The sequence below is a fragment of the Anabrus simplex genome, chromosome 7 (assembly GCF_040414725.1).
Source record: "Anabrus simplex isolate iqAnaSimp1 chromosome 7, ASM4041472v1, whole genome shotgun sequence".
NCBI classification, from domain to species: Eukaryota; Metazoa; Arthropoda; class Insecta; order Orthoptera; family Tettigoniidae; genus Anabrus; species Anabrus simplex.
This window is the reverse complement of record NC_090271.1, coordinates 196,166,086-196,238,174: the sequence shown is the minus strand read 5'-3', so window position 1 is coordinate 196,238,174 and position 72,089 is coordinate 196,166,086. Positions and strand designations below refer to the sequence as shown.

Here is a 72,089-nt window from a genome sequence, read left to right as displayed (position 1 = left end):
TATTGAAATGAAATGGCGTATAGCTTTTAGTGCCAGGAGTGTCCGATGACATGTTAGGCTCGCCAGGTGCAGGTATTTTTATTTGACACCTGTAGGCGACCTGCGCGTCGGGATGAGAATGTAATGATGATGAAGACGACACATACACCCAGCCCTCGTGCCAGCGAAATTAACCAATGATGGTTAAAATTCCCGACCCTGCTGGGAATCGAATCCTGGGCCCCTGTGACCAAAGGCCAACTCGCTAACCATTTAGCCATGCAGCCGCACTTTTCAATATTAATTAGTTTTAATATTAATTTAGTTAGTAATGTATTTAAATTTATTTTTAAAACTATTAATTTATGTAGTTTTAACTGTTTTACGTATCTCAGTATATTATTTAAGATTTTGATTAGTATGTGGTTAAGCATACGAGAGGGCCTCGAGCCCTAACTTCGCCACTGTAAAAAAGGCACTAATAAATAAATAAATATAGAATGTAAGGGGTATGGGTATAGATATTTTGTTAGTTGGTAAAGAAAAATATATGTCACAACATATGGTAGGGAGTGTTTACCTTGTCCTATTAGTTTCCCTAGCGGTTAGGGCAGCGCAGTTGTGAGCTTGCATCCGGGAGTCAGTGGATTCGAACCCTTCTGTCGGCAGCCCTGAAAATGGTTTCCCGTGGTTTCCCATTTTCACACCTTCCCACTCCTACGCCTTTCCTATCCCACCGTCACCATAAGACCTATCAGTGTCGTTGCGACGTAAAGCAAATTGTTAATTCGTTTCCCTCGCAAGCCTGGGGTGCAGAATATAGTAGCATTAAGTTACAGTTTTATGACGCTAATATTCGTATGTATAATTTTTATTAACGTGCCAGAAACCAACGACATGGAGCTGTTGCCATTGCAACACCGTTTTGAGGGCCACCGACCAAAGTCGGGATTTGTACCTGCGAACTCGGACTCAGAAGGACAGCGACTCAACCAACTGAACCACATGAAAAGGAGGCGTTTGTGATTATTGTTATAAATAGATTCAGTTAGTCTGTTTACACAGGTTTTATGAAGAGCATTTATTAAAGCGTACGTTTTCCAGTTGTCCTAAATGCACGAGACCGGACGGAAGAACTAGCTGGAAGCTAAAGAGCCTTGTAGGGGGTGTCGCTTCCTTCTCTGTACACTTTTCCAAACCAAACTCCATGGCGAAACAGCCCCGAATGGCCATCGCCTACCAAGCGACCGCTGTTCAGCCCGAAGTCCTGCAAATTACGAGGTGTCGTGTGGTCAGCACGACGAATCCTCTCCGCCGTTATTCTAGGCTTTCTAGACCAGGGCCGTTATCTCACCGTCAGATAGCTTCTCAAATATAAGCTCGTGGGCTGAGTGTACCTCGAACCAGTCCTCAGATCCAGGTAAAAACCCTGACCTGGCCGGGAATCGAACCCGGAGCCACCGGTAAGAGGCAGGCAAGCTACCCCTACACCGTGGAGTCGGCTTGTTACTTTTAGGTCACCTTATTTTAGAATTAGCCTTAAGGCATCCTGCATTCGATGCCCGCCACTGACAGAGTTAAGAAAGGAAGGGATCGGGAAGATACAGCCTTGTTTGTGGGTGCAATAGAATTGGCCATGAGTCTCCCGTGATCGAAATATCTACGAAAACACTAGGTGTTTCTACCAAAGTGGTTCTTTTTTATAGAAAAAAATTAAATGAAGATTCTACTTCCTCACAAACGAAGAACGATATTATCAATTTTACGAACAGTTTCAATAATGCAGCCGGTTTAGAGTACAGAAGCTATGATTTCGATTGTTGGATATAATTACATGGTAACAATCAAAACCATCAATATCTACAGAAGATCCGTCACCGCACTCGGTAGGACCGGCTTTCTTTTCATATCCACCGGGCGAGTTGGCCGTGCGGTTAAGGGCGCACAGCTGTGTGCTTGCATCCGCTTCGAACCCCACTGTCGGCAGCCCTAAAGATGGTTTTCTGAGGTTTCCCCTTTTCACACCTTAATGACAGCTGATGGCGGAGCTGTTGAGGATCCAACCAGCCTTAGGGCTGAAGACTGAACATACAACATACAATTAAGGCTACGGCCGCTTCCGTCCCACTCCTAACCCTTTACTTTCCCATCGTTGCCATAAGACCTACGGTACGACGTAAAGCAAATTCTAAATACAAAATAAAACATCTTTTCACAACCCCTACCATGGAAAAGTTGTATCCACGCTACTGGCCTAGACTTGGCCACTGAAATTATTTCGTGGATACGCCACTGCATCCACTCACCATTTAAGGTACAAGGTAAGCCCGAAGAATGGTTGATACTCAAAATACACCATCATAAATGATGCGGTTATTACTCAAAAGTACTAAAGAAAGGTAAGGCACGCGACCTAGTGTTTTAAGTAGAATCTGTATCAATAGAACGTTACTTCCCATTTTAAAAATGTTTCATGCATCGACTGCGACACAAGCCTCGGCCGTCTTGATGAGAAGATAGAACCATTGGAACTGAGTTATCACGTCCGCTAATTACAAGATAGTTACATGCACTTTTGATGGTGCCATTTGAAGTTCCAATCAGTCCCCGGGCATTTGACGAAATATATAGACCTACCTATAGAACTAAGGTACGCATCTGCGATCTGCCTTACCGAGGATGCACATTATTTTGCCCTTAGTGACAAATAAAGTTATTATATGTCACAAAATGAGAAACTAACATGCAGCTCACAATCTTGTCACAGTCTTCCGAACGCTGCAACTTAAACACAGCACATCTTTCAACTGTGGTACAACCCCAGTTTCCCGGAACTGATCTGCAAAAGCTGACACGATGTTGTTCAACTGTTTCTGGCTGTGGACCCCGTTATCTCGGTGGTCACGTTCCGGCCCCCTACTGAATAATCCCTGGCTAATTGCCCCTTTCCACATCTTTTTGCATTTGTCAACACATTCCCAATACTGAGGCCTCTACAGTGAAATATCCCTGCGCATCACAATCCTAAGTGACTTCCTTTCATTCAAGCAGTACAAACATGGAGAATTATGAATGGTCATATTGAGCCCCGCTAGTAGATTATTTGTCGCTACGTTAATTCGTCATTTCGGCGTAAGTTTTAAGTTGTTCATATCGTACGTAAAACAACGGCTGATCCTCGCTCTAGTTTCAGGAAACATTTGGGGGGGGGGGGAGGGGGCCCACTGCCCCCCCCCCTGGCTACGCCAGTGACTTTGGAAATCTCACGGGATCAGATGTTTCAATACGGCTACGGCCATTGGCGCGATTTGCATTTGTAATTTTTTTAATACTTGCGAAAAATCCCTAAGCTTGTTCAGAAAATTTCTCTTGATATCCCTTAGAAAGCTCATGTTTTCGGTAATATGAATGTACTAGTGTTCAAGAATTCTCCCCATTCCTCTGACAACGTTTGCTTTTACTTTTGAAACAATTATATTTAAATACAGAACAAATAAGAAGAATTCTAATGAAACGCACTAGTAAATGGTAATGATCGAAAATGCCACAGGTAAATACGTATGTAAATTTAAAGAAGCGACATTGCACTTTATTTAGCAAAGGTATATCTCTTTGTGTTTCAAGCATTGACTTTTGTATGATTACTAGTACCCGACGTTGCCGGATCGTTTTTAAATATTTATCTTTAAGATATGTATTACCAGGTAAAGTAAAAAAGCAAACTCGTATCCTCATCATGAGGTGGTGCAGCTCTTTTCGGGCACACCCCCTTTGGAGGTGAGCTGCATTTACCATTGCAACCATGTACCAGCCCTTCTGCCGATTTTAAATTTCTAGCAGTACCGGGAATCGAACCTGGGCCCCCGAGGACGGCAGCTAACCTTTACGCTACGGAGGCGGACAATTACCGGCTAGTTTCGTGTGAAGTGAATGTTTGAATAATTCTTTTTTGAGATGTTGATTTTACGATCTATTATGTAGTTTTAGAGTTATTTAGATGTACAGTATTTTAGTTCAAGTATTAGATGATTTAATTTTCGAGTAAAACTTTGCCCTTGTGGTTAGTTGAATTGACTAGGAAGTATCTGATCCTATCCAAAGAAATATAACTATGTGTATTTACTCGTTGCGCTATGGAGATGATACACGCGATTTAAACTGTCACTGAGACTATCACCAATCAGCCTTGCGACCCCAAATGCAGTGGATTTAACACAAATCTCGGACATTTTAGACTATTTACTTTTAAGCCGCTCTCTACTCCCCCCGTCTCAAAAGAGACTGAATGTGGACTTAAAGGATATCTATAGCGTTAAAATTCGTGTCAGCGACACGTAGATATTGTATTCGATATTAATATACGTTGTTTTCCATTAATTTTACATGTCATAACCTCCCATTCCCCACCCCAGCAGGGTTGGGATGTTTCATCCCATAACATTATTTTTCTAGATGATAATTCATATGTGTGCCAAGTTTCGTTGAGATTTATTTTGGAACATACCCACATAAATCCACAATCTTTGTTATTGTCCATTCATTTTCACCACTTTTCAACCTCCAAACTGATTGCGGATGAAGTATGACTTAATCATCCAGAGTGTCACATTTCAACCCAGCAACCTCGTAAACAATATATTCGACATTAATATCAGTCATTCTCGTTTATTTTTATATTTTAGAACCTCTCCTAGGAGTGATAGGGTTGTTTTACCCCAACAGTATCTATATTTTTTCAGATAGTAAGTCATGTGTGTACCAGTTTTGTATTAGGGCTATTCTGGAAGGAGCACACATACTTACAAAAATCCAGAGTGTCACTATTCATCTCAGCAAACACGAAAAGTATGAATTCGACACTATTTTCGCTTATTTTTACATGTCATCCCCTCCCACCCACACCCCTATGTTTGCTTGGGTTGTCATACCTCCACGCAGTTTGTCTCCTGATAGTAACTCATAAGTGTACCAAGTTTGGTTGAAATCGATACAGGAGTTCCGAAAACTATTGATACGACTCTGTTATTGGCTGTTTTTAGATATATATGTATTTCACCCCCTCTCCTAGTGGTTCTAGGAGTGTCTAACTCAAACAGTACTTTTTCCGAACGGTAAGTCATAGTTGTATCAATTTTGGTTGGTAGATACGCTGGAACATACATACGTCCATTTTCTCGGTCAATTTGCACAATACCGGGCGAGTTGGCCGTGAACGTAGAGGCGCGTGGCTGTGAGCTTGCATCCGGGAGATAGTAGGTTCGAATCCCACTGTCGGCAGCCCTGAAAATGGTTTTCCGTGGTTTCCCATTTTCACACCAGGCAAATGCTGGGGCTGTACCTTAATTAAGGCCACGGCCGCTTCCTTCCAACTCCTAGGCCTTTCCTATCCCATCGTCGCCATAAGACCTATCTGTGTCGGTGCGACGTAAAGCCCCTAGCAAAAAAAAAAAAAGAATGGACAATTTCTTGCTTACCCTGTCTCACCCCTCTATGCCAAAGGAGGCTGAAGTAGGACTTTAAGAAAGTCCGGAGTGCCACTAATCATCTCAGCGACAACGAAAGCTATGGATTCGACACTATTTTCGATTATTTATGTATTCCACCCCCCTAAGTGTGCTAGGGGTGTCTTTCCCCCACGCAGTTAGTCCCCTGACAGTAAGTTATAAGTGAACCAAGTTTGGTTCAGATCGCTATGGATTTGGTCGTTTTTATTTATATTTCACCCCTTCTCCTAGTATTGTTAGGGGTGTCTTACCTCCAGAGCATTCTTCACAGCTGGTAGGTAATATGTACCAAATTTAGTTTTCAGCTATGCTGGAAAATACACACATACATCCATAATCTCGGTCATTTTGGTCATTTTATCTTTCACCCTTTCTCACCCCAATACCAAAGGGGGCTGAATATGGACCTAAAAATTCAGACTGTCACGGTTCTTCACAGTGACCCCCAAAATTTCGGATTCAACGCTATTTTCGATTATTATTAGATCTTGCCCACCCCTGAACATGGAAAATTTTGGATTGTCACTATTCATCTCAGCGACCTCAAAATCTGTGGATTCGACGCTATTTTTGATAAATTTTTTACCTCTAACCCATCTCATCCCTATCACAAAGGGAGCTGAACTTTGACGCAAAATACGGAGTGTCACTATTCATCTCAGCGACCCTGTGTTAGACACTATTTTCAGTTATTTTCATATATCACCCTCAACCCCCACGAAAATGAGGGATGAACTTTGACTTGAAAAAGTCCAGATTTTCACTATCTCAGCGACCCCAAAAGCAATAGATTCGTCACTATTTTTTATTATTTTTAAAGCTCACTCCCCCCTCGCCCCCACCACAAATGCGGCTGAACTAGGACTTATAGAAATCTCGAGTGTCACTATTATTCATCTCAGCGACCCCGAAAACTATGGATCGACACAATTTTCGATTATTTTTCTATATCACTCTCCTTTCGTCTCCCACCCCAAAGGGTGCTGAATTTGAACTTTACAAATATCTGGAGTATCACTATTCTTCTCAGCGACCCAAAAGTATGGATTCGACACTAATTTCGATTACTCTTTTATCTTGCCCCCTCGCACCCCGCCACTAAGGGTGCTTGGGGTGTATTACCCCCATGCGGCTTGTCTCCTGACACTAAGACATAAGTGTCCCAAGTTCGGTTGAAATCGCTCCAATGGTTTATGAGATGTGGTACAAACCCACGTATATACATACATTAAATTACTTTATATATACTGTATATATATACTAGAAATTACCCGCGGCTTCGCTCGCGTGGATTTGGTAATTTGATCAAACTGATCGTTCCTCTGCATTGTACTAAGACATTATCTGAACATTTGTAAAGTATAAAAACTCACCCAGAAAATGGAGTTTCATTTACCCCAGAAATTATTTGTAAATAATGTTTGTGGTATTACCTTTTGGGGCTAAGACGTCCATGCGACACAGAACTGTACTCTTAAGTGGAAAAAATAAATACATGCTTATTTATTTTTAAAGGAGATTCCAAATATCTATTTCCACATCTGTAACATCTTCAGTTTTTGAGATATACATAAGTATCCCGATAAAAAGAATTCAACCCCTTGATCAGTTCTTCCTCCACCTCACCCCCATCTACAGTAAGTTTATTTTTCTAAAACAAAAGTACATGTTTCTTTATTTTTAAAAATAGATTACAAATACCAATTTTCACGTCTGTAACATATTCAGTTTATAAGATATAAGTATCCTCATGAAAAATAATTCAACTATTTTTCACTTCTCTCCAACCCACGCTAAGTGCGTTCTTCGAAAACAAAAATGTACATATTCCTGTATTTTTAAATGACTTCCAAATACCGAGTTTCTTGTCTCTAACATGTCACGTTTTTGACATATAATGTAAGTATACCGGTACTCATATTAAAAATTCACCCGCTTTTCCAATTGTTTTCAGCCCCGTGATTGGTATTTCTGAAAACAAGAAAACGTTTCATTATCTTTAAAGGAGATTCCAAATACCAGTTTTCATGTCTGTACGTCTTTAACACCTTCAGTTTTTGAGATAAATGTATACTCATAAAAATAATTCAACTTATTCTTCTTCATTTCTTTTCACCCCTCTCCCGCCTTAAGTGGACTCTTCGAAACAAAAAATACGTGTTTTATTATTTTGAAAGGAAATTCAAAATACCAACTTTCAAGTCTGTAACAGCTTCAGTTTTTAAGATAAAGTATCCTCATAAACATATTTCATTTCCTCATTTACTTATTTTCAACCCCACAGCCCTTACGTCGATTTTCAGAAAGGAAAAGAAACAAATGCTTGTTCCTTTATTTGTAAAGGAGATTCCAAATACTAATTCTCACGTCTGTAACATCTTCAGTTTTTGAAATATGTCTCCTCATAAAAGGTGTTCAACACATTTTCCACCATTTTTCACCCCCTTAATGGGATGTTCCGAAAACATGTTTCTTTATTTTTAAAGGAATTCCAAATATTAATTTTTACGTCTGTAAACTTTCAAATTTTTGAGATATACATATCCTCATTTTAAAAATTCACCCCTTTTCAACCCCTTAACGCCAGAATATCCCAAAATCCTCCCTTAGTGAGCACCTACAACCTAATATAAATGTATCCCCAAAATTTCATTTCTTTATGTCCAGTAGTTTTGGCTGGGCGATGATGAATCAGTCAGTCAGTCAGTCAGTCAGTCAGTCAGTCAGTCCAATGTAGTTTTGTGCAACTCACAATATTCATTCCGTTCTGTAAACGCCTGTTCTGCCAGTATGCTCAGACAACACAACCGGATATCTTGATATTTACCGCCTCACCATGATAGGACGACGTAATGTGATCATCATCATCATCATCATCATTATCTGTTTACACTCCAGGTTCGGTTTTTCCCTCGGACTTAGCGAGGGATCCCACCTCTACCGCCTCAAGTGCAGTGTCCTGGAGCTTCAGACTCTTGGTCGGGGATACAACTGGGGAGTATGACCAGTACCTCGCCCAGGCGGCCTCACCTGCTATGCTGAACAGGGGTCTTGTAGAGGGATGGGAAGATTGGAAGGGATAGGCAAGGAAGAGGGAAGGAAGCGGCCGTGGCCTTAAGTTAGGTACCATCCCGGCATTCGCCTGGAGGAGAAGTGGGAAACCACGGAAAACCACTTCCAGGATGGCTGAGGTGGGAATCGAACCCACCTCTACTCAGTTGACCTCCCGAGGCTGAGTGGACCCCGTTCCAGCCCTCATGCCTTTTTTCAAATTTCGTGGCAGAGCCGGGAATCGAACCCGGACCTCCAGGGGTGGCAGCTAATCACGCTAACCACTACACCACAGAGGCGGATTGTAATGTGATACTCGAATTAAACACTGGAAGACATGTGTGTGCTTTCTAAATCATATGAACATGACACGTCGGCAAAACACTAAATTGATACTGTGATCGCAGTAAACCTAATACTTGGTATAAGCTGCGCAGTGTCCAGTACGGAACCGTCGTGTAGTTGGTAAAGGCGTGGCGGAACGGGCTTCCATGTTAGGTGGGAGGTTCGAGTCCGTCGCGAAGGTGACTAATTTTGAAATATTTTTTTAATAGGTACCGCACGCAGTGTAAGTTCAGTGCCCGCTTTCATGCAAATCGTGTGTGAATGAATGTGTTTGTTGCCCTGCGAAGGGCTGATTAGTTAGAAAGCCGGACACATACAGACCGGAAATAATAGGAACACAACTGCCTTGACAATGTTTTATCGCAGCAAATGCTAGATGTGATGACCGTTTTGGTTTATACACATTCTGGACCGGTGTCCAATAGATCGTCTTGCGCGCTGAAGCATTCCAGGTGTAATTACTCGGGAGGCGTCCGAGATGAGTTGCGGGAGATGGTCGGCGTTTTCCGGCACTTGAGTATAAACGACGTTCTTCAAATGTCTCCACAAGAAGAAGTCTAACGGCGTTAAATCTGGTTATCAGGCGGGCCAAGAAACAGGGTCTCCTCATCCTATCCATTTCCATGGCAGTTCCTCGTTCAGATGGTTATGAACGGGCAAAGTCGAAAGTGGTGGCGCTCCATACTGCTGCAACTACATCGTCAAACGATCGTGCAAGGGAACATCCTTCTGCAGCAGTGGGAGTTCCTGACGCAGAAAGTGCAGGTAGCGTGGGGCCGTCCAATGGCCCACAAAGAAATAAGGTCCAATCAGGCGATTCCCCTAGATTCCACACCAAACATTCACATCCCATCGTACTTCCGCACCCAGTGAGGAGTGTCCGGACTCCAATAATGCATGTTGTGGCGATTGACGTTCCCATCATTGTGGAAGCGCGATTATTCCGGGAACAAGATATGCGGTACGAATGCTGCATCATTGTCCAGCCTGCTTAACAGCCACCGACTGAACTCCATTCGTGCTACGAAATCCCGGCCATGGAGCTGTTGGTGTAGCTCAAGATTGTATGGGTGAAATTTATGTTCATACAGTATTCACCAGACGGACGGCTGGCTGGTGTTCACCTGTCGTGCAGTCGCCCTTGTGCTGATGTGTGGATTATTACGAGCTGCCTCCAGAACGGCCCCTTCTGTTTCACTCAATGCAACGGGCCTATCGCGGACTGGTGGCTGGTTGGAAAGCACACCTGTTGTCCTTAGGCGTCTTTCAACACGGTGGAATGTCGTAACAGCCCGGTGTCGCCTGTCGGGATATCGTTCTTGGTACAGACGTAGTGCCTCGTACGCGTTTTGTCTTGCTTCCCCATAAAGGAGGAGCATGTCAACGTACTCCTGTGTGGAAAACATGCCGAATGACATCAGAGATGAGTGTACATTCAGGCCCTAATCAGCGGAGTATGCGTAGGGAACAATATGAATAACAGCGCCATTCTACTGTTAGAATGTGGCAAACTTGGCCCTGTGTATACATAGTCAAACATCATACCGATGCGAGAGTATTTGAACGATGCAGGTTTCGAACCACCGCTGGCACATTCCGTCGATTACTAGGTGAACGCCTAACAACATCCGCTACGCTACACTGTTGAAAACATGATGGTAGTAGGACGAGAGCAGAGTACATACGCCATCCGGTTCGGTGTTTAAGACATTAATTACCGCACTGTTACCTAGGTTTATGCATTGATTCCCCTCTTCTTTACACCCGGTCACGAGGCACGACACATTAACATAGTTGCATGGTAAAAGGACGTTGCTACATGATTTTAAGGTGCCATGTTTTGCGAATGGATGATATAACATTTCGCTAGGGTTCAGAGTCGTGTGCAAAATGTGCTCACTGAACATTAGAACCATACAGTACGCCTGCCCAGGATAGTACCCCTATAACCATGTGCACGTTAGTTAGGCTGCACCAAACGATATTGGAAGGGCTGATGAATCACATTGTATATAGATAGATTTTGTAATTTGTCTGAAAATACAATAATCTTTATGCTGATTAGATCTATGTTACAAATCTAACTTCGAGGCGACTTACGCCTGGCGCGTACCCAACTTATGTACTACCACTGCCTCTCTGGTCGCCTAAAAAGAGCGTAATGCATTACTTACAGGTCAACCATTGAGGGTGGTTTAGATTTTAAGGAGAACATTTGGATCGATCTAACCGTATGTACACTGAATATAAATGAAATGTTATGAACATCATCATCATCATCATCATCATCATCATCATCATCATCTTCTTCTTCTTCTTCTTCTTCTTCTTCTTCTTCTTAATATCTTTACGCTCCAGTGTTGGTTTTTCCCTCGGACTCAGCGAGGGATCCCACCTTTACCGCTCAAGGGCAGTGTCCTGGAGCTTCAGACTTTGAGTCGGGGGATACAACTGGGGCGGATGACCAGTACCTCGCCCAGGTGGGCTCAGCTGCTATGCTGAACAGGGGCCTTGTGGGGGGGGGGGAGGATGGGAAGATTGGAAGGGATGGACAAGGAAGTGGGAAGGAAGCGGTCGCGGCCTTAAGTTACGTAGCATCCCGGCATTTGCCTTGAGGAGAAGTGGGAAACCACGGAAAACCACTTCGAGGATGGATGAGGTGAGTATGGAACCCACCTCTACTCAGTTGACCTCCCGAGGCTGAGTGGACCCCGTTCCACTTTTCAAATTTCGTGGCAGGGCCGGGAATCGAACCCGGGCCTCCAGAGGTGGCAGCTAATCACACTAACCACTACACCACAGAGGCGGGCATCATACGAAATAATGAAAGGAATACGCATAGAATCGCTGAGGATCCACGATGAAAACTTGATTAGTAATAATGTTATTACTTTTACGCCTCACTGACTACTTTTACGGATTTTGGAGACGCCGAGGTGTAGCAATTTTCCCCCCGCATGAGTTCTTGCACGTGCCAGTAAATCTACCGACACGAGGCTGACGTTTTTGAACACCTTCAAATACCACCAGACTGAGCCAGGATCGAACTTGCCTTGTTGGACTGAAGGGCAGAGCTCTACCGCCTGAGCTACTCAGCCCGGCACAATGGAAACGGTTACCTAAGTTCACACTTCTCAAGAATGTATCACTCCATTGTCCGAATCGTTGGCTGAATGGTCAGCATACTGGACTTCGGTTCAGAGGGCCCCGAGTTCGATTCCCGGCCGGATCGGTGATTTTAACCTTCATTGGTTAATTCCAATGGCCCGGGGGCTGGGTGTTTGTGCCGTCCCCAACATCTCTGCAACTCACACACCACACATAACACTATCCTCCACCACAATAATAAGCAGTTACCTACACATGGCAGATGCCGTCCACCCTCATTGGCTGTAATCGGCTAGAAATTTTGACACGAAATTATTATTATTATTATTATTATTATTATTATTATTATTATTATTATTATTATTATTATTATTATTATTATTATTATTATTATCATCACTCCATTCGTGGTATTCGCAGTTTAGGAATAATTTTAATCACTCCACCAAATTTTATGGAACAAGTAATAAAATTAGAAATAAGTAGAGGCATGATTTTTTCGCAATAATTTATGTTCGATTTCGCGAAAAGGAAACATTTTTTCGCGTTATTTCGCGAAATAGGACTGACTCCATCGCTTTAATTTCGCTTTAATCCTTTCCCAAAGTTATTCATGAAAAGTTTAATTCTTGATATTTTTGAATTATTTATGGGAAAGATAGATAAATAAAGAGAAGCAATACTGATAATCATTCATCATTTTTATCACTCTATATGGGCATATCATTAAGGGATTTTATAGAATATTAATACGAAGAGATGTTTCTGTCGAAATGAGAATTCCTTATTCTGTCTTCTCTTTCCCTTCACACACGTGATATCGGAGTACAGTAGATATCACATCATAACATGCACGAAAAGAACCAGGACAATTACAGACTATAGCAAAGACTAAAATGTGAAATTTATTTAATGCTCAAACTTGAGTGTACATTTCTCTATTAATTAATTTCAAGATCGTTATTTTCCACGAATCTCGCTGCATTTTCGCACTTATCGCGAAATAAGTAAATTTCGCTGTAAACTGGCCTTTTCGCTTTAATTCGCGAAAAATCACGAATTTCTTAACCAGATTCATGTGATTCCTTAATATATTTAAAAATCGCTTCAAAATATTTTTTGTCGCGTTTAACGTTAATGCGAAAAAATCATGCCTCTGGAAATAAGTAATGAATTAGGTAATGTATATCTGTTAAGGTTTCAGCCTAAAATTTGGTTGGATGCTCAAAAAAAGCACCTCCAAATATTTTGTGATTATAGCCAAATCGCAAAAATCTACTGCGGTGCCTTAATGAGGCATAGAACGCATAATGAAGAGTGAAGTAATTTGTCATTGCTTTCCTCACTAGATCAAAAAGTGGTACTGCAGCATGACTTGCCGTATCCACATCCAGACTCACTAGTCGTGCTCTAAACGTCGTTGCTCAGCGCCACCCATAAATCAGCAGCTTCTATATTGTGACAGCCATAAGTGAAGCTGAGACTTCGGTGGAAGCTACATTTTTCTCTAGCTTGTGCCAAAAGGCAGATGAACACATACTGCATCTATCAAACACTAGCAACACGCTATATATTAGGTAAACGTAGTAATCCAAGATATCACTTGTGAGTAAAATAAAACAGTGGAATTAGAGTCATTATCATACATTAACGTTTACTATTTCATAAACACCCTGTCCTCAGCTACATATAACCCTAGTCTCCCATTGGTCTTTAGTAACATCTCTATGGCTTTGGAAATGGTCCATCTGCTGCAGTGGATCCAAAACATTTCCAGCTGGCGCCCCGCTTTGTAAGCTTCGCAAATCTCATGCCCCCTTACAGAGTTATTAGAAATAATGTTTTCTCAGAAAGACCTCAATAGCATATCACATTGGAGCGTTATTAACAAGTTAGATTTTAACATTGACAAGTGTCATGTAGTGGTATCTTCCAGGAATAAAAATAAAATTAGTCACTCGTATAATATTTTGAATACTGATCTGTCATCAGTGAATTCTATCAAGGACCTTGGTGTGCATTTTGACGCTAAATTGACGTTCTCTCTACACATAAATGAAGTTGTTGCAGATACTTACAGAATATTAGGATTCATTAAGAGATTCACACGTGACTTCACAAACCCCGAGGCAATAAAGCTATTATACAACTCCTTTGTAAGAAGTCGGCTAGAATATGCATCGACCATTTGGAATCCCACCTTTAAACTATACGAAAACAAAGTTGAAATGGTACCAAACAAATTTCTTAGATAACTTACGTATAAAATAACTTATAAATTGAGGGTAAATTTGGTTCGTATAATGACTTAATGAAACAAGTCCTTAGCAAAAAAGAAACAAAACGAGTAATTGCAGTGCTCCTATTTGTCTACAAATTATTTAACAATCTTATTGATGGCTCTAACTTGCTCGCTCTGTTCAACCTGTCTGTCCCTAATCCATCTACACGCCGGAAAACATGTTACTTTCTACTGCTCTAGATCAACAACCCAACAAAGTAATTCCCCAGTGTTAAAATCAATGAAAATATTTAATAAATATAGCAATAGTACAGGTTAGATATATTTGCAACTACATACACATCTATAGTAAAACAATGTAAAGAAATAACTTAATTGTTTTCTGTTCTAAGTTAAAATCCCACTTTGCTGACTCCTATTGTTAAGCTCATAACTTTAGTTATCTTTCTAGTTTCTAGTTATACATCTACCTCCTCGTCATTATTATCTTTGATAACATTACTACCATCATGTATAATTACAGTACTAATGCAGCTGTAAAGCCGTTCGTAAATCATTTTCATTGTAATGTTTTAAATACCTTGTTATACTATGTGCATATGTAACTGAATATTTGTAATATTATGTTACTGAAGAAAAGTGTATTTTATTTCATTTATGACTTTATTTTACAAGGACTTCCATACGAGATATTATAATTTTAATTTAATATTTGATTTTATCTAATGTAATAGTATATGTTTTTCACATCATTAGGTTTGTACCTGTCTGAAGCTAACTAACTAACTAACTAACTAACTAACTAACTAACTAACTAACTAACTAACTAACTAACTAACTAACTAACTAACTAACTAACTATAAAAAGGTCCTTCGAACAACGTTTTGCCATGGATGTTGAAAATATTAAACTTTTAGTACAAAATATTATGTATTTACAAATTAATTTTCCCCTTACATCTCTTACAATCTAGTTTGTAGCAGCAATACAAGTTACTGTACATTTATTTTTCGGTGTGATCATTTTATTTCTACTCTAAGTCTAAGGATTGTTTTAAAAGTAGGTTTAATTTATTTTTAATTTTATCGAAATGTATTAAATTTCATGCGTAAATAACTAAAGTATTGTCTCTAGTCGTTTCCTAAAAATCACCCACACGCGAAAATTAACCGAATGTGTACCAAAAAATCTTTTCACACCCGAACAAGTAACGTATTTGTGTATTGTGCGAGGAGACTTGCGACATGTGTCATGTTATGACCTGTACTTAGAGACTAACAAAATTCTGTTAATTTAAGTGTAATTTCTCGCCATTGACTAAAATAAACTCTTTATTAAAATTAGCCAAATATTAGTAGTTTCAAAAAAGTATCGTCTACTACTTCCGTCTCTCTTTCTGAGCTCCTCTTCTCCCTAGCAGAGCTGTATCTAATGAATATAAAAGATATTCAAAAAGAGCTATTATCTCAGACATGTAGGCCTACTAATTAACTCCACCGAATACGTAGCCAAATATTGCACGAATGAACGAACAGACTTCGCACAGATTCTTCCAAAATCGCAGTTGTAGGAATCCGCTTCCAGTGAACGACTAACATTTGAAATCCATTCAAGATGAAAAGAAACAAAGCTGTAGGCCTATGCTGTGATCGACGGTATTCAACGATTGAGAAATGAGTTTCCAGACGAAGTTATCCTTATTTCCTTTTGTTTCGGCCCAACATTTGTGCAAGGAAGTGGAAGCTGGATGGACTGAAGATATTTTATTCAAAAGTTGGAGGCAAAGTAGAACCACCTGGTATATGCCATAAAGGCCCTTATCGGAACGGAAGGAGGCGTACTAAGGAAATGAGGAGTGAGGTAGTTTCCCGTTGCTTTCCACACCGAGCCAGAAGTTGCTATTACATATTTGTTTGCCAAGCACACAGAAATGCATGCACCAGCCAACTCCATGAGTGATCCATTCACATCATTCATAACAGGTTCTAGCTGCATAATGAGTGGTATTACCAGCATCGCTCATACCTCGGTTACTTTCATATTGCCAAAGCCAAGGATGAGACTGAGACAGATAAATGAAAGTAACAAATTTATACTAGCCCATATTGGAAGACAAAGCGCACTGGAAACTCTACATCTCGCCAGCAAAGGCATAAGCAGGAAGCACCTTATGTGAAATGAATGAGAACAATTGCTGATGAAATCAATGGTGAAATAATACACGTTATTACTATTTTATTGCCGGCCTCGTGGTGTCGGGGTAGCGTGCCTGCCTCTTACGTGGAGGCCTCGGGTTCGATTCCCGGCCAGGTCAGGGATTTTTACCTGGACCTGAGGGCTGGTTCGAGGTCTACTCAGCCTACGTGATTAGAATTGAGGAGCTATCTGACGGTGAGAAAGCGGCCCCGGTCTAGAAAGCCAAGAATAACGACCGAGAGGATTCGTCGTGCTGACCACTCGACAGCTCGTAATCTGCAGGCCTTCGGGGTGAGCAACGGTTGCTTGGTAGGCCAAGGCCCTTCAAGGGCTGTAGTGCCATGGGGTTTGGTATGGTTTTATTACTATTTTATTGGAAACAAAGCTCATGGTGCTACAGATGTGACAAGCCTTGGCCAATCAGCGACCACTGCTTACCCCGAATACTCACAGATTACGAGATGACGGATCGTCCGTTCGATGAATCCTACCGCTCGTTGTCCTTCTGTTTGTAGACCAGGATTTATTATAATTATTATGACGATAATCGGCTCCGTCTTAAATGGCTCAGTTTTTGAGTTTGTTGATTCCTACATTCTTTGTAAGATTTCAAATCTTCCTCCTTCTTCTAAGATTAGAATTAGGCCTATTGTAAATTTATTTACTAGCGATTTTACGTCACATAAACATATGCATATTTTCGATGGCTGTGGGATGGGGAACCGATAGGACTGGAAAAGTATAAGCTATGATATTAATATAAAATACTGCTCCAGCAACTGCCTCTTATAAAAATGGATAACAGCGGAACAATTTCTTCAAGGCCGTCGATGGGGGCATTCAAACCTACGATATATGAAATGCAAGCATTCAACCACACGACTCGAATGGAGGTGGTTATGTCTAAGTATTTCCTCCTGGAATGAATTTTGATGAAAAGTTTTACCTGACGAATCACATCGCACCTGGAAGGGTATCCTGCCGAAAGCCGCCAACAAAAATCCAAAATTCGTCTGGCTGATCCAACAAGCACAGCAATGTCTCTCTGGGAATAAACTTAAAATATTTCCTCCACGAAACGATAATGTGCCGATATCAGTGGTGCAGTCTGTTGGTCGTTTGACCCTTCATTCAAAAAATGAGTATTTCGATCTCGGCATAGATTGATTGCATTTAAGAGTATAATAATCCGAGGGCTTCGTCCCATTTGTTCTTTGTTGTTAAAGAATTTAGCGAGACAATCACCGGACACTGCCATATTTTAAATTCTATATTATTTGTAAGAAAACAATGACTGCTCAGTCGACCAATTAGTATGTCAAACTATTAAACTTATGACCACTCCGTGGACAATTACTTTTAGAAATAATTGTTTGGGACCAACTCAGGGCAAATGTTCTGCACTTTATCTCATCCGTTCTGTAAACTTCAAGCCGAAACCATTATTTCTGAATTACTGCATATACAGTAGTTTGGTGCAAGAAACACTGCACGTCATACTGAATGGTTTGAGCAAGATCAAACCACCTGTCACCAACACACCCATCGAAAACCACTTCGGTAATGATAGAATTCCTCGTGGCACAGTTTCTTATTCATTCTGTAGCCTGACCTTTTACCATTAAATACTTTAGTTTATTGATTACTAAATGCATCAACTTTTAAGAGGAACCCACGCTATAATTGCTTCACTTCAACGTCAGTTTATGACGTTTGTTCACCAGATACAGGGAATTTAATTTAGAAAAATGTTCGAGGATCTACTTGAATATTGTGAATGTACATACATACATACATACATACATACATACATACATACATACATACATACATACATACATACATACATACATACATACATACATACATACATACATACATACATACATTATCATTATAGACTGTTATGCCTTTCAGCGTTCAGTCTGCAAGCCTCTGAGAATTTACTAAACGTAGCCACAATCCTCGATTTGCAACTAGTATTGTGGCCTCATTTAGTTCTATACCCCTTATCTTTAAATCGTTGGAAACCGAGTCTAACCATCGTCGTCTTGGTCTCCCTCTACTTCTCTTACTCTCCATAGCAGAGTCCATTATTCTCCTAGGTAACCTATCCTCCTCCATTCGCCTCACATGACCCCACCACCGAAGCCGGTTTATGCGTACAGCTTCATCCATCGAGTTCATTCCTAAATTAGCCTTTATCTCCTCATTCCGAGTACCATCCTGCCATTGTTCCCACCTGTTTGTACCAGCAATCATTCTTGCTACTTTCATGTCTGTTACTTCTAACTTATGAATAAGATATCCTGAGTTCACCCAGCTTCCGCTCCCGTAAAGCAAAGTTGGTCTGAAAACAGACCGATGTAAAGATAGTTTCGTCTGTGAGCTCACTTCCTTCTTACAGTCTCACTTACTATATTACCATCCTGGGAGAACACACAACCTAAATACTTGAAATTATCGACCTGTTCTAGCTTTGTATCACCAATCTGACAGTGAATGTAACGACATGGAAAATATTTTTGAAAATATCTTTCCCCATGGAACGTTGGTTGTCGAATTTCTTTATGCACGTGGTGAGGTATATTCATGTTTATACTTACTGACGCTCATATCCATTTCCAATACTCTTAAGTCTTGGCACACGCAACATAAGTTGTGTAACTCTTCATTACTCATTTCCATTATTGCATGGTAATGGTATTCAGGAAAGTTTAGGTTCTGCACTTTTTAATGTCTATTTTCAGAATTGCTGAGTATGATCATATGCACAGTAGAAATTTCTTCAGAAAGTTAATTTGTCTTATGATAAGGATATGGTGAAGTCAGTGGAGATAGCATGCTAGGTTTATGGATTAGGACGTAATTAACAATAAAACAATGAAAGCAAATATGTATATATATGCATATATTGCATTTATTATACCAAAAATTATTGTATAACTTACTATACAAATTATGATACAAAAACCTAGAATAAGATCACAGCCAGTTTCTCTCCTAATCATATTTCAGTTTTCTTACAACTGTCGAATGTACACGTATTTTTACAAATGACACGACTGTATAAAACAAACATCATTAACAACAATAATCATAATGAGATAGGTTTGGGGTCATAATATTCACAATAATCTTCGTCTGTAACACACACAATATTTACCTATTAACAAGAAATAACTTCTTCATACATTATTTAGCACCATACGTTCCTTTTTATTTTCACAAATTAGGAGAGGGAATTTTGTTTCAGGGGACATCGCCATAATGATTTGTTTTGGTTTGCGTGGAGTTCTGCCACGTGCTACTATCACTTGGCGAAAGAAGCTAGTGAGTTCCATGGACTCTTGCCAGGAGTGAATGAAATGAGGCTACACAACCTTGAGAGAAGCATTTTATTTGTCATGTAGTTGACAGTTTGTAGTTCAATGTATGAATTTCTTCAATCCGACACAAATTTGGTTGATCTAGATCGTACGTTATGCAATTATATTTGACACACTTAATTACCGGTACTTAATTAAGTTAGAAATAATTAATGTTGTTTTAAAAGTTGGAGTAATTTCTTAAAGTATGTTATGGTTGCAAGATTTCACAAATAAAACTGAACTCATAACATAATCAGAAATGTATGTTAAATTCGGTTGTGAAGTGCAATTCGCAAGACTATCGCTTTCTACGAGCAACATTGCGAGTTCGAATCCTAACGCAGTCAGTTGGTATTTTGGAGTGATTAAAATGAGAGAGACCTGTTTCGGTCGATTCACTAGCACGGTTAAGACACTTTTATTATTATTATTATTATTATTATTATTATTATAATCAGAAATGTATGTTAAATTCGGTTGTGAAGTGCAATTCGCAAGACTATCGCTTTCTACGAGCAACATTGCGAGTTCGAATCCTAACGCAGTCAGTTGGTATTTTGGAGTGATTAAAATGAGAGAGACCTGTTTCGGTCGATTCACTAGCACGGTTAAGACACTGATTATTATTATTATTATTATTATTATTATTATTATTATTATTATTATTATTATTATTATTATTTACTAGAATGAATTATAATAAAAACCTGTATTGTTGTAGTATCTATCTTCGTGTGGTTAATTATAATTGATAATAGCAAAGTTGTTGAATTTATCGAAATATTAATTATTGAATTAATATTTGGAATTGTGATTCGTAAAGAGGACTGGTTCAAAAATAACTGAAGTTGATTAAAAAATTACGTATGTCGTTCAAAGTTGCTCATAGTGGAACACGAAACGACCTATCTCTCGTGTCCAATTGTTCTGGTAATATTTTACTGCTTTGAACTACATTAAACGATGCCATGTGTCGTGTAAATGAATTTGGCTCGAGTGAATGAGAAATGAAATAAGTAACACTGGCAGAAGGAGAGCAGATGGCTCGAGCCCTAGTGACTGGTAACCATTTGTCTAAAATAAACCTGTTGCATACCAATTGTCAGATGCTAGCTAGTACCACTCAGTGTGGGGAGCAAGGTGCATGAATAATAGTGTCATCCTGTCCCACTCTTTCCGTGAATATCTTAAAAGTGGGTGAGATGAAATGCAGTAGGGTATCCAGAGATACCATGTAATTTACTGGATGCAAACGACATATTATATCTTAAAAAAGTGGGACTGAATTCTATATAACTTTAAACTACATAAAAAATATATTATTATGTGAATGATACCATTGCAACATAAGTAAAATTGTACTAATTTTCAGCTATAAGATTTCTGAAATAAATTTAAGATGTGTAATTTAAGATTTCCAGCATATTCTCTGAACGGGTAGATGACAAACTTACTGGATGTTGATCTCATAATAATTGTGTGCCTCATACATCGTATGCAGGTATTTTTGTTTGACTATATTTAGGCCACTCGCTTGCCAGTAACGAACTTACCCTTTTACTTTATCAGATGAAAGAGAAAACGGAACTCCGTTAGCCGACTTACTGCTGAGTTAATAAATATTGTCGGGTAAACACCGAAAGTATTACCAGAGATCTTTTAGATGCTGACGTCGTACGACATGGATTTGTTTCCATCCTTCATACATCCAACTACTTCTGCCGAGTTTGATCTTGCAGTCTGAAGATCTGGAGCCGGATCTACAGACGTAACAATGACAATAATCCTATATCAGTGTTCATAGTTTAATATGTTTTAATTAACTGATCGAACTGGATGAATTTTGCGAATTGAGGAACGTAAATACGAAATTGTTATATATTTAATCCTCACTGAAGGAAAATAGTAAAATCGTGAAGATTTCGATTCTGAGTTTGATTTTTAAATCATTCTGACAATTAATGCCAAGTTACAGAGTTTTAGATTATCATCAATTATTCTGCTTTAACAGCATTACGTCTTCATATGCGTAACATTCTTACGCCTGCAATACTGTGTATATGCAAAGGAATTCAATGCTTCGTTCAAGATTTCCTCATCTGAGTATCTGACAAGGATGTTGAATCTTTAAGACAGGTTCAGTAACAATATCATTCCGAAGGTGGCACAGTTCCCCAGAAACGTTACTCTCAGTAGGTGCTATCTAGAATTTAGGCAATATTAGGCTAAATTATGACGTTAAATACACTTTTCATTGCAACTTTATGTAAGTCCCTCTTGTGAAAAATCAGTATAACAAATAATGACTTAAAGTTTCACAATAATTCGAATTAATATAGTTAACACCATCGAAAATAAAATCTAACAAAAGTATTAAGGTGACACCCAGAGATATGCAATATAAATATCAAAACTAATGAAAAAAACAATGGGGTTTCATGTAATATAATATGCAGTTGCAAATAGCAAATGACATATTTTGTACAACTTATATGGAATTGAGTTAGTGTATGGTAAATGAGTAATTAAAAATATGTTAGTTCACACAATAATACAAGAGAAATAAAGTTGTGTTGAAATGACGGAAAACCTCACTTGTACATGGGTGACATAAGATTTTCCGCTGGAATGTACGGTAAAGAAAGACAGAGGTGTCTCTGCGCTGGACATGGAATGGACTCGCCCAGACCCCTGTACTCGCGTGCCAGGCTGTTTGGTTCCTCCCGCGTGACGCCAAGGCGTCGCAGAGTGTCGTGGCCCGCGTCCAAACCCTCTCAGCCTCAGTTTTCAACATGGACATGCCAATATATCGTTAGGAATTGCCATTTTCTTTCTCGATGGTTTTCATGCGATAACAAAAATATGATAGACTATATTCTAGTAGGCCGATCTATGTCATTACATTCAAATCCTCTAAAACTAAATTCTTATTGAGTTTTGATACGTGGCTATGCCATAATGTTGAAAGGTCTAGCGATTGTCTGAGACTAAGAGGCTGTTGCGTCTCAGAAATAACGCATAACAAAGACAGTTATTTACAAGATACTGCCCATCAAACAAATAATAATTCATCACATGATGAATTGATTAATTCTTTCTTGTACTAGTTCTTACGCAGTACAAAGAAACTCAGGTGTCCCTCAGTGGTCGGTTCTCGGACCACTGCTATTTATCATCCAAATTAATGATATATCAAAAGCTTTCTTCTTTCTTCTAGGCATTGTCGCCAAGGTGAGTTACTACCAAAAGTAACACGCACTAGGCTTTCTGCAATCAAAGAAGCTACGACTGAGCTCTTCAAGTGGAGCATGACGCGAAGAACTCCTTATCTTGCTGCCAAGTGCTTGGGGGTTAGCTCGTCGCCACCCGTTCCAATCTCGGAGGGTGTCATCGCGACGATGACAAACAAAATCTCTTCAAGGCACGGCAGCTGCGCTGCCAGCAGGACCCTGTAGTAGTCACAGCGATGCCGTGGCGGTGAAATTCTGGCGTCGTTTGAGGACTCTGCTGCGATGTAGATCGGACTTCTGGCACACGACGACTGTACCACCCTGTGACGGTTTATCGTGACCAGGACTTCCGTTCTTACCATTGTTACTGTTGTTACTGCCGATCAAGGTGCCGATCATCTTGGACACCGAGAACTTGCGGGATTTATGACCGTTGCCGGAATTGGTGCTGCCTTGTAAGCTTCGGCATTCATTGACTAGCACTTCGAAGGCATGGTATAAGTCCGCACTGTTCTCCGCAACAGACACCTCAAAGAACTGGCAGCCGTTTTGTATTGCCGCTGTACGACCTTCTACTTCTTCGACCTGTAACAGAAGAGGTTACGGTGCTGTAGTAAACAATGTAGGGCTACTTCAACTGTGTATTGAAAAAACACCAGTAACAACAGAATTTAATATATACACAATTGATCACTTTTGACACTTCTAATTTGAACGTCTTTCCTTGAAAATTATTTAATCTGTAGTGGAAGAGCATATCATGCATGCTATTAAAATCAATTTATTATAAGCAGTGAACACTTAAATTGAATTGTGTTTAAATGGACTATATAGCTTTCATATCAGTTTCACGTGTTGTTCGTTCACTGTGCTAGACTCTACCAACGCAGAAAGTTATAATTTATATTATTTTCATTGTTATGTTGTGAAAATATCATGGATTGGGATACTTCAGTAATAAAGTTGTTTTATTCTTATTATTATTAAAAAAAGCACTTCACAGATTTACGGCACGTTCTAAATTTATAAGACCACTATTTTATATACAAGTATTTAATAGACTGAGTTGATAGTTCTGTTTAAACCATTTTCTATGGACTGAAATTTGAGAACTTCAATTTCACCAGTCTAGAAATGGCTTTGAACACAATTTAAATTGCACTAATATTAATTCGGGTATTATTATTATTATTATTATTATTATTATTATTATTATTATTATTATTATTATTATTATTATTTTATCAAGACAATTGGCCGTGTGTTTAGGGGCACGCAGATGTGAGCTTGCATTCAGTAATAGTGGTTTCGAACCCCACTGTCAGCAGCCCTGAACAGGTTTTCCGTGGTTTTCCATTTTCACTCTAGACAAATGTTGGGGCTGTACCTTAATTAAGGCCACGGCCGCTTCCTTCCCACTCTTAGCCATTTCCTATCCCATCGTCGCCATAAGACCTATCTGTGTCGGTGCGAAGTAAGGCAGGTTGTAAAAAAATATAATAATAATAATTATTACTACATATAAGCAAGGTAATATGGGATCATTCAAGACAGTTGTTAGCTGAAAATGGCATAGTTAATTGACTGGTCGTGGAAGCAAAAGGCATTTAATATAACCGTTATTGGGAAATCTTAAAAGTATTGGGAGGAATTTGTTTCGCGTTTAAAATTGCATTTTCTGATCCTTTTTAACAAGAAATTAGGGATATTATAATTCCACGTTAACGAATTTTGTTTCCGGTCAGTTAAGGTTTTGTTAATTTCTTTTAGGAAATTTTACTTCAACACTAAGGATAAATTATAAATTATCAAAAAAGCAAACTACAAGTGCCGGAAAATGTATTAACTTATTTCAAAAATTCAAGCAAACAATGGAGAAATATTAATACAAAATTTTGGGATATATTTCAAAGTAAATATCTTTTTATATAAGGTTCCTTGTGCATCAATAATATTTAACAGCATGGAGAGGTTAAATGAGGCTTTTGGGAACTTGCAGTCATCGGGCTAAACAATGCAATGTGTGTGTGTGGAGCCATTATATCTCTGACTAACCTGTGTGGACTTAAATAGCTCACAACTTCCTCATTTACACTTGAAATACGCACCTTGCTGTCAGTAGGCAGACTATTATCGTATGGCGTAGTTAATTACGAGGATTAGAGAGGTGAGTGTTGTGTCGACTCAGAAACTTGTTGCTGCACAAAAGTGGTCCATTTTTTGGTACAAAGCCTGTTGGTATTTTGTTTTATTAAACCATAAGATGTAGTGATGTTCGAAAAAATATAGAAAGGTGGGCGGACGAAATCACTCAGTCCTTTCAAAATGTTCTGCTTTTTTCTGTGAAATTCATATTTTTATTTTAATGTAATTGTGCGCATACAGCGGAATTTTTATTATTATACAGTAAAAATAATTACCTCTCTGAGATGTTCCAAGTCTGCCTTGTTTGCCAGCAATGTAACAGGAACTGCACTCACTGGCCGTAACTTCTGGAAATTCTCAAGTGCTTCCACGGCGTACTCGAATGATTGCTTGTCGGTGATAGAATAGACCACCACACATGCATCGGCCCACTGTACTTGCTCCAGTGGGAAGCTGGAGTCCCTCTGTAACAATAAAAAACGAATAGAATGATTAGACTCTGAAATGAAAACACAGTTCAATAGGAACAATTCTACGTAACCATCCTGTATCCCATATAATATATTTACTGGGCTGTGGATGGGTATTATTCTGTGAGTTTAGATTGTTTCACTAAATAATTCTATTTGAAAATTGAAATAAAATACTGAATTCTGTTTAACAGAACGTTAAATATATTTTATTTAATGTGAAGGAATTTCATAAGGAGTTTATTTATTCGTGTTAGAGGTACCGATGTATACCTATAAACCAATATGTAAGGAGTACCGTAAAAAGGTCCGAAATATGGATCAAATAGATAATACGAGAGGTGCATTGATCAAGGATTAGGCAACTACTGAAAAAAGCCTACAACCTGTTTTCCAGTCATTGACCGGGTCAGGGATGTATTGAATGAAGCAGATATAGGCTGTTAGTACGATGGGCTCGCCACTCCCAAAGTGATTTATTAATGAATGATAGATGCTATGAAATGAGAATGGAGAGTGTTGTTGGAATTAAAGATGACAGGGAAAACCGGAGTACCCGGAGAAAAACCTGTCCCGCCTCCGCTTTGTCGAGCACAAATCTCACATGGAGTGACCGGGATTTGAACCACGGTACCCAGCGGTGAGTGGCCGACGCGCTGCCGTCTGAGCCACGGAGGCTCTTCAGGCACCTACTATTGTCGTCAATATTAATCTTATGTGTTCCTAAACAAGATTAGCATTTGGCATAGCGTTTGGCAGTGAATTAGAACCACTTTGCAATATATTAAAGGAAAAAAAAAAGCGTAAACCAGTTTATATCCTTACGAATGTAGGCATGTTCTGGGGATTAGTATATTTCCTAAGGCTTGCTTCATATTACTTATCCAAACGCCTTTGATTAATTCTTCCTCTCTTTTGACTCTTGCGAGTATTATGTTTGCGAATTCGAAAGAGCTTTTAATTTTGGCGATTTCTGTGATATTTCCCTTTCTTTAGGCGCTACATTCATTCTTCGCGCTCTCGAATATATTTCTTTTTCTTCTGTGATTAGCGCTAAGAGAACTCGAGAAATTCGTTGTTGAAGTCACCAACAATCACCACCATCACCATGAAGTGAGTACTATAATTTAACATTAAGTTGCTGGCTACGATATTTTAAGCTTCGAAAGATCAGCATCTTCATTAGAAGCATAGTTTTCTTTGAAATAGTGAGTATAACTTAGTTCAGGTGAAACTATTTTCCAAAAATATATTATGATTATATCCGTTATATCCGTATGAAGACATCGCAGATTCCAATTTACATTATCATCATCATCATCATCATCTGTTTACCCTCCAGGTTCGGTTTCTCCCTCGGACTTAGCGAGGGATCTCACCTCTACCGCCTCAAGGGCAGTGTCCTGGAGCTTCAGACTCTTGGTCGGGGGATACAACTGGGGAGTATGACCAGTAGCTCGCCCAGGCGGCCTCACCTGCTATGCTGAACAGGGGCCTTGTGGAGGGATGGGAAGATTGGAAGGGATAGGCAAGGAAGAGGGAAGGAAGCGGCCGTGGCCTTAAGTTAGGTACCATCCCGGCATTCGCCTGGAGGAGAAGTGGGAAACCACGGAAAACCACTTCCAGGATGGCTGAGGTGGGAATCGAACCCACCTCTACTCAGTTGACCTCCCGAGGCTGAGTGGACCCCGTTCCAGCCCTCGTACCACTTTTCAAATTTCGTGGCAGAGCCGGGAATCGAACCCGGACCTCCGGGGGTGGCAGCTAATCACGCTAACCACTACACCACAGAGGCGGACATTTACATTATTCTTGGTGCATAAAGTATTCAGTGCAATGGAACTTGCATATAATCTTGGCATTTTATACTTCAATTTAAAACTGAAGACTGTAACGCACCATTCAATTTTAAGCAAAGAATCTCATCGGCGAGTAATGCTCTTCGTTAAAGGTTATAATTACTTTACTTTGAAGATAGAAAAATCATCTGGACGTCATACGAGGCTCGTTACTTCATTCACATACATGAGAGTGCCAAGCCACCTCGTGCCAGCTCTTCCCTTGTGAGCTCACTTGCTATTGTAAGCCTCAAGGAGTCTCCAGTTGTTCAGCTTCAGCTTCCTTACATGACTCTCCTAATAACTCATACCATATGAATGAATATCATGTTTGAAATACGAATGATTACATCTGAAAACTATATGGCGTGATTTGAAGTAAACATGATATTTTATATAATTTCTTCATTATTCTTTTAATCTTTATATGTCTTTCCATGTTCTCCTACCCCCTCGGACTATGCGAGGGATTTTTCGCTTCTTCTTCTTATTCTTCTTCTTCTTAATCTGCTTATCCTCCAGGGTTGGTTTTTCCCTCGGACTCAGCGAGGGATCCCACCTCTACCATCTCAAGGGCAGTGTCCTGGAGCGTGAGACATTGGGTCGGGGGATGAAACCGGGGAGGATGACCAGTACCTCGCCCAGGTGGCCTCACCTGCTATTCTGAACAGGGGCCTTGGTGGAGGATGGGAAGATTGGAAGACAAGGAAGAGGGAAGGAAGCGGCTGTGACCTTAAGTTAGGTACCATCCCGGCATATGCCTGGAGGAGAAGTGGGAAACCACGGAAAACCACTTCCAGGATGGCTGAGGTGGGAATCGAACCCACCTCTATTCAGTTGACCTCCCGAGGGTGAGTGGACCCCGTTCCAGCCCTCGTACCGCTTTTAAAATTTCGTGGCAAGCCGGGAATCGAACTCAGTCCTCCGGGGGTGGCAGCTAATCACACTAACCACTACACCACAGAGGCGGAAGGATTTTTCTCTATCATATGTAAATGGTAGAGACTTGGACTTAGCCGAGACAGATGATGTACCGGGCGAGTTGGCCGTGCGGATAGACGCGCGCGGCTGTGAGCTTGCATTCGGGAGATAGTGAGTTCGAGTCTCACTGTCGGCAGCTCTGAAGATAGTTTTCCATGGTTTCCTATTTTCACGCCAGGAAAATGCTAGGGCTGTACCTTAATTAAGGCCACGGCCGCTTCCTTCCAACTCCTAGGCCTTTCTTCTCCTCTAAGGCCTATCTGAGTCGGTACGACGTAAAGCCACTAGCAAACAGATGATGTAACTATGAAAGGCAATGGAGTTATAATCTACGAGTAGAATGCCTTGCTATTTACGATGGACAATGGACGATATGAATATTTTTACAAGGGATTGGGAAGAATGTCCTCGCGGACTACATTAAAGGTACTACACTGGGAGCTGTACTAATGAAATGTGCAAAGGTAGTTTTCCAGCCCATGCAAACGCTGTTCTTTCTCAAGTTATTTTATCTAGAGGAATATAACATTAATTATTCTCGGATATCAACAAATACCGTCTCTGATAATTAATTAGTTTTCGTTTCTAAGATTTTGTCGCGGGTATACATACTTAAAATTATTTATGTGCTACACGGAAGAAGGGCAACAGTACGTAGTTGGGTGGAGTCAAGATAGGCATCATTCCAAGCAAGACAGAGGAATGCAGTGAGATGCTTACCGTCTCGCCGGAGACATCCACGATCTCCACCTCAAGTGGAGTGTTATTCACCGTCACAGTCTGACGGTACAGCAAATCTGGAAAGATAGAAAGATACACACAACATTAATCATGTGCAGTTATAAACTTCATTAAATAAGATACATGTATTTTCACAAGACACACTTCTATTTCTAAGACAAATCATATTGACAAAACGGTATGTTTTGGTGTAGGTTTACGCTCAATTATAACATTGACCCTACAATATGAATGGAGTCATGAAAACTGAGCGATGTTGTTGTCCAATGTTACTATCAAGGAAGGAATTCAAGACAATTATTTGATAAATGAGAGCTATGAACTTGTAAAGATTCAGAAAATATTGAACATAATGTGCCATTTGTCTGAATGGTCACAAGACTCTCGAATGTATAAACATTTACTCAGTACCTTGTGGGGAATCTCGAATACATCTGTGCATTCCCAGAGGTCCTTTAAATCTTGAAAGTAAGCTATGTGGCACAACGCGCAAATTTGAGAAAATGTATGTTTTCTTGCAAATTACCTCATTTGTATTTCGAGATTGTTTGAATTGACTATGCTGGTATATGTGGGTGCCTTGACCACTTGGACTGTGATTTTAAAACTATGAGATTAGAAGTGGTTTAACTCTGACACCCTCTAAGGATCTAAGTTACTCAGCAATCTGGTTGCACATTATATGGGCGTACATTTAAATTTTAATTATGATTGGAATTATTTTTATGGTACTTAATTTACTTTATAAAAGGTGATAATATTTTGTGTGTGTTTTAAATTAAATATGAATTTAGCAGTAGTGAAACAAAACCCGTGGTATTTTCATTCATAGGTTCTTGGGTTCGGTGTCATTATCTAATGCTTCTGCTAATGTGGAGTTTTGTCTTTGTCACTGAAAATGTCATATCACATTGTGGGTGAAACGTCTGAATGTATAAATAAGTTGACGTGATCAAAACCGGAAGAAGCATTAGATATTAAATATCCCGAGAGTCATCCAAAATTAAGAAATTCAGATTGGGCAGTACGTTGCTAAGTGTACGCATGATGGTCCGAAAGTGAAATTTGATTAAATAAGTTGGGTCGGGAATAGGAATTTCTCACCTACTTGAGACTTCATTAATACATTTTTGAAATATTCTTCTATCTTGAAAGCATTGACATTCTAGTTTTAGCACCGAATTGAATCTAGTATGCAACGAAGGATTCAGTCTAGACCAAAGTTTGGACAGAGAGACAAATTTAGAACATAGGAGTTAATGACAAATGACTGGTCTCGGAGAGAAAGCAAAGTGGTGTAATTAGAGTCTGTTTACGCCTGTGTTTGCGGACACTGTAATGAATCTACTGACGGGGATCAATGGCCGGATACTCCGTGGCTGTAATTAAACGAAGCCCTGCTCCTGCACTGGGCTCGTTCGTGCGGTCGAGGTCGCGTCTTTAGAACCTGTTCGCCCTTGTTCCTTAAATACTTCCACACTTGGCGCGTGCAAAATGGACCGAAGAACTTCATTTCAGGTCCTATTCTTTGTTCGAAAAGAGCCTCGTGCTGGGAAATATATTCTAGAAACCAAAGGTAAACATGAAGCAGGTGACATGGTGGCCAAATTAACACATTCTTATTTCCTTTAATCTTCTACCTAATTATGTAAATCATAATTTTCATGTTGTAATTTATTTTGATTCATCAAATTATTGTTATTTGTAGTGATTGTGATTTCTACACTTATGAATCATTTACTGTGATTAATATCTCATCATGTCAAGAAGGATATCAGTGCTTCAAGTCCGCTACAATTTTAATAATGCTATTTGCTTTACGTCCCACTAACTACTTTTACGGTTTTCGGAGACGCCGAGGTGCCGGAATTTTGTCCCGCAGGAGTTCTTTTACGTGCCAGTAAATCTACCGACACGAGGCTGGCGTATCTGAGCACCTTCAAATACCACCGGACTGAGCCAGGATTGAACCTGTCAAGTTGGGGCCAGAAGGCCAGCGCCTCAACCGTCTGAGCCACTCAGCCCGGCCCGCTACAATTTAACGTAACCTCACATTTGAAAAATCATTCGAATAACTCATTGACAACTTTTATTGTCCGGCTCCTTGGCTGAATGGTCAGCGTACTGGCCTCCAGTTCAGAGGGCCTTGAGTTCGATTTCCTGGCGGGGCGGTGATTTTAACTATGTATAGTTAGGCTAATTCCTCTAGTTAATGGACTGGTGCTTGTACTCGTCTTAATGCATTTCTCTTTATCTACACACAGCACACCACACTACCAACCACCACAAGTGACATCATAGCGAATGCATCCCTCTATCAAGGGTTGATGACAGAAAGCGCATCCAGCCTTTAAATAGGGCCACTGTGCATCAAGTACCGACCCCAAGAAATTGGGGAAATAGACCAGGAAGAATAATAAAAGGAGAATTGATGACATTTGAATCACTGAGAAGAGCGCCTCTTATTTGACCTAAAATGCAACGAATATAGAATAGCTCATGAGTTTAAGTGGTCCTGGTTTAATTATAGCACGTTAAACGGTTTATTGTGGGAAGGAATGCTCTTGCCACTTGGCAGACGCCTTGCTAAGTACGCTCGTACTGGATGTTTGTCACCAATCCTAAAGTAAGGGTGCTTAACGCGTCTTTCTTTCTCTTTATATTTCTCGTATCTATCTGTCTGTGTCTCTATTTGTCATTTTAAGAATGTACTGCGTTTCCAAAATTGAAAACAAGAGCCTCCAATTCCATGAAAACCATATCAATATCATTTGGCTCACCCTTATTTTTTACTGGTGCTATCAGCTATGTAAATATATTTTACAATTACTGAACCTATGACTTTTAATTCATAAAATACGTTTGTAAAAAGTATATGAAACAAGATTAGCTTTGAAGTTTAAGTGTTAAGTATTAAAACACAATTTGCTACACGTGTTCATTTTAAACTTGATATTTATGAAATCTTCAACTTCGTCTTAAAAATCTGCAAACAATTATTATTATTATTATTATTATTATTATTATTATTATTATTATTATTATTATTATTCCTATATTTCTTCCTTTCTTTCTTAATCTGCTTACCCTCCAGGGTTGGCTTTTCCCTCGGACTCAGCGAGGGATCCCACCTCTACCGCCTCGAGGTCAGTGTCCTGGAGCTTCAGACTCTGCGTCGGGGAATACAACTGGGGAGGATGACCAGTACCTCGCCCAGGCTGCCTCACTTGCTATGCTGAACAGGGGCCTTGGTTGGGGATGGGAGGACTGGAAGGGATAGACAAGTAAGAGGGAAGGAAGTGGCCGTGGCCTCAAGTTAGGTACCATCCCGGCATTTGCCTGGAGGAGAAGTGGGAAACCACGGAAAACCACTTCCAGGATGGCTGAGACGGGAATCGAACCCACCTCTACTCAATTGACCTCCCAAGGCTGAGTGGACCCCGTTCCAGCCCTCGTACCACTTTTCAAATTTCGTGGCAGAGCCGGGAATCAAACCCGGGCCTCCGAGGGTGGCAGCTAATCACACTAACCACTACACTACAGAGGCGGTCATTATTAATATTATTATTATTATGATGATGATGATGATGATTATTATTATTATTATTATTATTATTATTATTATTATTATTATTATTATTATTATTATTATTATTATTCATGTAGAATATAATTCACAGTCAGTCAACTAAATGGAAGTTCGGATTAAAATATATTTTGTGTGATACCCCATATTTAGGATAGCCTACTTTTTATTGTTAGATGGGGCTGCCTATCAGAGGTGGTAAGGGTGTTCATCCGGAAGGTTGTGAGTTCGATTGCCTGTCAGGAAAACGAAAAATTTAGAAATGAGATTTCTATCTACAGAAAGGCACAAGGCCCCGAGGTCCATTAATTCTACACCAGAAATGAGTACCGGGTTAATTCCTGGGGTAAATATAGTTGGGCATAGAAGTGACCCACTGTTCTATTAAGTGCCGAGTTTACGAATAGTAGAAGCCTTCACTCCTTCATGGGCCTCCATGGCTCGTACGAAGAGGGGTTTGGTTTGTTGTTGGTTGAATATTAATACTGAATTATATATTTTAAATGTTGTTTAGACCGTTACAGTGGTTTTATATCCAACGTGATATGAAACTCATGTTTCAAGCGTTAGTAGAATAATTTCGAAAAACTATAATTTTGAAATGTTTTAAAATGGAATAGTAATAACTTTCACATATAATTTTTCCTGCATCTTTTAGAAACGAATGCTCTTCAATTGCTCATGAAGTATATTATATTTTGTGGTTAATTAATTTTTATAACAAGTGTTGAAAACGATTCTGTAATACATTAGAATGTGGGTAATAATTTCCAGAAGATGAATGAATAAATTAGTTGAGATGTTCTAGACGTAATAGATCTAATAGATTGGAATATAGGACACTCCTGGGTAATGCGGTACGCATTCTCTAATACATTGTATAAGTTGAACTCTGGAGTAAGTAGAGGTATTCTAAACATAGCATTCCTCACTGACAGCCGCTTCACTTTAAAGATTAATAACCCACCCACACGACAGTAGTCTGCCGCTACACGGACCTAGCACGTGCTATTCATATTGCACTCCGCGCAATGTAAAGCGTGTTTTGAGCGTTCCAGCCGCAAACATGCCATTTCTAATTCGATCTTCATCGTGGTCTTCAGCGGATCGTCAACGTTATGATAAGAATGGTGGAAGAGTGGTAGTGGTGGTGGTAATTACTGTTTTAAGCGGAAGTACAACTAAGCAGCCATCCTCCAAATAACACTAATCTCAGAGTGATCCGACACTTCAAGAAATGAAGGTAATTGGCCAAAGAAAGACAAGGGCTACGAAGAGCGTGAAAATGAAATACTGTCTAGGCCTTGAGTGCTCTAATACCGTCGGGGTTGGAAGAGAACAAGAGTTGACCAAGGGAGGATAGATGAAAATGAGGAGCCTGGAACAAGTAAATGGAAGCAACGCGAGGACTCAGCTAAGGGCCCCGTAGACGCCAGACCACGCTCTCATGTTAAAAGCCCCTTGGGCTAATGGTGGAAAAGATTTAGATAATACACTGACTGACAGAGCAAATGCAACACCAAGGAGGAGTGGTTCGAAAGGGATGAAAGTTGGGGAAAAAGCAGAGACGGCACGGACGAATAATTGATGTTTATTTCAAACCGATATGCAGGTTACACAATGCGCACGGCATCGACTCAGTAGGATGTAGGACCACCGCGAGCGGCGATGCACGCAGAAACACGTCCAGGTACAGAGTCAATAAGAGTGCGGATGGTGTCCTGAGGGATGGTTCTCCATTCTCTGTCAACCATTTGCCACAGTTGGTCGTCCGTACGAGGCTGGGGCAGAGTTTGCAAACGGCGTCCAATGAGATCCCACACGTGTTCGATTGGTGAGAGATCCGGAGAGTACGCTGGCCACGGAAGCATCTGTACACCTCGTAGAGCCTGTTGGGAGATGCGAGCAGTGTGTGGGCGGGCATTATCCTGCTGAAACAGAGCATTGGGCAGCCCCTGAAGGTACGGGAGTGCCACCGGCCGCAGCACATGCTGCACGTAGCGGTGGGCATTTAACGTGCCTTGAATACGCACTAGAGGTGACGTGGAATCATACGCAATAGCGCCCCAAACCATGATGCCGCGTTGTCTAGCGGTAGGGCGCTCCACAGTTACTGCCGGATTTGACCTTTCTCCACGCCGACGCCACACTCGTCTGCGGTGACTATCACTGACAGAACAGAAGCGTGACTCATCGGAGAACACGACGTTCCGCCATTCCCTCATCCAAGTCGCTCTAGCCCGGCACCATGCCAGGCGTGCACGTCTATGCTGTGGAGTCAATAGTAGTCTTCTGAGCGGACGCCGGGAGTGCAGGCCTCCTTCAACCAATCGACGGGAAATTGTTCTGGTCGATATTGGAACAGCCAGGGTGTCTTGCACATGCTGAAGAATGGCGGTTGACGTGGCGTGCGGGGCTGCCACCGCTTGGCGGCGGATGCGCCGATCCTCGCGTGCTGACGTCACTCGGGCTGCGCCTGGACCCCTCGCACGTGCCACATGTCCCTGCGCCAACCATCTTCGCCACAGGCGCTGCACCGTGGACACATCCCTATGGGTATCGGCTGCGATTTGACGAAGCGACCAACCTGCCCTTCTCAGCCCGATCACCATACCCTTCGTAAAGTCGTCTGTCTGCTGGAAATGCCTCCGTTGACGGCGGCCTGGCATTCTTAGCTATACACGTGTCCTGTGGCACACGACAACACGTTCTACAATGACTGTCGGCTGAGAAATCACGGTACGAAGTGGGCCATTCGCCAACGCCGTGTCCCATTTATCGTTCGCTACGTGCGCAGCGCAGCGACGCATTTCACATCATGAGCATACCTCAGTGACGTCAGTCTACCCTGCAATTGGCATAAAGTTCTGACCACTCCTTCTTGGTGTTGCATTTGCTCTGTCAGTCAGTGTACATTGACTAACACAGGAGGAGAGCTGGGATGGGGTGGAGCTACCTATCGAGATGGTAAAGGCGAGCTCGGTTTACCCAGAAGGACGTGGGTGAGTTCTCTGTCCAGAACTCGGTAAGTTTATACACCCAAATAGGCACATAGACCTGTGGTTCACACAGCCATACCAAGAATAAATACCAGAATAGTTCCTGGAGGCAAAAGCAGCGGGGCAGCGGGCTAACCAACCTTTTTGTTAAAGCACCCATGTTAAGTATAATGGTAGCCTTTACCTAACACACCTCCAAGAGCCCTAGTGATCTGTTTGGACATGGCTTAATTTTCTCTATTAACACGGGGGTGAATAAGCATACGAATCCTTGTGTGGTATTTTCTATACAACCTAATGAGGACATGGAAGGCGAAGGTGTGATAAGGGGTGTTATAGTTACAAAATTATGATAGAAGATAATGAAGATTATTGTGGGTCTGTGGTGCGCGCATGCACGAGTGTCATAAGGACACTGACACAAGTAAATTATGTTGATATTCAGATTGCAATACCGGTAACAATAGCGGTGATTGTGGGGGGGAGGGGGCGAGTGGGGGGCAGTCGCCCCCCAACTTTGTGCAGAAAACGTGACATTTTTATTCCATTTCAGCCGAACCCTCCGTGGCTCAGGCCGCAGCGCGTCGGCCTCTCACCGCTGGGTTCCGTGGTTCAAATCCTGATGTGCTGGACAAAGTGGAGGCGGGACAGGTTTTTCTCCGGCTACTCCGGTTTTCCCTGTCATCTTTCATTCCAGCAACACTCTCCAATATAATTTCATTTCATCTGTCGGTCATTAATCATGGCCCGAGAGTGCGTATTAGCAGAAATACGCACAAGTAGTGGAGACTTTGCTTGTACTGCGGGGAAGGGTAGCAGGGGTATACTTTTTGCCAAGGTCATAGACACTGAGGTATGTTTCACCCGATTGCCGCGCTCATTCGTCAGTGTGCAGTCTCTTTAGTCTCTGTTAGCTTCATTGTCTGTAGTCAAATACTAAATTTCTTAAATTGTGTAATTACGGCGCACTTCTATTTAATTGTAATAAATGTGTAATATTGTTCCTTTGGTGAACGTTTTATTGTATAGTATTGAATCAAAATCTCAAAAAAAAACTATTATTACCGCACTTAACTTGTTAAAATATCAACCTTTACCTCTCTGTGGAAATTCGCTCAGAGAGCTTACCATTTTGTACCACTTTTTTTTTTAACCAGTTTTGATGTATACCGCTATATCCCAAATACCCAGTACTGTTTGTTGTCTGTATTTATTTTTTCCCCCGGCATTTTAATTCTCATTCGCTGCTACTGCCGGTACACTATAAAATCTTACATTAAAATAACAAAAAAAAAAGATCAATGTGAATAGTTTTACGGCGAATGGTATGTTCAGATTGCAATCTAAAATCCAACTTTCAAGGCTTCTTAGAAAATAGGTTCATGAAATCTGTTGGTATTACAATTTTGTCTCTGTGAATTTTCGAAAGGGTGAACCTCTTGAATCTTCTGTCACTTGCTTATTGTCAGTTTCTCTTTATTTTCTTTTGCAAAAATTCCATGGGGCGTGCGGGGGTGGAGGTGGAGGTAGGGGCTTCCAATCCCCAGTAACCCTCCCTTGGCTACACCCCTGTATGACACCCAGGCTGAGCTAGCGGTCCCCAAATTACCAACATAAAGACAAGAGTTACTCTTCTAAATCATATAATTGTGCTGTTCTGGAATTTCGTACAATATTAAAGGATTCTCAGTGCTTTTATTTTGAAAACAACAGCTGCAGCATGAATGAATTGTGAAGGTAGGCCCATGTTGCTCGAGTATTAGCCCGGATGTTTTGACACAAGCTTGCTCGTCCTTGTAGCCCGCTGCGATTATTCGAGATGACTGAGGAACGCATGCGCAGACGATCTGCATTCTTGCTGGCACGAGTCTATATTTGTATTGGGAAGGCAGCCCCAGGCATTCGAACGCCTAGTAAGCGAGTACTTCCAGTCTTGAGAGCCACAATCGGCCAAAGCGGAAGAGCATCGCTCTTGTTGGCAGGCAGCTGAAATACTGGAGAAAGACTGCGTTTCTCATTTTTCACATCATTCAGATGAGAATGATGATGTGACTGTATGATGTATGCCGACTAAATGGTTTAACTGATAACAAACTCTTTGTGACCAATTATTGAGACTTACAGCCTGATAATCCAGACGTAGTTATAAAATTGAAATCACAGAGAAAAAATTTGGAAGATATTTGTTGAGTAGAAACTGTTTCACGAAACAGGTTGAAGATATTGCGGCCAACAGCTCCACACAATTGTTACCGATGAAGCCCTTTTCCTAACCTAGCTGATTTTAGCGTTTCTCAATATTATGCGTCTAGAAACACAATATGGAATGACGAAATAATTACCTAAATACAGTAATAAACTAGTCCTGCAGACCATTTATCTTTTCTTTTTGCATCTGTAGAATAAATAAATAAATAAATAAATAAATAAATAAATAAATAAATAAATAAATAAATAAATAAATAAATAAATAAATAAATTCAGTGGCACATTAAAGTAGACCCTGAAAGCAGACCAAAGACCGGTGTATAGCCTACCTTTACTGTCGCGACTATTTAAACATGTTCTGTTCCATAAACCCTTACAAACATTAATGTTGAAAAAAATATGCATATGAAGTGTATACAGAGGAAAATATGGTTACTGTCTGGAATTCGTTATATGAAACAATAAATTGTGGAAAACAGCTTCTGTGAGTGCCATATTGAGAGAAAGATTTTTGGATGGTTTTCGTCGCTAACCGATAGCTTTTGTACTGAAAATTACTTTGTCCATAATTGCTTATTATCTTTCATTTATTAACTACCCACCGCGACATAAAAGAACAACGTTTCAATCTGTAGCACAACCTCCTTTATGTGTGGGTGGAGGGTATTGCTTCCAAACTTGGTCAATCTCTTCTAAACTCGCTCGAGTAGTGGTTAAGAATATCAGTAGATTTAATGATAATTTTAAATAACCTGTTTAGGTTAACGTGAATCCATTCGTGTGTCACATAACGACTTTCATGTTTTTTTTTCCTAGATGTAGGAGCGAAGTTAAACGGAATGTATAAATTGTTGCAGAAAATAGTACCTCATGACACATTTACTGACTTTCTTACAGTTGTACGTAGTTTTGAAACTGTAGAGTCTTAATGTAACATACCACCCTCATCTTGTACATGGGAGTAAATTTTGTTTTCTGTTGTGAGATTCAAGGTGTGAATGGATCATCCCACTGCGGGGAGGTGTGGTTGTGAAGAGAGGCTCGCCCATCTGTTGAATTCTTGGCACGGTATGTTACATAATGGCGCAAGGGTTAAGGGCACAGAGCATTTTGAAAAGTGATGCAACGAGTCAAATAAGAGCCAGGCCTTGTCACGGTGCTGAGTGTGTTTTTCCTTCGGGTAGGACAATGAGGCGAGAAATGGCGGCGATGTAGCAGAAGACAGTTGTTCTCCGGGCATTTAGGTCAAGCTCGGCACAGGACAAAGCTAGCTGCTGTCTGGATGCCTTCCAGAACACACGGTCCAATTCACAAGAGAAATGTGGACTTCAAATTTCTATCAGATATCACGATCTGTTACTTTGTTTCACAGAATGAGATGAGTTATGTTGAAGAGCAGATCATAGCCACTCGCTGGCTTGGTTTATTATAGAGTTTTGCTTTTGATCTTGTGTAAACTACTTTCACTACAGAGAAGATTTGCTGAGAGTGTGAGACTGGAATGCGAAAGTCGTAAAAACTGTCACAAAAGAGTAAAAAATGGCCTACTTAAGAAGCACGCAAAATAAACATACACATTGCAAAATTGTCACTACTTTTCTTCTAGGCTTCACTATGAACAAAGCATTATGCTGAATGATCAGTTAACATAAATGTCATAATGTGTAAAGAAGAAGTAACTATGTCTTAGGTTTATATATTGTTAAAAGTGATTTTTTTTATGATTTTTTAGACACGGGTGTATGAAAATGAGGACTGTTTTTTGACATTTCTTGAGAGTTGAGGGGCAAAAATTGTCATTGCAATCGTGTTTGCCTTAAAGACTTAAACTCTCCAGGAATTAAACTTACATACCATTTTAATAAAGTATGGATGGAGTTTGAGGACGAATCCAAAGTATCGCCCAACAACCATCCAGTTTAATATAAAATTATATTTGTAGTCGATCACTAACAAACAGCGACATATTCATGAAACACGTTCAAGACGTCCGCTTTTAGTGCCGGAATTCTAGTGTGTTCAACTGAGGACCGGTCTATTTTGTGTCATCTTGCGATATTATACCAAGTATTTTTTAGTATCTTAAAGTAGCCTACTTGTTTTTTCTATTAGATCAATGTGGCTTAGATTGTAGAGGGATTGACCTCTGAGTCCAAGGTTGTGGTTTCGACCTTCGGTCATTCCGGTGGTACATGAAAGAACTCAGATCAGTAGATTTACCAGCATGGAAAACAACTCCTCTGGGACCAACTTTATATCATCTTGGTGCCCCCTAAAACGGTACAAGTAGAACGTAAGACTGCCTCCCGGTGAATCCCCCAAATGTTTGGTAATGCCTGATACGTTCTTTATCAAACCAGTAATTATTTATGGTGCCAATGAGCTCATCTCGGCGGTACAGCCAGTTAGTCATTGTCACCCTGTTCCCTTGACAGCCAGTTCCACCCCTGTTGAATTCCTTGTCGTTGGCTTCCAGCAATCTGAAGAACACCTGTAGGACAAACTTATGATACCCCGGCATCTGATAAGAACGTCATTAACTGGAACAGTCGTTAGACAAGTAAAAATGAGCTTTTCTTTATATGGCAGTAGCCTACATTTATATTAGAGACAGACTATACATCTTCATTGAGAGCGTCGGCTTGTGACTAGACCTCAGCAGTTTACTGAAGGAGGAGTTGCTCCTCGCTGTAATGGCAAGGCCTGTTCTCGGTTGTGACAACATTGCCGGAGAAAATAGATGTTCTACATTCCGTCCAGTACTGGGCCAGCCCGTACTTCTTTGTTAACATTAATGAAGAGCTGCTACTATCAGATAGTTTCATAGGGAACACTGTTCCATTGATTCAAATTTTTCAACCGTTCATTTTCCCTACAGACCTTTAAATGTTCAAGCTACTGAGCGAGATGATAGCACTGCGCGGGTCGTTTATCTTTAAGCTTTGATACATGACAAAGTGGGTGCAGACCCCTGTTTCAGCAGCCCTGAAAACCATTTTCTCTGTTTTCTCATTTTCACACAAGGAAAAGTTCGGGCTGGTACTTACCTATCTTCCCAAATCTAACTCCTTCCTGTCGCAGCGATGTTGATATTAGGGAGTTAGGGAAAGTGTTAAAAGATGCAAACAAGCTCCTGAGAAGAAAATCCTGCAAGTACAGTGCTTGAAAAAATTTACAATGCTCTTTTTGGCATAAGAGATATCAGTTTCAGCCAACCATACTAGAGTACGTTTACCGAGCTCGATAGCTGCAGTCACTTAAGTGCGGCCAGTATCCAGTATTCGGGAGATAGTAGGTTCGAATCCCACTGTCGGCAGCCCTGAAGAAAGTTTTCCGTGGTTTCCCTATTTTCACACCAGGCAAATGCTGGGGCTGTACCTTAATTAAGGCCACGGCCGATTCCTTCCCACTCCTAGCCCTTCCCTGTCCCATCGTCGCCATAAAATCTATCTGTGTCGGTGCGACGTAAAGCAACTAGCAAAAAAAAAAAAAAAGAGTAAGTTTATCTTACCCCTTACTGATGATACTACAGTATTAATTATGCAGGTATAATCTTATATATTCGTAGTAATGGTACCACAGTCTAAATTTGCTCATGTGCACAGGATTGTTATAGTATTCTTAGTATTCTATGGAAAATTTCGTTTATTTATGGAAATTATTTTATAATAGAACTGTAAATAGTCTGGGAATAAAGTAAAACTAAAGAATAAAAATACCATTTTAATGTGGAGTTTGTAAAGTGTTTGTTACGTAGCCGAGCTGTATAAATCAGACTGGTGAAAGGGAGCCTACACACAAGGTCATATGGTAAATTTGGAACACCCTTAGGTTGCCTGAATTTCATTGTAGTATCTTCACGATGTTTTTTGATCGTTTGTTTCTGTTTTTAACCATTCAAAACTACGTATATATTGATACTCCCCGAAAACACATGCGCTGATTCTTTGTTTGAACAACTCTACTGGCAAACAACTAAATGGAGAGTGGAGCTTTCAATGATAAGAAAAACATTATGCTTTACCGACCTCGAAGTGGGGTAGGTTATTCGACAGTCACTGTAGTGCCATGTAACTCCTTCATTCCTCGTAACACGAACTATTGTGAGGTTTGAGAGATGAGGTACCGTTAGCAGAACTACTGGAGATCGCAACAAATTAAAATAGATATGTGCCAAATGCGGGCCTTGGTGACGTCAGTAAAAGTGCGTTGGCGGAGTGTATTCACCGAAATAATCTACAATTTATGTAGTCTGAATGCAAAAAGAGAAAGGGTTTACGGCTGGGTGTACTAAATATAGATCGAAAAGCATGCGGTCTAATATCCAGGATGTGCTGGGTTGTGTGTGCCTCAAGTGCATAAACATGTCGTATATCCTCCGATAAGGAATCTGGCGGGCAAATTGAATGATGCAATGTCTATATCCATGTCCAAGAAACCACTTCTCGCAACTCGTTTACTGGAGAAAACTTTCCATTGCTCTTTGTGTTTTATCACTGCTGAGTCCATCGAGCTATCTGACAATACATTCTACAGGTATGATACAGAGGCAGGAGTTGTACAAGATAATTTGCAGCACGTCGAAAGCCGTGTATCAGCTGATTAAAGGTACCGAATGTTTGATTTTCTTCACCTTTACCGTGTCCTTCTTTCTGGTACAGAATGTAAGTTATGATGTAGGTACGAAATATTTGTTGTTCTTCTAATTAATAATAATAATAATAATAATAATAATAATAATAATAATAATAATAATAATAATAATAGTATGATGAGCGTGAGAGCTAAGCGGAATTACCAGTGGCTTCTCACCAAGGTGACTGTTGTTCGAATCTCTGCAAATGTATGAGGGACTTTTTGAAGGGTCACGTCCCCTTTGTTCGGACTCCAGGTGAAACTGGATGTCTTTTTGCTATAGTGGCTACCGAGCTCGATAGCTGCAGTCGCTTAAGTGCGGCCAGTATCCAGTAATCACGAGATAGTAGGTTCGAGCCCCACTGTCGGCAGCCCTGAAGATGGTTTTCCGTGGTTTCCGATTTTCACACCAGACAAATTCCGGGGCTATACCTTAATTAAGGCCACGGCCGCTTCCTTCCAATTCCTAGGCCTTTCCTATCCCATCGTCGCCATAAGACATATCTGTGTCGGTGCGACATAAAGCAAATAGCAAAATAGCTATAGTGGCTTTATTTACAGTCTGCCTTTGTAGCGTAACGGTTATCATTATTTGCTGTCGTCCTCGGTGGCCCGGGTTTGATTCCCGGTCCTGCCAGAGATTTAAGAATGTCAGGAGTGCTTGTATGTGGTCAGTATGGTGCAGCTCACCTCCATTGGGGGTGGGCCAAAAAGAGCGGCACAACATCACGAGGACACGAGATTACTTTACTGTATTTACAATAATATAGAACAACAACCGTGTCTTTCTGACTATGTACTCAATTAACGTGTGCAGACATTTTGATCTCACGGCGTTTAGACAGTCTGCGTGTCAATATAGGCGTTCCATTTGATTCTAACTGATGGCAGAGAAACCATGACTCTGCTGGACGAGTTAAGTTTAAATTAATTGTTTGCTGGGCTGAGTGGCTCAGACGGTTGAGGCGCTGACCTTCTGACCGCAACTTGGCAGGTTCAATCCTGGCTCAGTTCGGTAGTATTTGAAGGTGCTCAAATACGTTAGTCTCATGTCGGTAGATTTACTGGAACGTAAACAAGCTCCTGCGGGACAAAATTCTGGCACCTCGGCGTTTCCAAAAACCGTCAAACGTAGTTAGTGGGACGTAAATAAATAATATTATTATTAAATACTATTTTATCGGGTAAACACTGATTGTGTCCCCAAAGCTCTTTTACACGACAACGTACGACATGGAGTGCGAATGGTAATTTTCTTTCACAAGACCACCTTTTCTGTTTGAAAAACAAGTGATTATTCGTCCTTTATTATCAGGTATCTGTGCAACATATCGGGGAAAGGTAAGCGTGTGTTGGACGGCCACGACTTTCACTACCAGCTGTGAGTTTGCTGATCGTGTTTATATATCGACAGCAGTGATTGAGGCAGAAAAACAACAACAACAACAACAACAACCTCGTGTGGACAGCATTTGTAGCGCACGTTTCTTCCTAACACTTGCAGCCACGTGAGGGACAACCTGGTGTCATATTCATTACTGTAGCATTTACAAAATAAAGAAGATGTGGTAGAATTGATAAAAAAAATAAAAGGTGTAACGAAAGTATGGGCTAAAATTTAAAGAATATATTCCTGATATGTTGAGATGAAAAATATTGTCAGCATCGATCTAGGAATACTTTGTCTCTGAGTTGGCCGACTTTCAAGTACTGTATTAGTGTATTCCAGTGCGGTTAAGGCTACGTTATATCGAATTGTGTATCCATATACAATTTGTTTTCTCTTTTAATTTCCCGTATGAGAAACAAGCACTGATCTCAAAATTTCCCAGAATGGAACCATAATTTCGATGACTATGAATATTAAAGTATCCAAGCCTTCTCAATTATGAAATTACCGGTATGACAGCGGGTTCGTCACTTGGATTGCCACATCTTTCCAAGACGCTGGTGGCTAGTGCTCCGTCGAGACACAACTGGGCAATAACACAGGTAATTTCACAACTAAAAAGTCCTGAAGGGTTTGAGTGCTTTCAGTACTAGTTTAGTGAAGGAATTACGTTTGCTTCCATTTGTTCAGAGAGGATGATTACCTACTTAAACTTCTTTTTAAGATGAAAATCACCACCACCACCTTAGACTTCATTACGAGCAAGCAAGCTGTAAGAGAGAATTTCGGGGATTTTTATCTCTCAAGAATTGTTTATTTGTAAGAGTGTTTATTGTATAGTCTAAATATTACTATAATTTCCTTTCTTTTCTATCTACTTAGTCAATGATTGAATGTGTCGTACAGGAAAACTATGGCAATAACAGAGGAAGCTTTCTGCGTTTGATATTATGCCTGATTCTTAACATACACACATTATCATTATAGACTGTTATGCCTTTCAGCGTTCAGTCTGCAAGCCTCTGAGAATTTACTAAACGTCGCCACAATCCTCGATTTGCAACTAGTGTTGTGGCCTCATTTAGTTCTATACCCCTTATCTTTAAATCGTTAGAAACAGAGTCTAACCATCGTCGTCTTGGTCTCCCTCTACTTCTCTTACCCTCCATAACAGAGTCCATTATTCTCCTAGGTAACCTATGCTCCTCCATTCGCCTCACATGACCCCACCACCGAAGCCGGTTTATGCGTACAGCTTCATCCATCGAGTTCATTCCTAAATTAGCCTTTATCTCCTCATTCCGAGTTCCCTCCTGCCATTGTTCCCACCTGTTTGTACCAGCAATCATTCTTGCTACTTTCATGTCTGTTACTTCTAACTTATGAATAAGATATCCTGAGTCCACCCAGCTTTCGCTCCCATAAAGCAAAGTTGGTCTGAAAACAGACCGATGTAAAGATAGTTCCTGATTCTTAAGAGCTCATATAATAAATATGTTCAATTCTGAAAGAGGAAGCATATTTTACATAGATACACAACCCTATTCGACGTTTACTGAAACGATGTCTCACCTATTTTCTCAACTCACGTGATTCAATCAATTAAAACGTTGCCATTATATAAGAATAGCAAACAACTTTCTCATGAAGGACACGTTTTAGGAAATTTTGCGCCGTGCCATTTGCTTCTAAACATTTAAATATTTATGTTTGTGTTATTTAACCTTCCAGATTTCTCTGAATTAGTGGTAGAAACTAAACATATACATTTCTGTGCTGAACCATAATTAACTTGAAGCTCTCTCGAAAATATCCGGCTTTTTCTCGATATGTATATATTGCACTGTTTCGCAGTGTTTGGATTTATAGTTATGAAAACAGCATGAAGAGATAGATCTTTGATCATTTCGCAATCGGCAGCGAATGAAGTGTCAGTAATGGTAGCAAACAGGAAGCGCTCTTGTGAGTGCAACAACGGCCTAGCAACCAACCGGGAGGGAAAGAAGACTTATCATCTGTGTTCCTGACGAAGTAGACTGCCATGGCCTTGTGCCAACATTCCTATGATCCAAGGACAGACGGGGCGGTTCTTGCCTTCCAGGACGACACCTGGCTATTGACGTCTGAGTCAGGGAAGCTGGCATTCCCCAGGCAACACTCATCTTGTAGATATTTAATTTCCACTGGATTTATGAATTGTTTCCTTACACAAAAAGTATGTGATTTTACATTAAAGGTCAATGACTTTTCATGGGTGTTTTGTGCATGAATTTGAGAAAGGAATGTAAATAAATATCCCCACACATCTACTCTTAAAGTGTGAGAAAAACGCTCAAGAAATAAGAGTTGATATCCTCGATGATGAGTTAGTACTTTATACACTCTTACACAGGAAAGGGTCAGAGTGCGGGGAGTGACATAAACAAATATCTTTAGAAACTTCACTGAAAGCTTTGTCTCTTTAAGCGATGGTCACAAAATGAATACTTTTAAGGAAAGGTTTTTCTTCACTATTAACTCAAGGTTTCACTTTAAGAGAAACAGTATATATATTAAGTTGTTCAGAAAGGATTTGAGACCTCTACTTACTTAGTCATGAACATCTGAATGTTAATAAAAATATATATTCAATTTTTCTTTTACAAGTTTGTAAATTATCTCATCGTTTTCATAAATACGTGATTGGTTTGGTTCCCTTTATTTTTGACCGTTCACGACCTCTTAGAATTTCCCATCGTCCCAAATCATTCAATATTAAAATGCGAATTTCATGTAGTTGACTGCCTGAGCTGAGGGCAATTCATCTCTGGGGACAAATCGAGGAAATGTGTGGGATGGTTAGTGAAAAGGAGTTGGACAGATATCAAGTGTAATGGAAAGTGATTTACCGGAGTCCAGTACAACTCCAGAACGCGAGAGGATGCTGTTGCAAATTCATGTCCCAAGGGATAGTGGTTGACATAAATAATCTAAATTTCTAGCGTCCCAGACTGATGTGTACAGTGAACTTAGTTAACAATTTAATCTTGAAGTTTTCGAAACCATATGCCACGTAATTTAAAGGGATGTCTAGATGTGAACACATTATTTTATAGTTCATAGAGAATACATGATCTCAGGGTATTCGACAAAGGCCTGGTTATGTGTGTCCTATAACTTTAAAGGTGTCATAGAGGAGATGTGTCAATATTTTGGAGTTTAACGCTTAGATTACTTAAAGTGGAAATGCATTACTGTTTGAGTGTACATGAATGTTTATTTGGCATATGTGTTTGCCAGTGGTGATGGATTTTAAATAATTTGCCTACAGAATTGAACAGTAATTATTTACAATTAGCTACTTTGCAGAAAGGAATGATGCCATTGCTATAGAGACATAAACCCGCTGCTCTTGTGAGATAGACTGTTATAAGAACAAGAATTGTAAATTATTTTGTTGATCTGAAGTAGACATGATATTTACTTAGGAGTACAGAGGATAACAACTTTGATGAGAGAAATATAGCACATTGGCTCACGATAAACACACCATCACGGAAGTGACGAGTTATGCAGGGCTATCCCTGATGGTTTGTACAAAATTCCAGGCTTGTACTTGATTTGATATTTCTCTGCAATATAACTTCTAAATGTCCTTATTGGAACAGTCTGTCTCAGAGAGTGGGCACAGAACCGATATGAAATTTAACACTAAAGCTATTTATAATATGTCTGCATGAGTCATTGAAAAAACCATATTATATCTAAGAAGAATGTTAACCTTGAATCTCATAATAAACATTTTAGGAAAGCACTTCGAAAAGGCCTCGAATAAACTTCAGCATTTAAAATAGTTACACAAAACTTGTATATCTCCTAGCTGTGGGGAGTAAATTTATGTTTTACTCGACGGCTGGTGGAGCTCTTACACTGAATAAATCAGAGAAGGGCCATATTTAGCTGACCAGCTTGAGGTTATGTTTATATAAACTTGTATGAAACTTAGAAAGTAGCACAAGGGCACTACAGATTACTTTATTTCCCCAAAATTCCATTACGTTTACGTGGTGTTGCGTCAGGTCAGGCCCAGTGGTACCATTAGAGAAAGTGTGTGCGACGTGTTTACACTGTACTCGCAGAGGAGCCTGACATATTAACTGGGATCCGAATTTAGATTCCAGATGCAACAGTTGACCGATATATATTATTCTAGGCCAGATGTAATATTCAATAACTAGAAATATATAGGACTGTTTATTGAACAAAAATCAATTCGGTTAAACTTTAAGTGACTGACGTGGTTTAAAATAACTTTTAGAAAGCGCTAAGTAATATTTGTAAGCACTTGAAGTTAAACAATTTGTTGATAGGAAAGTGGAAATTCATTTCGGTTTAGATTCGACAAAGGCAGTGGGTGCCCAGTACAATTAAGAAGAACAGATTAAACACGAATATTTCAGGTTATATATTATAGGATTTTATATGTGTTTTGCAGATAACATCATTTAAATATAACTGCAGAGGAAAGAGAAAAATACACACATCTGTTTGCCTTAGTAAGCCCTACCATCTTACGGATGCAAGGGTTGAACGATGATAAGTAAATATTCCACTGAAACGAAGAGTTTTGTGTAATGAGAAATTGGAATTTCTTTGTATCCGGTCATGCTGAGACGGGGAATCTAAATAAATCGCGTGGCATCGACTTATAGTCTCAAATAACACTGGCATTTTCAAATCAATGACGTTAAAAAGTAAGATATTTTACGAATAGAAGAGAATAAAAGGTCTTACAGTGCATTGCTGTAGCCATGTAATATTTATAGGGGCATGGGAAAGTGAAGAGATACAAAAGAGTAGCAAATATTAGTAACAGAATGATTCCTACCTGTATTTGAACGGTATTCCCCAATATACCTCTTGGTTAGGTACCGCACCGTCAGAGCTGCATACAAAAGAAAAGGAAAAATACATCAGTACACTTGATATCATCAATAAATATGAATTCTATTGATAGTTACATAATATTGCGGTTTCAATGGTTTAGGAATATACAGTAGAGGTAAGTGGTGGAAATCTAGAAATGTGGAACGTTTTCCAAGTTGAATACATTTTATATGAACTAAAAAGAATCTAAAGGAAAAATAGTTAAACTCAGAATGACATGTTTCGTCCAATCAAGTTGACATATTCGCGTTCATGAATTCACATCAAAAGTACGAATATCATGTCTGAAAATATGTACAGGGATAGGTTATTATACCAAATGCAGTTGTGGTAGCTGGGGAACGACGAAAGGACGGGGAACAGAAAGTCTAAGAAATGCTATTCCACGAATCTGTGCTCCAAAGTAGCAAATATTTTCTATTATGGTTTTTATTTTACATGGGATTTATAAACTGAAGATGTCCACTCGATTGAATGAAATATGTGTTTAATAACTATTTATTTCAGCTCTTATATAGGAAGGTTTCGATATTATAAATTGTATTTGATCGACTAAAGAGGGCGATAGAGCCGAGTGACATTATCACTAGCTTCTCGCCCAAGTGCCCGCGGTTCGAATCTCGGGGAAGACGTGGGATTTTTGAATTGAAAAAATCATGTCCCTGTGGTTGGAATTCCATGTACAGTAAAATCGGAGGTATGCAATTCGTGGCACAGTAGCTGATAGTAGGCCTTGGCCTGACAATCATAGTATCACCAGTCACATAGTCCGGCTCCATGGACAGATGATTAGCGGTCTTGCCTTTGATCCAGAAGGTTCCGGGTTCGATTCCCAGCCGGGTCGGGTATTTTAACCTTCACTGGTTAATTCCATTGGCTCGAGAACTGGATGTGTTTGCTGTTTTCAGCATTAGAATTCATCAAAGGTAGGGCCCGAGCCTCACAAACGCGCAGGTCGTTTATACGGCGTCATCTCGAAAGACCTGAACCAGGTCTCTTCCGAGGCCACACGCCATTATTATCAGCCACATAAAAGAATGAGTTTGCTTGTTTTAATCATGGGAGATTCTTTGAAAGTGACTCATATTCATTCCTGATATACCTGTGCCAGTCTTGGACTAAGTAAATATATCACAAACGCTATCTCACATTTTATAACAACATCAATTTATCAAAGAGATTCTACTTCTATAAATACGCGGGGTCAAGAATATTGCATGTCTCTAAGATAAATAAGTTCAACTACTTTGTGCGACTGAAGCATGAGGGATAAAATTTTAAGATATTATCATAAAGGAGATGTTGTAGTAGTAATGGAATGTGTATTGACTGAGTTATCTTTAGCAGAGCATTAAAAGACTGCTCAGAAATAGATTGTATATATTATGTCAGGTGGACTTTGCAATAACACAGCAGGTACGGGAATGCATTAGCTGATACACAACTGAGACTTAACTGAAAATCTCTTCGTATGATACTCTAAATCTAGTGCTCTTAGATGACAACGAACCCATAATTTATAGACATACAATGAAGTATAGTGCCGTTTCCAACCGGTGGAACTATTTATGAAGAGATGATGAAAGAGATAAATATTTCTTTGCAAAAGTTCCATCTCCAAAAAAATTAATTATATTATTTATGTTGGGACCCAGTACCAAAGAATCAACCTACCTTCTTTCATATTTTTTGACGTCATGTTTTGTGTTTGTCAGTACATGTTTATAATTAAGGAGCGTTAGTTCAAAAGGTGCTTAGGAAAGTTGTGGGAAAAACGCACGAAGCGTAAAATAAAAGGCACTTGGACCGTACCCATGGCCGGGTTTGGTACAAATTTTAAGGAATTACATCTTTCTACTCCGGATTGCTCACGGCAATCGATAATATTTAACTAAAGTAATGCACTTGGGCGAAATAATGATTTATATTTGGAAGAGGAATAGCATCTTTTGAACAGACACTCTCTCACTTCTCATCTTTTCTGATTGAGGTCCTGGTTTAAATGACTTACGGCAATCAATATAGTACACCCTACTTCAAGCTGTACGTCAGAAGAAAATTAACCTACATCTCTCAACCGTGTACAAGAATGAACCGAAATCCCCAGCCTGTTTCCATACATTCGACAGGGTCAGAAATATAATGAATGAAGCCCCCATCTAGCGGCGAGGATAGGAATCGTGCCGGCTCCCAAACCCTGTCGCACTCATCTGGAGCAATGCTTAATGTCTGTCAGAGTATACTGGAGAGTGTTTCTGCAATGAAAGATGACAGGTAAAACCGGAGTGCCCGGAGAAAGACCTGTCCCGGCTCCACTTTGTCCAGAATCTCACATGGAGTGACTGGGATTTGAACCACGGAACCCAGCGGTAAGAGGCCGGTGCGCTGCCGCCTGAGCCACGAAGGCTTCTGAATAATAATAATAATAATAATAATAATAATAATAATAATAATAATAATAATAATAATAATAATAATAATAATAATACATGCTTAACTTCCCTTCATCTGCTTCATCGAAATCCTTGAATAGTTTCATCGAAAAGGAGCAACTGATTGGGCCAGGGTTCGATCCTCCGAGTGCCCAATTTTTATACGCAACCAGTTTTACTTGTAGCATCGTTAATGATATGTATGAAGAAGTCAATCAGTCGGCAATAGATCTTCATTAGACACCGGCACTGTTCTGCTCAGTTGTTTCCTTGCCTTGACCTAGATCGTTGGTAATGTAGTAGGAAGTTCAGCTCGGGGAGTCGAGGAAGGATCGAACGCGTTATGTCTCTGTAGGGTGCCGCAGCTTGAAGAGGAGCATGTTGAGAGGTAGACAGCCTTCGGGAGATCAGCAGGCTCTATCCAGTTTATTTTCATAGCTTCCTGACCTTGCAGGGTCCGGAACAAGTGGATCCATTCAAAGAACTTCATTTCATTTCATGCCGTGTTGTTAATGGTGGAACTGATTATACATTCCTTCACATTAATAGTTATTTTTCGGTTAAGTAAGTCATCACTTATAAAATATTTATATGTTTGAAATAAAACAGAAGTGTTCAGGAAACGTTAACGTGCCAGCAGTCAAATTGTTAAGAGACAAGGTGATCCCTAAAAGAACATACCATGATCATAGCGATGGGTCCTCTAGTCTTACGTAGGATGCAAACCGCTGGGACGTGACCTCTCATTTAAAAAATACCGCACGCATTACTGGGAATTCGAACTGCCTTGGTAAGAAACCAGTGCTACTTGGTTATCACGTTCTGGGGTGTTGCCCTGTTCCCATATAAATGTGGGAAGATGGTGTTAAAATAGTAAGGTGAGGTAAGGGTGTATTATGCTCGAAGGCAGGTCCGAACCTCCGCGGAGGTGTGCCTGAGCCGGAGTTTACGTACGGTAGGGTGGCCAGTTCCTTTCCGCTACTCCATTCCCTTACGCCCACCAACAGCGCGTGGCAACCCATCCATATCTCGACCATGCCAAATGTTGCTTAACTTCTGAGATCTCACGGGATCCGGTGTTTCAATACGGCTACGGCCGTTGGGTGTTAAAATAAACCCCACGTAATCTGGTTGTCATCAAGGTACATTGATACATTTGCAATGAAAGGGGTAACTTTGTTTTCAGGCTAAGAATGTTTTTGGAAACTCAGTACAAATACGTCTGTTCTGAAAGTAGATTATGAACGATGTGGGTAGCGTATGGAGGATATTTTGCCAACTATCTGCCCCAGTTTTATTCTGCGTTATTCATGTCCGCCGACTCACCCAGGTACACCTCGGTACGTTAACCACCTTGACAGCGACAGCATGCCAAGCATTTCAGACGGAATTTAGCACTGAGTGACAAGCGTAGCACGTGTACCATTTCTGTAGCTAACTTCTTCAGGGATCAAGAAAGGGAAATTAATGACTGAATGTGAGAAGATTTAAACGGAAGTAGTATTTAAGGCAATGTTTCATGAAATTCTAAATACACTGCTATTCAGCCTGGAAATATATGGGCACATGGGACCTTGGGACATCATACAGGAGTTAATTAAATATACAAAGAAAAAAGACGCCCGTTATGCAGATGCTAGGCCACTAAAGCAACAATCATCAACACTCACAGAAGGCAGGAAATATTTTTATACTTCAATTTAGCGTATGACTCAGACACAAACTGCTGTTTAGGATGTAATCATACATATGTAGCATGAGGAACCACTCTGTGCTTCAGTCTTCTTAACTATCTGATAGGGCTCTAGTAATTTAACTGAAAAAAAATGAAATGGCGTATGGTTTTTAGTGCCGGGAGTGCCCGAGGATAAGTTCCGCTCGCCAGGTGCAGGTCTTTTTATTTGACCCCCGTAGGCGACCTGCGCGTCATGATGAGGATGAAATTATGATGAAGCCGACACAAACCCAGCCCCGTGCCAGCGAAATTAACCATTGATGGTTAAAATTCCCGACCCTGCCAGGAATCGAACCCGGGACTCTTGTGACCAAAGACCAGCACGCTAACCATTTAGCTATGGAGCCGGACAATTTAACTGATATTACAAGTCATAAAATAGGCAACTTTCAGCACCTTTCCATTCTGTTTTGTCATGATATGTTCTGTCTTTAACTGATACATTGAATGGAACTCGTAGGACTAAGATGTTCCTAAATCTGCGGATAAAACACAGGTAACAACTTCAGGACTATACATATTACTGTAGATTTACATTAACAGCAGAGAGGAACCTAAAAATGCACAAACCATTTGATGATGATGACCACTGCTTTTTAAAGTGACCAAACATGCTTGTCTTCTGCCTTTTGTAATAATAGTTACAACCCTTTTACACCACTATTAGGGTAACTGCGTGATACAAGGGTGCTAACATCTTCGATATATTTATAATGAACTACCATAAGATTATGATGACCCATTGCCGCCATATATTTCACCTCTTGGTGATATTATGATGGAATTTCATTTGTTTCTTTGTTTCACTAAATACCGAGAGACCCAGACAGTAGTAACCAGGCCAGCTATTTATTTTGCGTTCTGCCCTATTTTGATACGCATACTAGTGTGTGTTTGTGTATTTTATTTGTTTGAAAATAAAAGAAGATTTAATCAAAGGTTCTTATTAGGATATCTGATCAGCAGCTATTTGGAATAATGCTGGTCAGACGAGAGTAAAACCGTATCAGGGTGGAAGCCAAAATTTATCACAGCACATAATATAAACTTTCATCTATATAGATATTATTTACTTTTACAGCAATGTGTGTTAAAATAAGTAGATTTTACGAAGAATTATTCCAATAATCTTATTATTAAAATGGTAAGAACTCATGTTTCCACAAAGCTTTAAAGGGAACAGAACAATAATAGCTGTCATCGTTTATAACATAAAACTTCTGTCGCTAATCGTGATAATGTTTAGTCCTCCATATGTGCACGACTAATCAACACAAATCTAATATCAAAATACGTCCCTCATATTATCTGTATCTGTACTGCAAACTCTATCCTCTCGCACTTCTAGCGGGGCATCCCTGTTCTGATAAAGAAAACAAGTGATAACTGGTATCTGTCGTAGTCCCACACATACCGACGACAACCTGCCGTAACCGTCTCCGACAGGTTATGATAGACTAATGTGTGAAAATACTGCTACAACACGTAATGATCTCTGGTACACTTCCTGACACGAAGTCTGAAGAATCAGCAATTTGCTCGGTCTATGGTCATTCATATCCATTCCGCCTTTCAGCGTTCAGTCAGTAAGCCTCTGCGAATGAATTATGCGCCTCCGCAACCTTCAGCTAGCTCTGTGATATCTTGTAGATTTACGCTTTTTACCCTGAAATCATTGAAGACTGCCTCTAATCATCGTCTCCTAGGCTTACTTCTGATCCTCATACCCTCATTATTCGAGTTCATTTCCTCCATAGGTATACCATCGTCTTCCATTTATTTAATTTTTAATTTACTATTCATCTCTTCATAATGGACACCTTTCCGTCATTTTTTTACTCCTTCTTCTTTCCCTTCTCCTTATATTTGTATAGCATCACGTGAATGTTAAATAAAAAATCTGTGTTTGTCACAGGTGCGGTTTATACCTTCTACTTATCTTTTCTAAGCATTTCTCAATTACTTTAAGTTAGATGTGGATTAAGCCTAGGTTTTGCGGCCGGAGACCCTTCCTATCCCAACCCTATGCCGAGGGTTGTATTGACTATTGCTTGCTTGTGTGATGGTTAGTGATGTGATGTAAATGAAGATGTGTATTATGAACAAACATACACCCACTTGTGTCAGCTCGTGACTATAGAAATATAGAAATATAGAAATTTTGCTTTTTGGAAAGAACTACAGCTCATCATGTCTATTAAGTTTAGAACATACTTTATTTTAAACTCCGTACAGACAAGAATTACAAGAGCGGTGGTAATAGGAAACATTCTTCGAGCAGAGATCAGTGTTGTATCGTTCTCACAGCAACTTCTTATGTGAGATGCCTTTACTAAATTGAATACAGTGGCTCGGAGCCACCATGTCGTGGTACGTACGTCAGCTGACGTTCTTATGACGACTGGAGTTTCCTGACCTTCCCTCCAGAACAAACTAAGCCATTGAGAATAATCTGGAGATCTTGTTCGCAGTGAACTAATTTCACGGCTTGACCGGCGATGCTAGTGCAGTCAGTCCCAAGTCCAAGCTTAGTTACCACCTACAAGACGGCGCCGTGTCAGCTTGCTATTTCTGGAGGCGTTCATGCCGCAGTGACTCAAAAGAGCAATGCTTTTGCTGCTACATCATCACATTGCCTTCGGTCTTTTTGTTCGGAGTGTCAGCGTGGTCTTATGCATTTACCACCGTTACAATAATCCTACCAAATACGTTAGATACAAGCCTAAAGAGAGTTTAGTTCATTTATACGTAACTGAAGTACTTTCTGAAGTTCTCGATAGGCCTGTAAATTCGGGGTGTATTGAACTATGAGAGCTTCTATTGTTTGCGAAATAAAGTTGCTTGCACAGCGCTTTTAAAGGCCATGAAGGCCCTTGGAGGAGTGGAAAATAAAGGCTTCCACCATTGTTAACCTCGGCACGTGATGGGGTAGGGTGGTTAGCTCTACGCCTGACCGCCTTTGCCCCCAGGCATTAACCTGGTACTCATTTTTTGTGTAGGCTGAGTGAACCTCAGGGCCATATGCACCTCCGGAAGTGGAAATCTCGTTTCTTACGACTTCCTGACGGGGATTCGAACCCACGTCCTTCCTGGTGAACCGAGCACGCCTTTACTGCCTCGGCCAGGCAGTCCCTCCTTTTAACGGAGAAAAGGAAAATAATTTTCAGATCTCATTCTATGGAATTCTAATATATTAAAATTAATATGTTTTCTAAAAGCAGCTTGCACTTCTGGAATGCCAAATAATGGAGTGCGGTTCATTGTACTCACCGGACTTCCCCACGTTGATCTTGCCAAGCACCGCAATACGCACGCGCGGTATGTTGGTATTCTTCTCCTCGGTCTTCATGATGTACGACCACACCAAACTGAAATAATCTGAAACACAAGAACAGACAAATTACGTGTAGAGATTACAGACCACAGACGTTTATACTATGGGATTAATTATGGACCTGTATTCCGTATCTCATGTCGGAAGCAAGGGAAGAATGGTATTCCTGTAAATGCTCGTCAACACATCCCTAAACTGGCTCACAGCTTATCTGTCTACAGTAGGGACCTCGGGGAGGAGCTGAGTCTGGCGCAGTATCAACTTACTTTGCCAGACTTCTTTCCTATCAGACCTCCCTTGGTCAAGTATTGTCCTCTCCACATCCCAGTACTACCCGTTTTCCAATTCCTAGCGAGTCCTTCTGTTTCCAACTATTTCTACTTCTTCCCTTTCTGCGGACGATGCCTTTGTTTTTCGAAGGATCAGAAATGTTCACTTCTATGGTTAACATTAAGACGATGTGATAATCCTGTAGTTTTGCAGAAAACAACAACAATTATAGCCCACGACTTCCAGTTCTAATTGCAGATTCCTTTCTGAGTAATAATAGCTTTTTCAGAGGCAAGACAGCGAGGTCATCAGCCAATGTTTGTTTCTAGGAACATGAATTATGATGGTTTTAAGAAGCGATAATATCTGAAAAGAGCTTGTAAAATGTGCATACACCAAAAAACGAAGTGTTTCCTATTTATTTAATTTAAATAAACGTATGTCGATGTACTAATCAAAATAACAACTTTATTTTGCTTCACACTGCTATTTACTTGTATTATTATTCAATTTTGTAAAAATTGGAAGAGAAAAAGGAAAGTTAGTTAGAAACGTAAAATGAAATATGTTCTCTCACAAGCTCAATGATTTAGAACTTGACTGGAAAGTGGAGAGATGTATACTTTTGACAAGTTATAGCCTTATAATATTTTGTATAATTCCTGATGTGTTTACAGTATCCTTATTTCAAGAGAGAATGTGCGCGAGCCCTGTGATTTAATGGTAGTGTGTATTCTGAGATCTCGGCTTCGATTCCTGCCACGTCCAAGGATTTTGATCCTGGAGTGAGAGCTGGAAAGTGAGTCATTCAGCCTCTTGATTCCAGCCGGATATTATTGACAGTAGAATCGATCAACAAAATGCACTAGGTCGTTACGCTGACACAGTAATTACAGTATATGAACATTTTCCTGGCTGGGCAGCAATCCTCTTTGCATGATGAATGGGTTGCATATGCCACAATGCCAGAAGATTCTCGATAGGCTACTTTGTGTATACATCAAGACGCAGGTCCTCAGAATAACACTGTACTCATTTTGTTTTTGTGAATAATGTTTCTTCAGCGCTAAACCTGCAATTGCTTGTAGTTATTACTTGTTGACTAACAATTGACTTATTCACTCACCTTTGTTCATTCATCAGGTCAACGAGCCTAATGTTCCTTTCCTGTTTAGCTTCGTAGCGAGATTGCTATCAAAACGTCTATGGAACTGGTATGTCTCAACTGAACTCTATCTAGCGACTTGCAACGATGTCAATTAATGTTTCGGAGAAAAATCTATTTAAATCAATGACTGTTATGTCGAACTGTATTGGATGTTTGATAGGAGTTATTTCCTTACACCTTCGCATCGCCATTCCTCTTTGAGTACCGTTAGCAGTTGAGGGAAGCTTTCCGTTGTGGGATAATGTCAAACACAGACCGGCGCCGTAAAGCTGGAAAGAGTACGCCATCGGTTTACGTACATTTGTAAACAACACGAGTTCTGCACGTAGGCCAGGCGTGTTTCTTTCCTCAATCTCTTCGCTTTAGGGAGCTGTGGATCATGTTCGATCATAAACACACCTCAAGGAAGAAAAGTAAACTGTTCATCTTTACTCGGTGACACGTGGCACCACTTGTGCTGTTGTTGTTGTTATTGTTGTTGCCTCTAATGGACTTTGAGACGTCGTGATCAACAGTCCGCCTTACCTAGTATGTTGGTGTTTGATGAGTGGTGTTGATTATTGTTTCACAAGGGAGTAAAACTGTCCAAATACTAATCAAAGAAAAAATATTGAAAAAGTTCGATCCATCGAAGAATTAAGCTATTAGCCAAAGAAATGGAAGGGTGTGAAAATTAGGCTAGTAAAATCGCTTGCGTCGGAAGAGGAAAAGAGTATGCCAAGATAAGTCTGATAGGAAGTTTAAAGGTGAGGTGCCTTGCGCACGTAAGTAGAAGCAATAACACACTCGGAAAGGAGACCCGTGATCGCCAACCTACGCTGCCAAACTGAAAGCCCTGGAAGATTTCCCCTTATAGCAGCCTGTACCGGCGGACAGAAAGTGCCTTATATGTATTTTTCAACATTTTGTTTGTACTGTGTTTACCCATTATAGTATATCTACGATGGTATATGTGCTGGTGTGTCTTTTTTATTATTTGGGGATTAAATTAGGAAAGAAAGCTGGGATCAAGTAAGGAAGCTTACTTAAATGTTGATATCGTGATCATAGCCAAGGACCTGTAGTTTTATGTGGAATCCGAACCACAGGTAATATGACTTTAATTTCACAATTCCCGCATGCACTGGCTAAGATTCGAACGGCGGCAACCTTGGTGAGAATTCAGCGACAAAGTTACTCGGCTATCACTCGCGCCCCCTAAAAATTAGTTCAAACTCAGCAGTACGTCGCCGATTAATTTTCTGGTTTGTCTGCTATCTGGTGAAATAAAACAAAACGTTGAAATTGACTGGCTGAGAATCCAAATGACGTCACATCAAAGATATACCTGCATAGGGTAGCTGAATCCGTATGATTATTGATTATTGATTATAATCGAGCGAGTTTCCTGCGCGATATTGGTAAGGTTGCTGTAAACATGCATTCAGGAGATGATAGGTTCGAACCCTGCCATTGGTAAGGTAAGGGTGTATTCTGCCTGAAGGCAGGTCCGAACCTCCACAGAGGTGTGCCTGAGCCGGAGTTTACGTGCGGTAGGGTGGCCAGTTCCTTTCCGCTCCTCCATTCCCTTACCGCCTCCCCCCCACCAACAGCGCGTGGACACCCATCCAAATATTGACCACGCCCAATGTTGCTTAACTTCGGAGATCTCACTGGATCCGGTGTTTCAACACGGCTACGGCCATTGGCCCCTGCCATTGAAAGTCCTGAAAATGGTTTTTGGTTGTTTCCCATTCTCACACCAGGCAAATACTGAGGCTTTATCTACCCAGTATTTGCCCTCTTCCATCCCATCGTCACTGCAAATCTGAAGAGTTAGTAGAAGGTATAACCACTAGCAAAAATAGTTATGATTTACTAATAGAATGCGGTGTTTGATGAACATTTGGTTTGTCAGGTCTAATATCAGTAGAATTTATTTTTAAGTGGTGTACAGGCCGCCATTAGCTTAAAAGGCAGCAATTAGTGACACGCGATTGTAATGCGGAAGGAATTCAATCCGACATGACATTGTTTATGAACTGCTGAGGCTCATAAGCACGAGCAGCAAGTGAAGTGACCTCGCGTATTGTTTTGGTGTTTAAGCTATCTGCTATGTTAGTTGCAAGCCATACTACTGTACTCTCTTTCCTGATAATATTTTGATTATGACTTAATGGTTACGTGTTCTGTAAAGTAGGAGCTACATTGAGAATAAACTGGCTATGTGACTCATTTAGAACAAGGCTACCCTGTTCTCTTCCGGATTGAAACTGTCTTACGGATCCACCCACAGGATCTCCCTCTGTATCATGAAGTTTTAATTGCGAGCTAAAAGAGCAGGGTAATAGATGTTAAACATACCACAGTATAAAATACATTATCACATCTCCTGTGGAAATGTGCTGAACACGCGATGGAGAGGCAATTTCCGTGGTCAGTGTGGTGTCAATGAGGCGTTCACGTCGGGTAATTAACAGTTGCTATGTAGCCGAGGTTAGGCTAAGTTACTAGGGAGATACCAGAATACGTAATACTGTAACAGAGGAGATCGCCTGGCAACTATACATTATAAATACATAACAATATATAGCCTTTGATTACGTCCTTCCTTATCTCACTTGTTAAGACTGTCAACAAATGTAGGCTAATTCTGCGCAGATTTTACTCAGTGAATCAATGGTAGAGTCTAATGTTAAAAACTTCATATTTGGTCCGTATTGAAATGAGATTAACACACAACAGAAGATAGTATAAATGATCCACCTTATATCAATACAAATTATGTTGTTAATACAAAATCACAACATTTTTATTAGGGACCGGTTTCGATGTCTTTGGACATCATCCTCAGCCATAACAGGTTAAATGAACAAAGATATATATCTTACAATACAGAATATAAACCATTAATATTTTATTTTATATTATTTTATATTATCTCATTATTAATGTTTTATATTCTGTATTGTTCATCTAACCTGTTATGGCTGAGGATGATGTCCAAAGACATCGAAACCGGTCCCTAATAAAATGTTGTGATTTTGTATTAACAACATAATTTGTATTGATATAAGGTGTATCATTTATACTCTCTTCTGTTGTGTGTCAGTGGTAGAGTGCCTGAATCGTGATCCCACATTCGCAGGTTCAATCCCAGATGAGGTAGTTTATGTAAGGTAAGGGTGTATTCTGCCCGAAAGCAGGTCCGAACCTCCGCAGAGGTGTGCCTGAGCCGGTGTTTACGTACGGTAGGGTGGCCAGTTCCTTTCCGCTCCTCCATTCCCTTATCCCCCCACCAACAGCGCGTGGCAACACATCCAAATCTTGACCACGCCCAATGTTGGCAGCAATTATTTAAGAGGTGGTATTATGGTGTGAGACCTGTGATGTTGTGTGCAATTTAAAGCTTGCTGTGATGAACTTCAGACTTTTCCAACGATTGCCAACGTCAAATTGAAACACAAGAGAAATGTAGGTCTAGAGAGCCTTTGATGGACATAAAGTTCGTACAGGCAACTGATGCAGCCTAAGAACCTAAAAAGATTGAATCATTCCCTTCTTTATTTGTTTTGAATTTTTGTTAACTATGATGTCAGCAAATCAAAGCCTACTTTGTGAAAGCCACGATGGACCATCGAGGAATGGAAGGTTTGGTGAGATAAAATATTAGCTCTATTCTCCGCCGTCTTTGCCCGCCGAGGAATTAACCTGTTGTAGGTTGAGTAAACTTCTCCAGAAGTCGAAATCTCGTTTCTAAGTACTTCGAGTTCTTGAGGTAGGTTCATATTAATTGATTTTCTCATACCATTGAAATCTTAAGGCAGGGAGTGAATCAAAACCGATATCATCCTCATCAATTATTCCAAAAAGAAGAGAAAAGTGACGGTCATGACCTAATTATACAGATGTTCTTCTGGGGACAAGACGTGCTCTTGTTTTAACCAATCAATACAATTTCCCTGTGTCTTTCTGTTCACCGTGTGTACCTACTGTGCCACATCTTCTGTTTCTCTTCCTCGTTAATGGTGTAGAGGATTTTCGCACACATATACACATGCAATGGCACAAGGGTGGCTTTGAGCTTGGTCTTTATTGGAATGCGGAAGTATCAGCTCCCTAAACATAGAGGCTCGCTGGCTAGAGAAGACCTATAATTACTACTGGACAAAGCAGACGAACTCTGGCCTTTTGACCTGCTTCTCAAGCACTTGGATATCATGTATGGGCGTGTCTGATGTGAACTAGGAGCTGTTACCTGTTGACACTTGGGAGGTATGAGATTGCTCTACAGACTGTCCAGTGGTAGGTGTGTATTATCATACCTTATTGTCATCCAGGATCGTTATAGGCTTAGTATAATGTAATCCATCAACCTGTTATAGAGCTGTGTTGGATTGTCAGGTAGAGGGAAGAATGATCAGACCTTTTAAAGTGTATTTAGGTTTATACGTACGTATTCAAAACAACTCTAGTAAACATGTTATTGATTTTGTTTTCCATTAACAACGTTTACGGCTTCGGAGTCACCGAGGTGCTGAAATTTTGACCGGTTGGAGTTCTTTTACATGCCAGTAAATCTACCGAAACGAAGCTGGAGTACAGTATATGTGCACATTCAAATACTGCAGGATTGAGCTGGTATCAAACCCGTCAACTTGGGCTTAGAAGGCCAGAACTTATACCATTTGAGATACTCAGCATGGGAAGAAAACAATTGCACTTCTACCATTAGGTCTGCATCATCGATTATATTGGAGATCATAGAAATATTACTGGTTATCTGTCACATATACTAATGTGTTAGCCAACCTCAATCTGCAATTTATTGACCTTACGTTCCCGGGAAAACGGGGTTAGTGGTATTTACATTCGACTCCTCCATGCCGTAGGATTCCAGAACGATAAAGATTTAAAGTTAAAATCAGAACCCTATTCGTGCTGGCCACGAAGGCCTTTGGAGGAGTGGAAGGTGAAGGCTTCTACTATCCGTAATCTCGAGTCTAGCAATGACTGGAATGAGTGGTCACCTTTATGCCGGACCGCACGTTCCAGGAACTAAAGTATCGATTTGTAGGTTGAATGAACCCTGCAGTTAAGTGTTTCTCCAGCAGTGGAGAATGGAGGGTTTCGAACCGATGTCCTTCCGAGTGAAAGCAACATTGCCTTTTGCCACCTTGGTTAGGCATCCCTCTTACAAGCTCCTGCGGAAAAATATTCAGACACCCTGGCGCCTTTTACAACCTGTATTTATTGGTGAAACATTAAATAACAACCTTCTACCAGAAGTTACTATAGAGTCTATGAACCTTATTCAGGAATAATTTACTAATCTACGTAACGATCCTCCTTTTAACTATGTACACAATATCAATAAATCATTAAGCTCTTTTATTCTTGTATGTTCTTTAAAGTTTAATACACCGAGCTCGCTATCTGCAGTCGCTGAAGTGAGGCCAGTATCCAGTATTCGGGAGATAGTGAGTTCGAATCTCACTGTCGGCAGACCTGATGATGGTTTTCCGTGGTTTCCCATTTTCACACCAAGCAAATGCTGAGGCTGTACCTTAATTAAGACCACGGTGGCTTCCTTCCCACTCCTATCCCTTTCCTGTCCCATCGTCGCCATAAGACCTATCTGTGTCGGTGTGATGTAAAGCAACTCGCAAAAAATGAAGTTTAATATACAGACAATCCTAACATTTTCCGAAGTGATCTAAGAAAAAGTATTTATAAATATCCCTAAATAGGCTATCATACAAGAAAGAGTACATGTAGTAGTTGAACTTCTTAATAGTGGACTGGGGTGAATGGTACATGGAGCTGTAAAATTTATGAGGCGTTGTTTTACGGTGTTCGGCAGTTTAAAGACGAAACAAAGACTGGCCTTCAAGATCAGTGGTGGAAAGAAGTGAATATTATTAGTCTGCACATCGAGTCAAGGTTTAATAAGTAGGCCTACTTCTAATATTGTGTATGGCGTAATTAAATGTTAGTGTCTACCTCAATTTTTTCATTAGCATCGTTAGCCATGTTCACACCGAAGCAATATTCTTCATTGACTTGTCGTATTGGGTAGCTGAACATCGTTCTGTCTAGTGACCATGAATGGCGCCGTTGGGAGGACCACATGTGGTATGGCCAGTATATCTTTCTTATGTTTAGGAATTGACGACGCTGAAGTTGCGACACCCCCACCCTGCATTGCGGCGCCAACTGGTCGCCGGGCTGCGACATCAGAATTCAAAAACAACTGCCATGATTAACTGATCCAATTAATAAAATATTTATACTTCGCAAAATTATTGCCGCACACTACATTCAGGAGCTTATGAGCCCCTTATATAATGTATGTGTCATAGAGAGAAATGAGAGAGGAAAATTACACCTGCATTGCTTAAAGATGAAATATGATGTAATCAATTCCCCTTTTATTATATATAATATATATTGTATATATACAATATAATATACACAACTGCACACTCATCACGTCTCTGGAATTCCCAAAGCGATGAAATGAAATGGCGTATGACTTTTAGTGCCGGGAGTGTCCAAGGACGAGTTCGGTTCGTCAGATGCAGGCCCTTTGAATTGACGCCCACAGCTGACCTGCGCGTCGTGATGAGGATGAAATGATGATGAAGACGACACATACACCCAGCCCCCGTGCCAGAGGAATTAACAAATTATAGTTAAAATTCCCGACCCTGCCGGGAATCGAACCCAGGGCCCCTGAGACCCAAGGCCAGCACGCTACCCATGGAGACGGACTGTAAAGCAATGAGAGGGGGGAGAGATGGCAAAAATCATCATCTAAGGGGTGAAAATAAGAAATAAAAGCACGAAAAATTGGCAAAGTTTCGTGGCGATATGTTGCAGGCTGTTCTGAACAGGTGAATTGCGTGTCGTGATGAATGATGAAATGATGATGAAGACGACACACAAAACCAGCCCCTGTGCCAGCGGAATTAACAAATTATGGTTAAAATTCCCGACCCTGCCAGGAATCGAACCAAGGACCCCTGTCATCTAAGGCTAGTACGCTAGCCATGGATCCGGGGGGAGAATAGATGGCAAGTAACATCACCTAAAGGGTGAAAATAAGAAGTGAAAACACTAAAAATTGGCTATGTTTCGTGGCGATACGTTGTAGGTTGTTCTTATAGTTAATTTTTATGCCGCTTGATAGCGTGTGTTGGCAGCAGGTTACCATAAAAGTAAGTTTTTTTTTTTTCCGTTAGGGAACGAAATACGCCAGCTCTGCGGTGTAGGGGTAGCGTGCCTGTCTCTTACCCGGAGGCACCGGATTTGATTCCGGGCCATGTATGGGGTGTTTACCTGCATCTGAGGGCTGGTTGGAGGTCCTCTCAGCCTACGTGTTAAGTTTACTAGGTGATGCGTGATCAGCAAGACGAATTCTCTCAGCAGTCATTATTGGCTTCCTAGACCGGTGTCGCTACCTCACCGCCAGATAACTCTTCAGCTGTTCTCATGTAGGCTGAGTGGACAACGAACTAGCCCTCAGACCCAGGAATATGTAAAACTACTTACTCATTACATCTCAGGAACCATAAAACGATGAGAATGGAGAAGGGGACAAGTAGGTGGCAGGTACCATCCCCTAAGGGGTAAAAATAATAAGTTCAAGCACGAAAAAGGATCGGAAATCGAACCCGGTAAGCCAAGGCTCATCAAAGCTGTAGAATCATGGGGTTACGAGATTAATTTCTTATATACTGTACAAAAGAGGAACATCTACCCCTTTGCCAAGAACTGGTCACTCCGCTGGAGTATATTTAATCTGAATATAAGAATTCAGATCTAGAAGGACAAGCATATGAATGAGCCATAACATACAAAGAGGGAGTATCTGGAATGGGTGTGGAGTTGTTGGAATATGTTCTAATTACCAGATGGCTCATTATACGTATCACGGTAAGCGAGCGTGACCCGAGAGTAGATCAATTAACAGATCCATTCATATAATGTACACCATATACTAAGAATATAATCATACACAATACTTAATTGACGGAAGTAGCTTAAATTGTTTTCATTATTATCACCATTTCCCCGCATTCAGATGCTAACTAAAGGCAGGTATATTTACACAACTATGTCATTACAATATCAAGATAAAGTTGGAATTCAAGAGGACAAATTGGGGAAAATATCCATGTATAGGACGACGAGTAAGGGACTGGAATAAATCAAATAATTAAATTACTAAGGTTAATGTTCGACAAGTTCGTTGAAAACGTTAATGTTCGACAAGTTCGTTGAAAACATTTGAGAAAAAGCTAGGTAAACAACTGATAGGGAATCTGTCATCTGGGTGGAAGTCCTAAATGCAGATCACTGACTGATTGATTGATTGATTGATTGGTAGATCTTACTTCAATCATCTACTTAACTAATATATTAAAATATCACAGTTCATTATTCTCTAACCTATTCATTTTAATTCTTTCCTTACATCTTCCCGACTGTATTTCGCCCTGTCTTCGGTAGCATTCGTGATAGAAATTTTCCTTTTCCTCTCGCTCATATCAGAATTGAGTTATTTGTCAATGACTATGTCTCAGTCTCCTGTGTCTCCAGGGCTTCGTAATATGTAATCTGCATTGTTTCCATGGTGTCCATGTCACTTATAACAGACTTCGTTTATTGTGATAGACACCGGGCAAGTTAGGGGCGCGTGGCTGTGAGCCTGCATCCGGGATATCTTGGGTTCGAACCCTACTGTCAGCAGCCCTGAAGATCGTTTTCCGTTATTTCGCATTTTCACATCAGGAAATGCTGGGGTTTTACCTTAATTAAGGCCACGGCCGCTTCCTTCCCACTCCTTTCCTCTCTCTTCGTCGCTATGAGACCTATCTGTTCGGTGCGACGTAAAGCCAATTGTTAAAAAAACTTATTGTGATAGAAAATACGGCCAAAATGTACTCAACTTCCGATGTTCTTATAAAAAAAAAGGAATAATGTCGACGCAGAAAATAAAGAGTATATACTACTTCTGAATATGTCTGGAATTTAAAGAACTTATTCGAAATAAACTTCCATCGTATTAAGACGTTTTCAGTACAGCACATACCAAAAGGTGTTAAGTACAGAACAAAAAATGTCTAACCGTACACCGGTAGGATCCGAACTCACAACCTCCTGATTTCGCGTCGGATGCTATTCCCAGATGACCAATGATGACCTAGTCGCCCTTTTGATAGAGCTACGGGTCTGGCAGTATTGCCAGCACAAATGTAGAGTGCACGCATGTCGCTCATTGTGAGCCAGTTCAATGAATATTTAATTTTTGTATGTACTACATGTGATTTACACTTCCGGAGGTGTACATGGACCTGAGGTTCACTCAGCCTACACCAAAAATGAGTACCAGGTTAATTTCTGGGTGTAAAGGCGGCCGGGCATACAGCTTAGCACCCTACCCCATTAAGTGCCGAGGTTACGGACAGCGGAAGCCTTTACATTCCACCCCACCAAGGGCCTTCATGGTCTGTGTGGAGATGACTGACTATATGTACTGAAAACGGCCTAATATAATGGCAGTTTATTTAGAGTATAATGGAGTCATGCAAATTAATTATTCATTAAATAAGTTTCATGTTCTAAGAAGAGTTTTAAATTGTTGTTTTGGCCCTGAAACTGTATAGTTATTATTATTATTATTATTATTATTATTATTATTATTATCGCCATGGTATCTTTGTATATGTACGTTTTATATATATAGGTATATATATCTATGTACTGTATGAATGCACCGTATGTGTGTATGTACATATGTACCGCATGTATGTATGTATGTATGTATGTATGTATGTATGTATGTATGTATGTATGTATGTATGTATGTATGTATGTATGTGAGTTGAGATCTCAGTCCGAAGGGTAGTCGGTTCCACTTTATCTCCACCATCATCTGACATAGAAAGGCCCGTCGCCACTTCAGAGGCATACTAGGAAAAGGAGAAGTTATGTAGTTTCCTGTTGCTTTCTTCACTCAGCCAGAAGGTGCTATTAATTGTATCAGTCTGCCAAGCCGACTGAAATCAAGAGACTAATCGACCCTACAAGCCACACCTATTACATCATTCGTCACAGAGACAGGCTGCATAGGTAATGATGTTACAACCGTCGCTCATATTCCAGTGCCTTCCAGTTCATCATGGCCAAAGACAGGATGATGAACTCAACATATTATTTCCTACTCGCTGAGCCTGTGTTACCTGTCAGCTTGCATTCGGGAGATAGCGGGTTCGAATCCCACTGTCGGCAATCCTGAAGATCGTTTCCATGGTTTTCCATTTTCACACCAGGCAAATACTTGATTTGTATCCGTAAGTAAGGCCACGTACGCTTCCTTCCCACTCTTAGACCTTTCCTATCCCAACGTCACTATAATAATTATCTGTGTCGTTGTGACGTATAGCAAATTGTAAGTATTATTATTATTATTATTATTATTATTATTATTATTATTATTATTATTATTATTATTATTATTATTTACATGATGGTCGCTGCCGTTATCATTTAGATCAGTTGTAGTGTTCTTAAGGCAGAGTAGTTAAAGGAACAACAAATGAAACAATGCAGTCATTCTCTCTCATGCAGTTGCAAATACAATCATTGATGTACACATAGTTGTAAAATTACCTAAGAGCTGATCGGCTGTAGAGCGAAAATGAATTTCTTTGCGGCCACAATCAACTCTATTTGAGAGTAAATTCATCGTTCTTTCTGATGTGGTGCTTTTGCTGAACTTTGAATATTGATGAAGTGCTATTGTAAAAAAGGTTACTGAGAGTTCACCTCATATTTAAAAATACTGAATACATGATACAATGAAGACGGAACTGCACTGCTCTTCAACTATGAGAGGAATAATTTTCATTTAAGAGAGAATGACATTGTTTAGAAATTATAATTAAGTTGGCTAGTTCTGACGGGGAAAGTTTATCAGCTATTGATTATAGTCGCCATAAATTTATAAATTATAACTTGAGACGGAGAGAGTTTATGTATAGTACAGTATTTAGAACAAGAAATAATATGAAGATATCAGGTTAAAGTTACAGTTTAAAAAAATATTTAATCTTGTTTCAGTGAATGATTGTAAACTGGAGTCTGATCCAGCTGATTCCTAAATGTCGTCCTATTTTTCATTTTCATTGAAAAATCACGATCACTAATGTTTATCTCTTTGTAGCACCTGTATGGATGCGTTTAATAATTGAAATGTATGGCCCCTAGAGATGTAACATCTTATGCTAAATTTAGGATAATATCTAAGTAAACATATTTTGTGTATTAAAAACATCATATGACTACCATTGTCGTTATTAATAGAGTTTACATGCAACACAACACGTATACCATAATAACAAATTATCAAAATTCATTCACACAGGTAACCTTCTAATGACGAAGTTATTCCTAAAGTCTAAATGAAACACAAGTAACTGCAACACAAACAAAATAAGTAATTTTCAGTCTATAATAGAATGTCCAGCGCGACCGGTGCTATAAAATTACAAAGTCCTCAATCGGTGAAAATTTGCAAATTCGTTTAATTATTTTACCTAGGCAATTCACCACATAATACTTAAAAAGGACTAAATACAAAGTTTTCTGACATACGTGTTAATAATAATAATAATAATAATAATAATAATAATAATAATAATAATAATAATAATAATAATAATAAATTGTAAACAATTTGTATCAATGTCTTTAATTTGTACAATAAACAATTTGATCATTTTTGTTTTCCGTGTCATTATATTGTAAATAAAACGCAGTTACTCTGTGTTTGACGGTTTTTAAATATTAAGTCGTAAAGATTATTAGTAGTTAGACATGTAGTAGTAAAGCATATAGGAGAATATGAGTTAAATAATCTAATGCATTTGAAAGAACTTCGCATTTCAGTGGTATATATTACGAGAGTATAGTTTATCGCAGAACTTAATCTCAAGAGCTGAACACTGTAAAACTTAAATGTTTCTATTGTTGACAGACTGGGGAATTTATGTTCTGTTCGTTTGACACTTGCTAGCAATAATAACGTTAAAGAAAGGAACTTAAAATATATCAAATCTGAGAAATATTTCACGTAACAGATATTTTGTGAATTAACTTCTTATGCTAATAAATTAAAATATTATCATTTTTTGTGGATTGATATGCTTATTGCTTACGGAACACTCAATCCTGTGGGAAAAGTTCACTTTTAATAAATTTTGTTACATTCTACTAGTGTACACACACTAAGATACTTTTCCTTCCTATTTTCCAATCAAACATGAACTCAAGGGCAAAAACAGAATCGTGTACCACAAAATACTACATTCTATCAATGAATGAAAGACTACTCTCACTTTCACACATGTCTTGGATTTAATGAAGGTACAAACCAAATGAAAAATTATAATATACATTTCTTATTTTCCGTAGTTTCTGGTTTAAAGAATCGTCTATGGAAATATCGCACAAACATCAAACGCAATAAATAGACATTAATTGCATTTGTTACTGAATACATACATATTAACTTCCAACATTTCGTAAGGTAAATTCCACTAAAGTCGCAACATATAGCAATTTCATTTTTACTTTATTTAATATTTGACTTGTGTTTAAGTTATGTACTGATCGATTTTTTACTCTTGAATAGTAAACAGGTCCAATATACACGTTTCCATCCGTTGTGTTATGTTCATAATCACAAAGCTCAGGAATTATTTAAATGTAATTGTAACTTCGAAATTTGTGAAAGAAGAAGCTGATGAAGAGAATTTCAAGTCAATATTTATGAAACTTATAAGCGTCAAATTAATCCAGGTGTTTTCAATACCTTATTAGATAAGAAAGAATCTGTTGTTAATTCGGCAAAATATGTGCTTTGGTGATTATGTTATTAGTAAACAAAGGAGATTTGAATTCTTGTTTGGTTTGTGTCCTTCATTAAACCGATGTTATACTGTATTATAATTGAAGATATGACTCCTTACCTGCACAGAGAATAGACACGGTTATCCGGCTGAGTTAGCACTTGGAGGATGAGCGAAGTAGAGTTTATAAAAACTCTCGAAGCCTGTTGCTCTCTTGCCTCTGGCTACCACTGCACTGATGACTGGCTTGACACTCGCTTGCTCTTTATCACTTTTGGTCGCCATGGAGACGCGGCTCGGCGCAGGACGTCTCGACGCTATGGCACGTGGCGCCTCTCGTGGAACTTCGTTGAATGTAGCATTCCTTAGTCAGCCCCTGGTGGGTCTGTAGTTGGCATCACACGGGACTCTCCGCCGCAAAAGAACACTGTCTACATCAGATCACAACAACCGGCACTGGTTTCTTAACACATTTTGTGCTGTATTAGTGATGACGTTTTTTAGTAATGCTTATCTGGTTCTATTCCACTAGAATATTCTCTTCGCATGAAAATTAAGGGTTGGATTTCCTACTATTTTGAAGTCATGTACGCTTCCTGAAATACGTCATCGGTTGCAGTAAATATTGCTCATGCATTTTTCAAATATTTGTTTTTACTTCGCGAGCAAGAGTTAAATGCAGAGGTGAAAATTATACTTGTTATTTAACTTAATATTACGTTCAAATATATTTCTGCTTTTTATATCTGAACTTATATACAGCCAAATAAGTCCGTAAATGCTTGCGCAGTTTTTAATTTTTTGGTTACAAATTTTTAGAGGCATTTAGAAATCGATATTTATTGAAGAAAATTGTTTAAAATGCATTTGTTTTCCAAACAACTTGCTACAAATGATCATTATTTTACGCTTAATCTGAGAACGACTGATATATTCAGAAAAATGTATTATAATGATATTAAGTTATGGTTGAGCTACTCACGAATAATGTTTAGGCAGGAAAAGAAAGGAGAATTATATAAAGACACAATCGGTGCGCATAAACCTATGGTTTACGAATAATATGGTCATAACTAGCTATCCTTGTTCTGTATGAATTATTTTTCATAGACTCTGTTCTTATGTTCTGTTAATACTTGGATTGCATTAAAAAAATTCAGAAAGAACTTTATCAACCATATCGGGAAATATATTATGCTACCATTCATCATGTAAAAAAAATTGTGGAAATCTATGACTAATGAAAATTGCCACCAGTTAAATTTAAATCACTGATCATTCTCTATAGAAAACTGCTTAACACACCCT

At 39.8% G+C, this 72,089-nt stretch overlaps 1 protein-coding gene across 1 annotated transcript; it reads right to left on the bottom strand.

Moving 5' to 3' along the window:
* Window positions 1–20,259: 20,259 nt before the first annotated feature.
* LOC137501484 (ras-related and estrogen-regulated growth inhibitor-like protein) lies at window positions 20,260–71,010 on the bottom strand. Its single transcript, XM_068228521.1, has 6 exons — window positions 70,902–71,010; window positions 56,384–56,491; window positions 48,888–48,944; window positions 29,182–29,258; window positions 25,448–25,636; window positions 20,260–23,612 (listed from the first exon to the last, which is right to left on the bottom strand). Exons 2-6 carry the CDS (start codon window positions 56,460–56,462, stop codon window positions 23,256–23,258), a joined length of 759 nt encoding a protein of 252 aa, XP_068084622.1. The 5' UTR covers window positions 56,463–56,491; window positions 70,902–71,010; the 3' UTR covers window positions 20,260–23,255.
* Window positions 71,011–72,089: the final 1,079 nt, after the last annotated feature.

Bases quoted from the DNA above. Each gene is read 5' to 3' on its own strand.
- LOC137501484 (XM_068228521.1), bottom strand. From the start codon at position 56,462: ATGAAGACCGAGGAGAAGAATACCAACATACCGCGCGTGCGTATTGCG. The intron at 29,259-48,887 runs GTAGGAATCATT...CTATCTTTCCAG, and splicing joins GGAATACCGTTCAAATACAG to ATTTGCTGTACCGTCAGACT. The intron at 23,613-25,447 runs GTAATTATTTTT...CTTCTGTTACAG, and splicing joins ACTTGGAACATCTCAGAGAG to GTCGAAGAAGTAGAAGGTCG.